The sequence below is a fragment of the Rattus norvegicus genome, chromosome 3 (assembly GCF_036323735.1).
Source record: "Rattus norvegicus strain BN/NHsdMcwi chromosome 3, GRCr8, whole genome shotgun sequence".
NCBI lineage: Eukaryota > Metazoa > Chordata > Mammalia > Rodentia > Muridae > Rattus > Rattus norvegicus.
This window is the reverse complement of record NC_086021.1, coordinates 94,469,253-94,541,341: the sequence shown is the minus strand read 5'-3', so window position 1 is coordinate 94,541,341 and position 72,089 is coordinate 94,469,253. Positions and strand designations below refer to the sequence as shown.

At 34.7% G+C, this 72,089-nt stretch overlaps 3 protein-coding genes and 1 pseudogene across 3 annotated transcripts; 1 reads left to right on the top strand and 3 right to left on the bottom strand.

Moving 5' to 3' along the window:
* Positions 1 to 11,800: 11,800 nt before the first annotated feature.
* On the bottom strand, positions 11,801 to 12,742 carry Or4p22d (olfactory receptor family 4 subfamily P member 22D). Its single transcript, NM_001000647.1, has one exon. The coding sequence runs from the start codon at positions 12,740 to 12,742 to the stop codon at positions 11,801 to 11,803; it is 942 nt and encodes a 313-aa protein (NP_001000647.1).
* A 15,536-nt stretch (positions 12,743 to 28,278) lies between these two features.
* On the bottom strand, positions 28,279 to 29,190 carry Or4c31 (olfactory receptor family 4 subfamily C member 31). Its single transcript, NM_001000648.1, has one exon. It carries the CDS (start codon positions 29,188 to 29,190, stop codon positions 28,279 to 28,281), a length of 912 nt encoding a protein of 303 aa, NP_001000648.1.
* Or4p25-ps1 (olfactory receptor family 4 subfamily P member 25, pseudogene 1) lies at positions 45,880 to 46,454 on the bottom strand (annotated as a pseudogene).
* On the top strand, positions 62,047 to 62,967 carry Or4p20b (olfactory receptor family 4 subfamily P member 20B). The gene has a single exon (NM_001000339.1). The coding sequence runs from the start codon at positions 62,047 to 62,049 to the stop codon at positions 62,965 to 62,967; it is 921 nt and encodes a 306-aa protein (NP_001000339.1).
* Positions 62,968 to 72,089: the final 9,122 nt, after the last annotated feature.

Below are 72,089 nucleotides of genomic sequence, written 5' to 3'. Positions count from 1 at the left end.
AATATATGCCAGACCCTGACACTGCTCCCATCAGCATGAGACTCTGTCGCAGCAGGGTCAATGCTAACTGACTGTCTATTCACAGGGCCAACACCAACCCTTTTCCTGACTGCATTCTTTGTAAATAAGTCTGCGAGTACCCCAAGCCGTAGTCCAGTATGTTAGACTCCAGTGTACAATAAAGAAATAAAAATGTAAAGAACTTCACATCAGTGAATTGTACATAACATTGTGCCATTAGGTTTTACAGGATTAAATTGAATATGAGCTGATATTAATCCTGCTTACCCATTCAAATTTCCCTCCCCTCACTTCCTCTGCCTTCTATGATTATTTTGTTTCCCCTTCTAAACATCCTTGCTTGGGAATTCCTTTTTGTTTACCTTCTTGGTATGGAGGGTGTAGCCTGGGTATTCCAGACTAACGCTTATCAATGAATACATACCATGAATGTCCTTTTGGCTCTTGGTAACATCACTCAGGATGATATTTTCAAGTTTCATCTGTTTGCCTGCAAAATACATGATGTCCAAGCTTTTATTAGCTGCACAGTATTCCACTGTGTAAATGAATTACATTTTCTGTGTTCTTCAGTTGAGAGTCAGCTGTGTTGCTCCCATTTCTGGCTATTAAGAATAAAGCTGCTATAAATACAATGAAGCCCTTGTCCTTGTGACATGGTGGAGCTGCTTTTGGGTATATGCCCAGTAGAACTATTTTCAATCCTCTAACAAACAGATTGATTTCTAGAGTGGTGATAAAAGTTTGCAGTCCCACCAGGAATAGAGGAGTTTTCTCCTTTTCCACATATTTGCCCGGATGTGTTGTCCCTTGAGATTTTTATCTTTGCCAAGATGATGGGTGTAAAGTGAAATCTCAGTGTTTTTTTTTTCATTTGAAGTTCCTAGATGAAAAAGGATGTTGAACATTTTTTTCAAGTGCTCCTTGCTACTCTGTTGAGAATTCTGTTTAGTTCCGTGCCCCAATTTTAATTAGGTTATTTAATTTCTTGGAGTCTAACTTCTTGAGTTCTTTATATATTTTGGATAATAGCCATCTACTGGACATAGTGAAGATCTTTCTCCAATCTGTAGGCAGGTATTTCATCCTATTGGCAGTGTCCTTTCCCTTATAGAAGCTTTGCTGTTTCATGAGGTCCCATTGTAAATTCTTTTTTTTTTTCCATCTTGGTTAACTTGAGTATTTCTTATTTAAATTTCAATTGTTATTTCCCTTCCGGTTTCCGTGTCAACATCCCTCTAACCATTCCCCCGCTTCTGTATGGGTATTCCCCACTGGTACTCTTATTAGTCTATTCAGTGGTACCTATGAGGTTGGAACCCAGGGTCAGTCCATGTATAGTCTTTGTGTAGTGTCTTATTCCTGGAAGCTCTGGTTGGTTGGCATTGTTGTTCATATGGGGTCTCAAGCACGTGAAGAGCTCTTTCAGTTCTTTCTAAGATTCCTTCAAAGAGGGTCCCGTTCTCAGTTCACTGGTTTGCTGCTGGCATTCACCTAAGTATTTGCTGTATTCTGTCTGTGTCTCTCAGGAGAGATCTACATCCGGTTCCTGTCGGACTGCACTTCTTTGCTTCATCCATCTTATCTAATTGGGTGGCGGTATATGTATGGGCCACATGTGGGGCAGGCTCTGAATGGGTGTTCCTTCTGCCTCTGTTCTAAACTTTGCCTCCCTCTTCCCTCCCAAGGGTATTCTTGTTCCCGTTTTAAAGATGGAGTGAAGCATTCGCATTTTGGTCATCCTTGAGTTTCATGTGTTCTGTGCATCTAGGGTAATTCAAGCATTAGGGCTAATATCCACTTATCAATGAGTACACACGATGTGTGTTTTGCTGTGATTAGGTTACCTCACTCAGGATGATATTTTCCAGTTCCATCCATTAGCCTATGAATCCATTTCATAAAGTCATTGTTTTTGATAGCTGAGCAATATTCCATTGTGTAGATGTACCACATTTTCTGTATCCATTCCTCTGTTGAAGGGCATCTGGGTTCTTTCCAGCTTCTAGCTATTATAAATAAGGCTGCTATGAAAATAGTGAAGCATGTGTCTTTGTTATATGTTGGGGCATCTTTTGGGTATATGCCGAAGAGTGGTATAGCTGGGTCCTCAGGTAGTTCAATATCCAATTTTACAGGAAACTCCAGACTGATTTCCAGAACAGTCGTACCAGTCTGCAATCCCACCAACAGTGGAGGAGTGTTCCTCTTTCTCTACATCCTCACCAGTATTTGCTGTCACCTGAATTTGATCTTAGCCATTCTCACTGGTGTTTTGATTTGTATTTCCCTTATAACTAAAGATGTTGAACATTTCTTTAGGTGTTTCTCAGCCATTCTGTATTCCTCAGCTGTGAATTCTTTGTTTAGCTCTGAACCCCATCTTTTAATATGGTTATTTGTCTCCCTGCAGTCTAAGTTCTTGAGTTCTTTGTATATTTTGGATATAAGCCCTCTATCAGTTGTAGGATTGGTAAAGATTTTTTCCCAATCTGTTGGTTGTCGTTTTGTCCTAACAACAGTGTCCTTTGTCTTACAGAAGCTTTGCAGTTTTATGATATCCCAATTTTCGATTCTTGATCTTAGAGCATAAGTCATTGGTGTTTTGTTTAGGAATTTTTCTCCAGTGCCGTGTGTTCGAGATGCTACCCCAATTTTTCGTCTATTAGTTTGATTGTCTCTGGTTTGATGTGGAGGTCCTTGATCCACTTGGACTTAAGCTTTGTACAGGGTGATAAGCATGGATCAATCTGCATTCTTCTACATGCTGACCTTCACTTGAACCAGCACCATTTGCTGAAAATGCTATATTTTTCCATTGGATGGTTTTGGCTCCTTTGTCAAAAATCAAGTGACCATAGGTGTGTGAGTGCATCTCTGGGTCTTCAATTCTATTCCACTGGTCTATCTGTCTGTCTCTGTATGAATACCATGCAGTTTTTAATCACTGCTCTGTAATACTGCTTGAGTTCAGGGATAGTGATCCCCCGAGAAGGCTTATATTGTTGAGGATAGTTTAGCTATCCTTGGTTTTTTGTTATTCCAGATGAATTTGCAAATTTTTCTGTCTAAGAAGAATTGGATTGGTATTTTGATGGGGATTGCATTGAATCTGTGGATCGCTTTTGGTAAAATGGCCATTTTTACTGTAGTAGTCCTGCTAATCCATGATCATGGGAGATCTTTCCATCTACTGAGGTCTCCTTCAATTTCTTTCTTCAGAGGCTTAAAGTTCTTATCATACAGATCTTTCACTTGCTTGGTTAAAGTCAATCCGAGGTATTTTATATTATTTGGGACTATTATGAAGGGTGTCGTTTCCTTAATTTCTTTCTTGGCTTATTTCTCTGTTGTGTAGAATAAGGCTACTGATTTATTTGAGTTAATTTTATACCCAGCCACTTTGTTGAAGGTGTTTATCAGGTTAAGTTTTCTCTGGTGGAACTTTTGGCATCACTTAAATATACTATCATATCACCTGCAAATTGTGAAATTTTGACTTCTTCTTTTCCATCTGTATCCATTGTCAATTCTTAAACCAGGGCCTGAGCATTTGGTTTTCAGTTCAGGAAAGTGGCTTCTGCACCAATGCATTGAAGAAAATTTCCCACTTTTTCTTCTGTTAGGTTTAGTATATCCAGTTTTATGTTGAGGTCCTTCATCCACTTAGATTTGAGTTTTGGGCAAGGTAATGAATTCATCCAGTTAGACCAATCCCATTTATTGAAGACACTTTCTTTTTTCCATTGTATGCTCTTGTCTTCTTTGTCAGAATCCAAGTGTCCATAGGTACTTGGGCTTATTTTTGGGTCTTTGAAGCTATTTGATTTATTGATCTCTCTGAATCTGTACCAATGCCACACAGTTTTTAGCACTATTGCTCTATAGTAGAGTTTGAGGTGTGGGATGGTGATTTGTCCAGACTTTTTTTTTATTGTTTAGGCTTGTTTGTCTATCCTGCTGTGTTGTTTGTTTTGTTTTTCTTTTACTTTCCGTATGAAGTTAAGAAGTCATTTTTCATGATTTGTAAAAATTGTGTTTGAGGCTCTTCCCCACTTTCTCTTTTATTAGTTTCAGTGCATCTGATTTTATTTGGAGGTCTTTAATCTACTTGGACTTGAGCTTTGTACATGGAGGTAAGAATGGATCAATTTTCATTCTTCTACATGATGACCTTTAGTTGAGCCAGCATCGTTGTTGAAAAAGCTGTCTGTTTTCAGTTGCATGGTTTTATCACCTTTTTCAAAGATCAAGTGTTCAAGATATATGTGGGTTCATTTTTTATTTTTTCAATTCTATCCCATTGATTTACCTACCTGTCTCTGTATAAATTCCAGGCAGTTTTTATCAGGATTGCTCTGTAATACATCTTCAGGTCAGGGATGGTGATTCTGCCTGAAGTTCTTTTATGTTGAAAGCAGTTTAAGCTATCCTGATATTTTTTGTTATTTCAAATGAATTTGAAAATTGCTTTTGCTAATTCTATGAAGAACTGAGATGGAATTTTGATAGGGATTGCATTGAATCTATAGATTGCTTTTGGTAAGATGGCTATTTTACTACAGTAATCCTGCTAGCCCATGAGCATGGGAGATCCTTCCATCTTCTGCGATCTTCTTCAATTTCTTTCTTCAGAGACTTGAAGATTTTGTCATACAGATCTTTCACTTGCTTGGTTAGAGCACACCAAGGTATTTTATATTATTTGTGGCTATTGTGAGGGTTTTCATTTCCCTAACTTCATTCTCAGCCTGTTTATCCTTGGAATTGTGGAAGGTTACTGATCAGTTCAAGTTAATATTACATTCAGCCACTTTACCAAAATTGTTATCAGCTATAGTTGTGCCCTGGTGGAATTTTTGGGATCATTTAAGTATACAACCATATCATCTGCAAATAGTGATATTTTTATTTTTCCTTTCCAATTTGTATCATTTTGACCTCTTTTTTTGTCTAATTGTGCTATGATTTCAAGTACAATATTGTATAAGTAGGGAGAGAGAGTGAACAGCCTTGTCTTGTCCCTGATTGTAGTGGGATGGCTTCAATTTTTCTCCATTTAGTTTGACATTGGCTACTGGTTTGCTGTATATTGTTTTACTATGTTTAGCTATGGACCTTGAATTCCTGCTCTTTCCTAGTCTTTCAGCATGTAGGGCTGCTGAATTTGTCATAAACTTTTCAGTATCTAAAAAAATGATCATGTGGTTGTTTGTTTTTTTTCCCTTTGAGTTTGTTTAGAACTTGAGTTTGTTAGTTTGTTCCTGGACTTTCATATATCAAGGCATTCAGGGCTATGAGCTCTCATCTTATTTCTGCTTTCATTAAAACTCAGAAGTTTGTGTATTTTGTGCCTTCATTTTCATTTCATTCTAAAAAGTCTTTAACTCTTTTATATTTCTTCCTTGTCTGAGTTGTAATTGAGTAGATTGTTGTTCAGCTTGCATATATTTGGGGGGTTTCTGTTGTTTTGTTGTTAGTTATAATGATCTGATAGAATGTATGGGATTATTTCATTCTTTTTGTATCTTTTGAGGCCTTTTTCGTGACTAATGATGCCGTCAATTTTGAGAAGGTACCATGAGGTGCTTTGAAGAATGCTTTTGATTTACAATGAAATGTTCTATATTGTCTGTTAAATTTATTTGGTTCATAACTTCTCTTAGTTTCCCTGTTTCTCTGTTTAGTTTATGTTTCCATGATCTGTAGATTGATGAGTGTGGTGCATGTTGAAGTCTCTTACCATTATCATCTTCTTCTTCTTCTTCTTCTTCTTCTTCTTCTTCTTCTTCTTCTTCTTCTTCTTCTTCTTCTTCTTCTTCTTCTTCTTCTTCTTCTTCTTCTCCTTCTTCTTTTTTACAAGAAGATTACTTGCATGGTTTTACTAGGGTGTAGTTTCCCACCTTGGGTTTGAGTTTTCAATCTATCATCCATTGTATGGCTAGATGTATGGACAGATATTGTAAATTTTTTTCATGGAATATACTGTTTTCTCCATCTATGATGATTGAGCATTTTGCTGGATATAGTAACATGGGTTGTCATTTGTGTTCTCTTAGGGTCTGTATGACATCTGTCAAGGATCTTCGAGCTATCATAGTCTGTTGAGAAATCTGGTATAAATCCAAATCTTGCTTTTCATGCTTGTTGGGATATGCAGTAGTTTCTGTGGTAGGACAACTAAGTTCTCATGATGCCAAGTAGTCATGGTTTCTGTTACTTGTGGTCTTGCACTTGCATCTCTCATCTAATTTTCTCTGAAGTTAGTTGGTCTTTCTGTCTCTTACTGGAACTTGTTTCTCCTGTGGACCTGTGAGCCTGATTGCCTATGATATTTGGCATGACAGTGCTCCTGGCAGACCAGTTTTCTGCAGGCAATTTTTGTATCAGAGGGCTGTGGACCCTCTGGGTGTAGATGGAGACATGAAGGGTCCTGTCTCAGGCCACCTTGCAGCTCCCTAGCTCTGTGTACTACTGGCAGCTCTTTCATTGGATAGTCAGTGGAGCTGATAACTTTAAAAGCCAGGAATGCTGATTTTGTATTGTGATTCTTTGATCCTAAACAGTCTCCCTATGTAACCATACAGTTGAACCTATTATTGGATCCTGGTGAGCTGAGCATAAGATACACATATGTGACAGAAGAGTTATAAATTTCATTTTGCCTAGTGGTTTTGTACTCGTTTTCAGGTTTATTACATCCCATCAACTCAGAATTGTCTATTTCATCAATATATAGACTGAGATTTACTTTATTTTACTTTATTTTTCTGGAATATTTTATTTATTTCCATTTCAAATGTTATCCCCTTTCATCCCTCTCCCATAACCACTCCCCAGTCCCCCTGCTTCTATGAGGATGCTCCCACTCCCACCCATGTGCTCAAAATTCAACACCTTGGCAATGCCATCTGCTACTTCTCGTGTCTGGAATCATGAATCCCTCCATGTGTATTCAATGGGTTGGTGATTTAGTGCCTGGGAACTTTAGTGGGGTCTGTTTCGTTCATATTGTTGTTCTTCCTATGGGGTTGCAAATCCCTTCAGTTCCTTCAATCTTTCCTCTAACTCTTCTATGGGGATCTCCTTGCTCAGTCCAAATATTACCTGCAACCATCTTCATCTGTATCGTAGGTCTTTGGCAGAGCCTCTCAGGAGAATTCCATATCTGGCTCCTGACAGCAGGCACTTCTTGGCATTAGAAATAGTGACTGGTTTTTGTGGCTGCATATGACATTGATCCCCAGGTGAGTATTTTCTTCTCCCTTTTAAGTAGGACTGAAGCATCCACAATTTGTTTTTTCTTCATGAGCTTCATATGATCTGTGATATTTTTCATATGTATTCCAAACTATTGGGCTAATATCTAAACAGTGAGGGCATACCATGTATGTTCTTTTGTGAATGCATTACCTCACTCAGGATGATATTTTCTAGGTACATCCAATTGCCTAAGAATTTCATGTAATCACTTTTATTAATTATTTTTATTTGCATTTCAAATGTTATTCCTTTCCTGGTTTCCTGCCAATAAACCCCATATCCCATCCCCCTACTGCTAATTGTAAAAGGTTGTTCCACCTCCCCAAACACCCCGCTTCCTGCCTCCCCACCCTGACATTCCCCTTCACTGTGGGTTCCATCCTTTGCTGGACCAAGGACTTCTCCTACTATTGGTGCCCAACAAGGCCATCCTCTGCTAGATATGCAGCTGGAGATTATTTTCTTCCTTTTTCTAGGGTGTTGTTTCCCTCCTTGTGTTAGAGTTTTCCATCTGTTATCCTTTATAGAGCTGGATTCATAGAAAGATATTGTATAAATTTGATTTTGTCATGGAACATCTTGGTTTCTCCATCTATGTTAATTGAGAGTTTTACTGGATATAATAGCCTGGGCTGGCATTTGTGTTCTCTTAGGGTCTCTGTGGTATCTGCCCAGGGTCTTCTGACTTTTATTCTCTGGTGAGAAGTCTGGTGTAATTCTAGTATGTCTCCCTTTATATGCTACTTGGCTTTTTCCCTTACTGCTTTTAATATTTTTCCTTTTTCTTGTGCATTTGTTGTTATGACTATTATGTGGCAAGTTGAATTTCTTTTCTGACCCAATTGATTTGGAGTTCTGTAGGCTCCTTTTATCTTTATGGGCATCACTTTCCTTAGGTTAGAGAAGTTTTCTTCTATAATTTTGTTGTAGATATTTACTGGCCCTTTAAGTTGGGAGTCTTCATTCTCTTCTATACCTATTATACTTATGTTTGTTTTTCTCATTGTGTCCTGATTTTCCTGGATGTTTTGGGTTAGGAACTTTTTGTGTGATGGTTGTGTCAATATTTTCTATGGAAGCTTCTAACCCTAAGATTCTCTCTTTATCTCTTGTATTCTGTTGATGATGCATCCATCTCTGACTCCTGATCTCTTTCCTAGGTTTTCTATCTCCAGGCTTGTCTCCCATTGTGATTTATTTATTCCTTGTATTTCAATGTTTAAATCTTGTTTTTTTTCATTTCCTTCACAAGTTGTGTTGTGTTTTCCTGTAAGGCTTTAAGGGATTGGTGTTTCCTCTTTAAGGGCGTCTACTTATTTACTTGTGTTGTCCTGTATTTGTTTAAAGGAGCTATTTATGTCCTTCTTAAATCCTCTATCATCATCATGATACGTGATTTTAAATCTAAATCTTGTTTTTCTGTTATATTTGGATATCTACTATTTGCTTTGTTAGGAGAACTGGGATCTGATGATGTCAAGTAGTCTTTGTTTCTGTTTCTTAGGTTCCTGAGTTTGCCTCTCACCATCTGGCTATCTCTTGTGTTAGCTTGTCTTGCTATCTCTGACAGTGGCCTGATCCTCTTGCAAGCCTTTGTGCCAGCAATCCTGTACACCTGTTTTCTCTCAACCGGATCTGGGTACAGAGAGCTTTGGGACCAGGTCAGCTCTGGGTATAGGCAAAAATCGTAAGGGTCCTTCCACAGGCATCTATTATATCTGTGTGTCCTGAAGCTTCCAAGCAGGTTGCTCAGAGCAGAAGAGTTGGTCTTACCTCTGTTTTCAAGGGTGTCAGAGTTCCTGGAGACTGACTTTCAGCTCTAAGTTCAGCCAGAAACTGCAAGTCTTCTGTCCATGACTGCTCCTAGGTTCCTGTGCCTAGAGGGTACAGAGGGCACTAGGCAGTTTCCTCTTGGACCAGGAATGTTAGAAGAAGGAGTTGTCTCCTCTGAGTTCTCAGGTTTGTCCGTACTTCTGAGAGTCTAGTTCTCTCCCCCATGGGATTTGGGTACAGAGAGTTGTGGGACAGTTTCAGCTCCGGGCACAGGAAGAAATCGAAGCTTCCAGCTGCTGACTACTCCTAGGTTCCTATATCCAGAGTGCATTAGGCAGGCTCTTCTTGGTACAGGAATGTGAGGAAAAGAGGCAGTTTTCCCTGAAATCTCAGGATTGTCTGCACCTCTGAGCTCCCAGCTCTCTTCCCCCATGTGATTCGGGTACACAGAGCTCGGGGACTGGTTCAGCATCATCCACAGGTAGAAAACAGAAGGTTCTTGTGCTGACTCTGTAATCTTTGTTTTTAATAGTTTAATAGTACCCCATTGTGTAAATGTACCACTGTCTATAGGACAAAATGGCAACCAATACATTTGGAAAAGGTCTTTACCAATCCTACATCCAATAGAGAGTTAATAATCTAACATATAAGAAGGACACATGTTCCACTGTGTTCATAGCAGCTACGGCTATGATAGCCAGAACCTGGAAAGAACCGAGGTGTCCTTCAACAGAGGAATGGATAGACTAAGTTTTTCAATCCTGTTTCATAGAGTCATTCTAATGTAATCTGTGTATTATAGATACCAATCTTCACTCCACCGAGAACATTTCAATTGCTTTCTTATCATTCCTTAATTATCCATAGCTCTTGTCGAGGGGTAGTTATTTATGTTATTTACTCTGCCCATGTTTACATATCAACTTAGTGTTCAGGCCTTGTGTAGGAGAGCATTTCAAAATTTCCTGTAGTTGTTTGTGAAGTATTGAGACCAGATGGTCCACTTAGCACTCCTTTACCACCATCATTTTTGTTATATATATATATACATATATATATGTTAGTTGTCCATAATTGGCTAATATTTACACAAACATATTGGGGAAAATTGAGGGGATCACCTTATGTGCATTTCAGTAGATATAATATTACAGAGAACCAAAAATCCTTTGGCTTTTCAATATTTCCAGACTCTGTCTATACTGTTTCCCAAACCTGAGGTGTGGGAGGGATTTCTAGATGTATCTACTGGGACAAGACTCCACAACTCTGAATTTTGATTGGGAGTAGTTTTCAGAAATCCTCTCTGTATTTTGCAGTTTTCTTCCTGACATGTAAAGACTACATTTACTTGTGTATTTAAAGAGAAATTCAGATTATATTTAGGGATTAAGCTCTTTTAGTTAAGTAATAGTTCCAGGTTCTTCTCAGTATCTATGACTTTACTGAGTAGTAAGCCCAAGGTTTTGTTTTTTGTTTTTTTTTATTAATACCATCTACATTTTATTAAATGAGTATTATGTCCAATTAGAGAGCTGTTTCTTACTGCCATTGTATACCTGGCACTATTGTACCCTGTATATTTTTGAGTCTTGCTAGTCACTGAGTTACTGGTGTAATTTATAGGTATTGTGGTGGAGTAGTAAGGTTGGGTGCTTCTTTTTTTGACTGTTTGCTTTGTTCCTTCTGGCACTAGAAAAGCTATTTCTCTTCGGTCTCCAGCTCCGAAAAAAAAAAAAAAAAGAACCAAAAAAAAAAAAAGAAAAAAAAAAAGAAAAGCTATTTCTCAGGAAGGGAACATTCAGGTCATCACAGCCCAGGCATCCTTGTGCACTGTTTCTAAAGTGCATGGTCACTTCTTCAATAGGCAATTAATTCTGGGATAACCCTTCACAGAAGGAGAAGAAGGGTAAACAATATTTGCTTGCAAAAAGGGTGACAGAGTATAACTGACCTGACTGTAGAAGGAAAGGCTTTTAGCATTCTGGACAGGAATATTGATGAGAGAGAGGAGAGAGGAGAAAAACAACTGAGTGAGAAAGAAAATTAAAACATACAGGCATCTACCTCTAAAAACATCACAAAGAAAATTTTCAATACATTAAGAGTCCAAAACAATAATCAGTTTAAAATTAAAAGAGAATATAATTTGTTAGTTCTATGCCATAAGAACCGGAATGGATTAATTTTCAGGGCTATATTTTCAGGTCTGTCTTGTATGAAGTGATTTTCTTAAATGTGTAGTTTTGGTGTCTTGAACCTAACAAAGGTTTCCTGTAAAAGCATAAAATTAGTATTATTCATCTTGCTTCCACAGTTGGAGTATGTATGATTATAGGAACACTATGATACAATTTAGTTAAAATTGTCACCATATACAATTTATTTACATATATTATTAGAATAAAACACATTACTTAAAGTATTTCTATAAAACTAATATCAATCTATTTAATTTCTGAATCATACTGAAATATTTTATCATCAGGTAGAAAACCAAACTAAAATTTTAAGGTTCTAAAATAGTTTGGAAATTTAGTGTGCTTTGTAGTCACACTTGCATCACCCCAAAAAATTTAGTATGAAAAATATTATTGATTCTCAACTGAATAGTACATGTTCATTTTGGTACTGCCTAATTCCATCTACCCTACTCTTTTTGAATGAGCAGTTGATATTCAATAGTTAAAATATTGTTTTCAGAGACATTCTTTTTTATTATATGAATTTGTCTAACATACTAAAGATTAACTGTTTCTCTTCTGAAAAATCTCTTTTGAATCCAAACCTTTTTTATAGCCTTTTTCATCTCTGTATTTCTTAAAGTATATATAAGGGGATTGAACATAGGAGCAATGATTGTATAAAATAGAGCGAAGATTTTGTCCTCAGGGAAAGTAGTAGGAGGTCTAAGGTAAGCAAAGATGCAAGGTCCAAAGAATAAAATGACCACAGTGATATGGGATCCACATGTAGAAAGAGCTTTGTGTCTTCCTTCTGCAGAGTAATTCCTTAATGTGAACAGTATAACCACATATGAACCAAATAAGAGAACAAAGGTTACCAAAGCTATCAGTCCTGAATTGGCAACAACGAGGATACCAGCAATGGTGGTGTCAGTACAGGCAACTTTCAGCAAAGGGAAAATGTCACAGTAGTAGTGGTCTATTTCATTGGTGCCACAGAAGGGCAAGCAGATTAGCAAACAAAACTGAGAAAAGGAGTGCGCAGCTCCACCAACCCAAGAGACCAATATCAAGACATGGCACTTGCTTCTGCTCATGATGAGCATGTAGTGGAGAGGCTTGCAGATGGCCACACAACGGTCAAAGGCCATGGCTGCTAGAATCAGGACTTCAATAAGGCCAAAAAAGTGCATGGCAATGACCTGCAGCATACAGTTTGTAAAAGAGATATATTTTCTTCTCACAAGCAGATCTCCAATCAGTTTGGGTGTCACACAGGAGGTATAGCAAATGTCCATAGAAGATAAATGACTGAGAAAATAGTACATGGGTTGGTTAAAAAGAGAACTGCATCTGACAGAGATAAGGATCATCAGATTCCCAGACAAAATGGCAAGGTAACAGAAGGAGAAGAACAGGAAGCAAAACACTTCAATGTTCTGCTTAGAAGACAGTCCAATGAGAAGAAATTCTGATATGTTCCTCTTGCATTCCATTTATTGTACTCTGTAGAGAAATAGTTATCTATGGAAAAGAGAAATTCAGAAGCAACAATTCAACTGGATCAGTGAACCATGTAAACAAGAATGATAAATCATAGATAATTTCTAACAAAGCATACAAGGCAATCAATTCTAAAATTAATTATTTTGTTGCTGTTAAATCATATTTTTGTATAATAGCTTATATTATTTTCTTAAATATTCTAATCATTTATAACAAAAATGTTTTATTAATTTTTAAAAATATGCTAAATTTACTAAACTCTTTCAATTGTATTATTTTTATTCATAATAATATGAAACAGTTATAATCAGTTAATACTATGTAGAAAATTTATTTCCTTTATTATTTAACTTATATAGTTTATACACATAAAATTTTTACTTTACAGATCATTTTTTTCTCAGAACATATAATAAAATTTCATATTCAATAGATAATTTTTATTGTATATTCTATCATTAAAATAAGGATGTATATGATTGGTATATGTCGAAAACATAAAATAATGAGAAATTGATTTATAGTTTACAAAAATATACCCTGCTGGCTATGTAAAAAGATCATTTAAAGTTTTTAAAATACAATGATGATTGCTAATTTTGTTAATGTAAGTGAATAATAAAAATATTTTTAATTAAATTTTAATAAAAATGATGTGTAAATGTATAGTATAGTAACATTAATGGTGGCACAAACACGTTTAGAAACAGAAATAGCCCTTCCAGTCTCCATCTATGCCCGGAGCTGGACACAACTGTCAGACACAAAAACTGCATGCAGAGAGGTGGTCTGCCAGGAGTGCTAACCCTCCTAAGCCCTCAGCCCACAAGTAGGACCCCACTTTCTCTCCACTGAATATACAAAGAGAGACCCACCAAGTGTACTCAGGGCAAAGGAGTCTCAAGGTGGTCTATAACAGGTCTGTTCCAGTCTCTATTGGTGCCCCGACCTAAGGCTGTCTCGCCTTTAGATACCTAAAACCTACCCTGAAAGATCTGGTCTCAAAGGAGCACTCACACTCCTAAGATCACTGGCTCACAGGCTTACAGGCTTACAGGCCCACAGAAGGTCAAGCTCCAGTCAGAGACAGCAAAACCAACTAACATCAGAGATAACCAGATAGTCATGGACAAGCAAAAGAACCAAAGCAACAGAAAGCAAGAATATTTGGCAACTTAGAATCCAGCTCTTCCACCCTAGCAAATACTGGAATCACAGAAAAGTAAGATTTCGATTTAAAATCACATCTCATGAAAGTGCTAGAGGACTTTAAGAAGGACATAATTAACTCCCTTAAAGAAATACAGGACAACACAGGTAAAGAAAAAGCCCTGAAAGAGGAAACAACAACAGCAACAACAACAATAAACCCTTAAAGTATTACAGAACTTTACACAACACAACTAAACAGGTAAAGGACTTGAAAAAACCATTCATGATATAAAAACAAATAAAAATAATAAAGGAATCAAGACGGGAGACAACTCTGGAGATGGAAATTCTAGGAAAGAGAACAGGAGTCATAGACCTAAGCATCACCAACAGAAGTATAAGAGATTGAATAGAGAATCTCAGGGGCAGGAAATACCATAGAACACATTAATATTATAGTAAAAGAAAATGCAAAAATCAAAGAACTCCTAACCCCAAATATATAGCAAATCCAGGTCACAATGAGAAACACAACCTAAGGATATTAGGTATAAAAGAGAATGAAGATTCCCAGTTTAAAGGGCCAGGAAATATCTTCAACGAAATTATATATATATAAAAAAAACTTCCCTAACTTAAAGAGATGCTCATGAAAGTACAAGAAGCCCACAGGACTCCAAACAGTTTGGACAAGAAAAGGAATTCATCCTATCACATAGTATTCAAAGGCCAAATTCACAAAACAAAGAAAGGATATTAAAAGCAGTAAGGGAAGATGGTCAAGTAACATATAAAGGTAGACCTATCAATTACATCAAATTTCTCAACAGAGTCTATGGAAGCATCAAGATCCTGGACAGAGGTCATACAGACCCTATGAGAAGACAAATGCCAGCTACTGTATCCAGCAAAACTCTCAATTAACATAGATGGAGAAATCAAGTTATTCCATGACAAAACCAAATATATAAAATATTTTCTACAAATCCAACCAAGCAAAGAATAATAGATGGAAAACTCCACACAAGGAAAGAAACTACACCGTAGAACAAGCAAGAGAGAATCTTCTTGCAACGAATCCAAAAGAAGAGAGCCATACCAACAAATTCCACCTCTAATAACTAAAATAACAGGAAACAATAATCACTATTCCTTAATATCTCACATCAATGGCCTACAATCCCCAACAAAAACACATAGACTAATAGACATGATACATAAACAGGACCAAGAATTTTGTTGCATTTAGGAAATGCAATTCAGTGAAAAAAGACAGACACTTCCTAAGAGTACAAGACTGGAAAAAAAATTTCCACGCAACTTGTCTGAAGAAACAACATGAAGTAGTCATTGTAATGTAAAATAAAATTGGCTTTCAACAAAAAAATTATCAAAAAATAAGAAAGGACACTTCACAGTCATCAAAGGTAAAATCTACCAAAGTGAACTCTCAATTCTGGAGATCTGTGCTTCATGTGCAAGGAAAAGCACATTCATAAAAGAAACTTTACTAAAGCTCGAAGTGTGCATTTTACCACACACAGAAGTTACAGGAAACTTCAGTACACACACAGAAATTATAGGAAACTTCAGTACAGCACTCCCATCAGTCAACACATCATGGACACAAAAACAAAATAGAGATGCAGTAAAATTAACACAAGTTATGAACCAGATCGATTCAACAGACAGTCACAGAATATTTCATCCTAAAATAAAAGAAAATACTTTCTTCTCAGCATATCAAGGTACCTTCTTAAATATTGACCATATATTTGGTCACAATGCAGGCCTCAAATCATAAAAGGAAACTGAAATTAATCCCATGAATTCTTTCAGATTTCCATGGAATAATGCTGGGCTTCGATAAACACAAACACAACAGAAAATCCCCATATACATGGAAGTTGAACAATACTCTACTCAGTGACAACTTTGTCAAGGAAGAAATAAAGAAATTAAAGACTCTATAGAGTTTAATTAAAATAAAGGCAAAACATACCCACGCATTTGGGATACAAGAAAGCAGGGCTAAGAGTAACACTCATAGCTCTGAGTGCCTGCAAAAAGCAAATGGAGACAGCATACATTAACAGCTTGACAGCACACCTGAAAGTTGTAGAATAAAAAGAAACAAAATCACCCAAGAGGAATAGACAGCAGGAAATAATCAAATTCAGAGCTGAAACCAACCAAGTATAAACCAAAACAACTATATAAAGAATCAAAGAATCCAGAAGGTGGTTCTCATAGAAAATCAACAAGATAGATAGATGCTTAGCCAGACTAGTCACAGGGCAGAGAGATAGTATCCAAATTAACAAAATCAGAAATGAAAAAGGGGAAATAACAGCAGACATTGAGAAAATTAAAAAAAAATTATCAGATCTTACTACATATTTCTATACTCAAAGAAACTGGAAAGTGTGGAGGAAATGGACAATTCTCTAGACAGATACAATGTAACAAAGTTAAATCAGGGTCAGACAAACCATCCAAACAGTCCCATAACACATAAAGAAATAGAAGCACTCATTGATAGTCTACCCACCAAAATAAATACATAAATAAATAAAAGCCCAGGAATAGATGGATTTAATACCGAATTCTATCAGATCTTCAAAGAAGACCTAAAACAAATAAGCTATGAAATATTCTATAAAATAACAACAAAAGGAACACTGCCCAGTTTTTCAATGAAACCACAATTACTCTTATACCTAAAGCACACAGAGAACCTAAATGAAAGAGAACTTCAGAGCAATGTCCCTTATGAATATCTCAACATGATAAATTATGTTTCATCCCAGGGACGCAAGGATGGTTTAATATACAGAAATACATCAAAGTATGTAAAGAAACTAAAAAAAAAAGACATGATCATACCAATAGATGCTGAGAAAATATTTGACAAAATTAAACACCCGTTCATGATAAAAGCCTTGGAAAGATCAGGAATTTAAGGCCCATATCTGAATATAGTAAAAGCAGTATACGGCAAACAAGTAGCCAACGCAAACTTAATGAAGAGCAACTAGAAGCAGTAACACTAAAATCATCGACTAGACAAAGCTACCCACTCTTTCATCCCTATTTAATATAGTATTTGAAGTCTTAGTCACAGCAATTAGATAACAAAAAGGAGGTCAAAGGGTTACAAATTGGAATGGAAAAATTCAACATATCACTATTTGCAGCTGATATGATAGTATACTAAAGTGATCTAAAAAATTCCACCTAAGAACTCCTAAACCTGATAAACTATTCCAACAAAGTATTGGGGTAAAAAATTAACTCAAACAAATCAATAGCCTTCCTCTACTCAAAGAATAAACAGGCAGAGATAGAAATTAAGAAAATTACACCCTTCACAGTAGCCACAAATAATGTAAAATACCTGGGTGTGACTCTAATCAAGCAAGTGAAAGATCTGTATGATAACAACTTCATATCTCTGAAGAAATAAATTGAATATCTCAGCAAATGGAAAGATTTCCATGCTCATGGAAAGTCAGGATAAATATAATATAAATGGTCATTTTACCTAAAGCACTCTACAGAATCAATGCAATCCCCATCAAAATTCCAACTCAATTCTTCAGAGAGTAGAAAGAGCAATTCGCAAATTCATTATGAATAATAAGAAACCCACGATAGCGAAAATTATACTCAACCATAAAATAACTTCTGTGGGAATCATCATCCCTGACTTCAAGCTATATTACAGAGCAATAATAATAAAAACTGTATGGAATTGGTACAGAGACAAGCAGGTAGACCAATAGGATAGAATTGAAAACCTAGAAATGAACCCACACACCTGTCATTTGATCTTTGACAAAGGAGCTAAAACCATTCAGTGCAAAAAAGATAGCATTTTCAGCTATTGGTGCTGTTTCAACTGGAAGTCAGCATGTAAAAGGATGCAAATACATCCATTATTTTAAGGTCCCTCATGACCTCCTATTTCTATTGTTTTTTTTTATTTTACATTTTGAATGTTATCCCCTTTCCCAGTTTCCCAATCTTAAACACCCTATTATATCCCATGACTCCCTTCTTCTATGAGGGTGTTTGCCCATCCATCAACCCACCCATTACTTCCTCCCTGCCTTATGTCCCTTACACTGGGGAATGGAGTCTTGGCTGGACCAAGGACTTCTATTGCCTTTGGTGCCCAACAAGGTCATCCTTTGCTACATATGCAGCTGGAGCTATGGGTCTGCCCATGTGTACTCTATTATCGCACTGTACAGAGCTCAACTCCAAGTGGATCAAGGATCTTCACATAAAGCCAGATATATTCAAACTAATAGAAGAGAAAGGGAAAAAGTCTTGAGCACATAGCCACAGGAGAAATTTTCCTGAACAAAACAGCAATAGTTTATGCTCTAACATCAAGAATCGACAAATGGGGCTTATAACATTGCAAAGCTTCTGTAAGGCAAAGGATACTGTCACTAAAACAAAATGGCAACCAACACTTTGGGGAAAGGTCTTTACCAATCCTATATCCAATAGATGATCCACATTGAATATATACAAAGACCTCCAGAAGTTAGACTCCAGAGAATTTCATTAACTGGGGTACATAGGTAAAACAAATTCTGAACTGAGGCATACAAAATGGATGAGAAGGACCTAAAGAAATGTTCAACATCCTTAGAGTCAGGAAAATGTAAATGAAAATAACTCTGAGATACCACCTCTCGCCAGTTAGAATGACTAAGAAAAAACTAACATGACAGTAGATGTTGAAGAGGATGTGAAGAAAGAGTAACACTGTTCCATTGTTGGTGGGATTGCAAGCTGGTATAAGCACTCTGAAAATTATTCTGGGTGTTCCTCAGAAAAATTGGGCATTGTACTATCTGAGGACCCAGCTCTACCACTCCTGGTCATACATCCAAAAGACGCTCCAACATATAACAAGGACATAAGCTCCAATATATTCAAAGTAGCCTTATTTATAATAGCCAGAAACTGGAAAGAACACAGACGTCATTCAACAGAGGAAGGGATACAGGAAATGTGGTACATTTAAATAATGGAGCACTTCTCAGCTATTAAAAAGTGACTACATGAAATTCTTTGGCAAATGGATGAAACTAGAAAATATTGTTCTGAGTGAGGACAGTCATGAAAGAATATACATGATATGCACTTACTGATAAGTGGATATTTGCCCCAAAGCTTGAGATGCATAAGAGAAAATTCACAGATCATATGAAGCTTAAGGGGAAGGAAGACCACAATGTGGATACTTTATTCCTTCATAGAATGGAGAGCAAAATACTTACAGGAGGATATATATGGCCAAAGAATAGAGCAGGATCTGAAGAAAAAGTCATCCAGAGACTCCCCACCAGAGATCCATCCAATATGCAGTGACCAAACTGAGTTACTCTTCCTAATACCAGAAAGTGCTTGATGACAAGAGGCAGATACTGGTATCTCCTGAGAGGCTCTACCAGAGGACTGCTTGTGCAGGTGAGGATGCTTGCAGCTAATCATTGGACTGAATAAGGAGACCCCTATGTGGAAGTTAGAGAAAAGACTGAAGGAGCTTATCGGGCTTGCAATCCCATAGGAAGAACAACAATATCAATCAACCAGACCACACCAGAGGTCCCAGGGTCTAAACAATCAAAAATGAATACACATTGGAGGAGCCATGACTCCAGCCACATATTTGTGGAGGATGGCATTGTCCAGCATCAATAGGAGGAAAAGGTCTTGGTTCTGTGAAAGCTTGTTTCGCCAGAGAAGAGGAATGCCAGGGCATTGAGATGGTGGGAGAATGTGGGTGACAGTGGGAATATCCTCTTAGAAGTAAGGGGAGAGGTTATTTGAGAGGGGTGATAGGGGATAACATTTGGAATGTAAATCCATACAGTTTCCAAGAATAATGTTTTTAAAAAACATATTTAGTAACAAAAAAGTGCACTTCATATTAGTGTACAAAGTCAGCTAAAATTACTATTACTCTGTAAACTTGGTAGTAACATACCCTGGTTACATATTTAAAAGTTCTTAGTTTTTTAATGAGATGAGTATAATGTGGAAAATAGATATTCCAAGCAAATTATTCTCAAAATAATATTTAATATAAAATAAAAAGCACTTATTGTAAAAAAAAACTAGAAAATAAAAACATATCATGTGCGTACCTAAGGAAACTGGAATGAATGATATGCATGGGAAATATTGGTTTTGCTTCAAAAATTCAGTCCATTGTAAAGCAACAGCTCCGGATTCCATATTTGATAAGAAACACGCTCACTCCTATTTACTAATCCATGAAACACTGGATGAGCCACGAAACATCATACGACATAGACACAAGGCCTAATGAACTGGGTGATTGTGATTGATAGTTCATGCTTTCTGTGAAAACCCCTGAAGGAATGACATAAAGGATGACACACCTACATTATCTACCAGAGTCATCTGTTGTCATACACTTTGGGAGGCTCTTGCCAATTTGAGGTTTAATTCAAGAATCATGTTAGTGAGAAGTTCTGTGATCGAAATGGATTATTCAAATAAAGGCAGTCACACACCATAGACACAGGAATTGGATGATAGATGCTTTGTATTTGTTATGAACAGCAACATCTATCTTGGCTTTCTCATGTCTACTTTTAGGTAAGAACATTTCAATCAATCAACTGTTGCTATTGCAACATCTACATGCATTGCTTTTGATAGAACAGCATTGGTTTTTCCAGAGCTGGAGATGTACTTCAGGGAAAGAATGTGTGCCTTTCACGTGCAGGTTCCTGAGTTCAGTTCACAGCACTTAGAAAGAAAATGACTAAGTAAATGGACACAATTAGGATTCTTGCAAATGTTCATCTCTTATCATCTCTTACCTTTTTTGCATACTTCTTTAGATATATGATGCCCCAAAATAGGGATTCAAAGCTGTTTTAAGGTGACTGTACTTCAAATAAATGTATTATTTGCCAGTGTCCTCGGTCCTCATAATTAATATATATTTACAACTATAAATATTTTATTTTTTCCTCATAAACTTAAAATACAGGATTATAAATTTATTGCATTTTTTATTTATTATGTGAAAAAAAGCTACTAAAATTAGGAAACCCCACTATCAATATAAGGTTAAATTTTATAACATTATTAAGTTCTAATTTTACAAAACTAATTATTACCACAAATATCTGAAAATATACATGGGGTAATATAATTGTATTGAAAATTAATTTTAGCAAAGTTAAGAGAGATAAGGATATAATCTGTGTATTACCTAAACTTATTTTGCTTGTGATTTTAATGGTTATTTTTATTTTATAGTATCTAACATCTAACTCTGCACAACAATATATATGCATATATATATATATATGTCACATTAATGTACTTGATGTACTATGCTGTACTTTGGAAGAGTTGGGTGTGAAACAGTGTCTTCATTGACTGTAAACTAGAGTGTGGTATTTCAATGATGTTGCTTTAAACAGATGAGGGTCATGTTATATATAGCTTGTCCTGTTTTGTAGATCATCAATACACCAATATTATAACTTCCTTTTTTCTTCCAAACTTGTACTGTTAAAAATACATTCATAGTATATTGTGTTATTTTACTGTATTTATTCTTTACTCACTAAAATTACTACATTAAATTTTCCAATTATTCATTAAAAAAGAAAAAGAAATAGCTTAATTCTTCCCAAAATCTGGTATACCAGATTCAGTAATGAATAACTGAATAAAAGCAAAATTACAGAATTTAACTTCAAATGTTACTCATGACATGATTTATAAATTTGCATATACATTTCACAAATATCAAGTTTAATGACTAACAAACCATTTTTCATTTGAATCTCAAGGACATATGAATCATACTTCAGTGTGGCACCATGTGCAGGAGTATTTGGACAATACAAAAGAAACTCAGTGTTACTGAACTTTTTCTTTCCACTACCTTTATTTTGTCATTTATTTTATCCCATTGGTCTTAAGGTCATTTTATTTATGTGGTTGTGTTTGTATATGTTTCTTGTTTCATTTTGTTTTAGTTTCATATTTTTTTGTTTCTTTGATGAAAGAGAGAGAGAGAGAGAAATAATATAGAGTTGAGGGGGAGAGAGATCAGGAGGATCTGTAAAGAATTAGAGAAAGGGAAAAGTGCTCAAAATATAAATGATTTTCAATAAAATTTATCACATATATGTATATAAATATCATCATTTCCTCTTAGGAAAACACATGTCAGATGTATAGCGGTGAATAAAATAACCATGACATTAACATGAAGGGCAATACTGGATTACAATAGACTACATCATCAGAATTTATGTGAATAAGCATTTGTATAAGAAAGAAATAATAAGAAATTGTATAATTTTTCTTCCTTAGAATTGTTATACTCACTCTTGGAATGGCAAAAAGCATAACAATATGGAAAGTGTCATGAAATGGAATGTTAGAAAGGATTCATATTACATTGTTTTTTTTTTTTTTGTTGTTGTTCTTTTTTTTCGGAGCTGGGGACTGAACCCAGGGCCTTGTGCTTCCTAGGTAAGCGCTCTACCACTGAGCTAAATCCCCACCCCCCAAATTACATTGTTTTTTGACACAGCCAAGTCATTAAGAACAGAAAGGAATGAGACATATTTAAGAAATATATGAATGTGTTATAAAAATTGATGGTGAAAATATGGAATAATCAAATAAAACAAAGCAAATTACTCCTTTTCTGGCAGTGAGTTTTGTATATCAGCATATTACAAATAACTTTACAAGTACTGTTCATTTGCCTCATGTAGTTCTTATAGAGTAATATTTACCACCAGGGTAAGTAAGAGAGTTTGAACTTCATCTTTTTCAATCTTTTTTTTATGTTTTACATAAAACCTGTCACCATAAAAAGTAAGATAGTTTTAGATTGCTAAGAGCAGATTCATGGAATGTGAACTTTAATAGTATGTTTATCATATAAACATATATATATATGTATATATGTATCATGTGTATATAGTTCACCTTATCCTGCTATGCATGAGTTACTTGTATGATTACAAGTATATGTATGATTATTTTGAATTTCTGTACTCACCAAAGTTGTTTTCAATATCATAAGATCCTTGGATTCTCCATGTTTGATTTTCTTATCATTTAGACTACAAAAAAAACAGGTACCTATGAAGCATGCATATGCAAACTGAAGAGGACCTTCAACCACATACATTATTGATCTCTTAGTATATAAACTTTCTTTGAATTATTACTAAAATGTCATAAAATCAGACATAATATCACATTCCACATAATTTAAAACAATAAAATAATTTTATATTAAGTCAGAAATCTGAATATGCATGAATGGTGATAGCTTGAGTGGCAATATAAAAGTAATTTGACGATACAGTTATATAACTGTAAAATAGCAAAACTCAGTAAGATTTTAGCTTTAATATTTTATAATTTTGTAAAGGTCTTTTGGAGAAATGAGACCTTTGCCTTAGTGAGATTTTTGTAGATGCTGAAATTATGAACACTGAAGTTTTAGTGTATTATCTTAAAATAATCTTGGAAATACATATTGAAAACAATGCTGAAATATATTATTATATAAAGTTCTGCTCAAATTCTGATGACAATACCTGATCAAGAATCCTTAAACATAGCAAATGTAATTGACAAAAAGATATTTGATGTTACAATAAAAGTTGTAAAAAGCTTTACCGGTTAATGAATTATGGATGTTCTTTTGTTTTCTTCCTCAAACACTTATCTTCTTCAGTTGTTCAGCTTGCTGATCTTGCTCTCATAGATACATTTGAAATAAAACATTATAAACTAGAACAGATGTAATTTCACAAAAATATCTAGGCTGCCTTCTTCCTGTACAAAATGAAAATGTCACCGTGGTGTAATGAAAGTGATGTTTTTGTGCCTTTTGATTTACACTGCAATACTTATGGAATATATAAAAAATGATGTAACATTTAATTGATGACAGATTTTTGAATGTACACTTAATCAAAGATGAAAACTATGTGCCAAAAAGTATCATGCATTTCTGTGTGCTAAGTTTTAGGATTCTTATGTCTAAAGAAAATGAATCAAATAAAATAGATCATGATATCTTCATTTAAACTTCCGTGTTATCTGTTTCCTCAAGAGCCTGCCAAAAATGATGTTCACAGTGCAAAAGTAATGAGGAACCTTTTATTACTCAATCCTCTTGTGAATTTTATGGCTAAAATATACTTTCAATTCTTTTTAGTAGCCACTCTCTGGGCATTTTTTCTCCAGAGACCAGTACTATTTTTAAATCTAGAAAGGCTTAAGAAATTCTTCTTTTGTCTAATTTCCTCCTCTATAATACACTAATTTGTATTAGTTGTTATAAAAGGAAATAAACTGTTCTTCATTCTCTGAATAATTTGTGTGGTAAATAACAAAAGAACAGACATAAGATATGCACATTGTATCAAAAGACTTTGCTACTCTGGCTGATAAATAAAACTAAAACTTCATCTGTGAAAAGTAATACATAATCAAAGATAAAGAAGAAAAATCTTATCAAAAACGATTGACAGAAAAAGAGCAAAATCAGTACATGTAAATATATTATATATTACATATCCATTTATTTATACATATTTACATGCATATATACATATGTGTGTTTGTATAATGTCTATTCATACGTCTATAAAAAGTTATGAAAATGTATGGGTACATATGGTGTTGTCATATTTTCAGTTCAAAATTTTCTCAACTATTTGATGTTCCACTTCATGATTAACTAAGTCATTAGTAGAGCAAAACCTGAGCTGATATCTATAAAACCCTGTGCCAAAAGTAACCCCTTAATAATGGGAAGAAATTCTTTCAGAGGCAAAACATTATATCTTGTGATAATCTGATGTAATGGGTGGTTTTCTCTCATGAAGGAAATTCCTTAAAATTCAGAATAAATCCTTCAATAACTAAAGGAATTATCTGTAAACAGCCAATTTCACTGGGCTCATCCTTCCTCAGGCAGGTACAATAAAAATGATTTCTGATTCAGAATCTCAAGCTAGTTAGGTTGCTTACAGTAGGTTTTCACCTGACTAGAAGATAAAATTTAGTCAAGCTTCTTTGAAGAATGAAATTAAAACAAAGCTACTGTAAGAGCGGAGACATAATGAACTTCTTTCTTTTTCCCCATCTTTATTAACTTGGGTATTTCTTATTTACATTTCGATTGTTATTCCCTTTTCTGGTTTCCAGGCCAACATCCCCCTAGCCCCTCCCACTCCCCTTCACTATAGGTGTTCCCCTCCCCATCATCCCCTAATTACCGCCCTCCCACCAACAATCACGTTCACTGAGGGTTCAGTCTTGGCAGGACCAAGGGCTTCCCCTTCCACTGGTGTTCTTACTAGGCTATTCATTGGTACCTATGCAGTTGTAACCCAGGGTCAGTACATGTATATTGTTATATTTTTGGTTGTGAGCCTAGCCTTTAATGGCTGAGCCATCTCTCTAACCCAAGTCCATGTATATTCTTTGGGTAGTTGCTTAGTCCCTGGAAGCTCTGGTTGGTAGTCATTGTTGTTCACATGGGGTCTCAAGCCCCTTCAAGCTATTTCAGTCCTTTCTCTGATTCCTTCAACGGGGGTCCCATTCTCAGTTCAGTGGTTTAATGATGGCATTCATCTATGTATTTGCTGTATTCTGCTGTGTCTCTCAGGAGAGATCTACATTCGGTTCCTGTTGGCCTGCACTTCTTTGCTTCATCCATCTTATCTAGTTTGGTGGCTGTATATGTATGGGCCACATGTGGGGCAGGCTCTGAATGGGTGTTCCTTCTGCCTCTGTTCTAAACCTTGCGTCCCTATTCCCTGCCAAGGGTATTCTTGTTCCCCTTTTAAAGAAGGAGTGAAGCATTCACATTTTGGTCATCCTTGAGTTTCATGTGTTCTGTGCATCTAGGGTAATTTGAGCATTTGGGCTAATATGCACTTATCAGTGAGTGCATACCACGTGTGGTTTTCTTTGATTGGGTTACCTCACTCAGGATGATATTTTCCAGATCCATCCATTTGCCTATGAATTTCATATAATTGAGGAACCTGTAAATGACATTTTCCAAACTGTGGATCTTCTTGCAAATTGTTTGATGTGGATCAGATTTCAAAATTCAGATGCCTACATCCATGATGTGTTGGAATTGTGTTAATGCAGCTGCCTTTGAATCATTTTTGTTTGTGTAAATAATACCACTATCATATCTCTGTAAGTAATCTCAGTAAAACTTTCATGGTATTCTTACATTTTATAACAGATTTTTTTTCCAAATTAAAATGTTCCATTTTGGAGGAAAACATGTTAAGTCACATGGTGTTAAAGGGTAAGTAAAATAGTTGTATAATTTAATGCAGATTGTTGAAATGGAAGTAAGAGTATAGTCCAGTGGTAAGAGGACTGTGCTAGTAGAGATTTGTCTCTACATCCTCTCAGTTCTGGAAGCCGTTTTAGGCTTCCTATGTGTATAGATATTTGGGCATTCTCAGATTTCTGACGTGATTGAAGACTGGTAGTCTCATAGACAACCCAAGCTATTTAGCATTGAGAAAGATAATAAATTTGAAAGGGTGGATTTTCAGATGGCATACGATCTCAAACTAAGATATAAACAGTCTTAGAATTATAGTCTTTTAGGATAGATGACAATGTGCTTTAGTTAATGGACAGAATTGATGGACTGAGTGTTGAGTGTTCATATGTTTTATAAATGTAGAATGGTAATAATTGTACTCAATTTATATATAACTGAAAATGTTTTGAACTGGACAAAAAGGGGAAAATGTTAAGGTTTGCTCTGGAGTTATCTGTATTTTGATGCTAATTCCACTGCCCCAAGAATAGCTGCTTAGTCATGTATTCTGGACTCAAGTGACTTCACCAGAGTCTTCTCACCATTTAATTTTTAAAATACAGGTGAGGACAGGTACAGGATAGAAAGAGGCCTGTCATTGTTTGAAGGAAGAGGAGGAGACGGGAGCAGAGTAGGGATAGAGAGAGTAGATGGTGGACAACATAAAAGGGGACATTAAGATTCCACTCTGTGTATTTACAGGTTGCTATTAGTGTTCTTAAGAGATGGATGGTACTGGGCTTTGTATGTTTAGGTGAGCTATTTTATCTTATCAATTGGGTCAAATGTTATTGTGTTGTGTGTTCTTTCATGTGTAGATTTAAGTGTAATTGAGTGTGGGGCAGCTGGTCTGGGCTACCACTGAGTTGAGATATGTGTTTCTGGCATAGAAACTTGCCTAGGGAACTAGATAGGTAGAGAGATTGCTGATGGTTCAGACAGAGGCCTTTGGCAGTGTGATATGGGATGGAGCAGAGCAGGCGAGAGGCTTTGGTGACTGAGAATTAAGATATTCAGCAGAAACCATGGGGCACTGCTCTGTAGACCTAATGGGGTAAAAAGACAGCATTTTATTTTTTATATTTTTACAACAATAAGTTCAGACTCAAGTGAAAGACTCCTTCTACTATCACCATCCTTAAGAGTTTCATTATCTTTTCAACACGGGTTGAGATATTGGATGTACTTTCAGATTTTTGCTATACTTCAATTATATATTAATGTACATCACCCAGAGAGGCAAAACGGTTATGATTTATAGGATTTATAAGATCTTAGTTTGGCAAGATCAAAATTTGGTGTTGTATGATTTCATATGAGTAATCTTTATGAACAAAATAGACAGAAGTAAAATCTTTAAAGTAATTTATATACACTCTTTCACATAGTTATTTATCAATAAGTTATTTATCTGTTTTATGTATGTGCGCATAATTAATTATTAAATTTATGGCTATGTGTGAAATTGAATCAGAGTATGACTTTTAAAATATATACTGCATGCATTTATTTATTATATATATATTATTTATGTGCTCAACATGGAGTTTGAAGACAAATTACAGAAACTTATTTTCTCCTTTTTATAAAAATGTTTTTGGGTATTTTATATATTGACACTTCAAATATTATCCCCTTTCCTCCCTTTCCCATACCTCCTCTTCCCCTATTTCTGTGAGGATGCTCCTAGCCACCTGTGACTAAACAATCAATCAGTGAGTACACATGGAGGGAACTATTTTCTCCTTTAACCATGTTGGTTTTAAGAACTATACTCAAGTAATCAAGCTTGGTGGCAAGCACATCAACCCATTAAGCCCAGATTTTTATGTCTACAGACATACATAAGAGATGTATCTTGATTACATACTTTCAGAAATATTGTATATTTCCATCCTATGAATCAAAATTTACCTCTTAAGGAACTTTAATAGAGAATCCTCCTATATTATTTATCAACTGAAGTCATCCTTTACCACACCATATTTTTTTCATGGCATTTTTTACTTCTGCATTCCTTAGAGTGTAAATAAGAGGGTTGAGCAAAGGTGTCCCAATTGTATAAAACACAGATACCATCTTATCTATTGGGAAGGTGGTTGGTGGGCGAGTGTATATAAATATGCAGGGACCAAAAAATATAACCACCACGATGAAATGAGAAGTGCACGTAGACAAGGCCTTTCGTCTTCCTTCCACACTGTGGTTTCTCAGAGAGTATAAGATTACAACATAGGACATAAGAAGCACTATGAAACTTACCATGCATATGGCACCACTATTAGACACAACTAGCAAATTTATCACATAGGTATCCATGCAGGCAAGTTTCAGCAAGGGCTGCAAATCACAGAAATAGTGATCAATTATATTTGGGCCACAGAATGGTAATCTTAAAGCCAAGATAATCTGTGCTGTAGAGTGGATACAAGACCCTACCCAGGCAAGAATAATTAATAAACCACAGATACGTTGGCTCATTACAGTTGTGTACCTTAGAGGCTTACAGATTGCTACATAGCGGTCAAAGGCCATGAGGATAAGCACAAAGATCTCCATGCACCCAAAGAAGTGGGCTGCAAAGACCTGAGTCATACATTCATTGTAGGTAATAATTTTTTTCTGGGAGAGGGAGTCCAAGATCAATCTAGGTGCTGTAGTCGTAGAGAAGCAAGCGTCAGCAAAAGACAAATAGAAGAGGAAAAAGAACATGGGACCCCCAAGTGTCTGACTCATCTTAATGGTTACCACAATGAGAAAATTCCCCAGTAATGTCATAAGATAAAGAATCAAGAAGACTCCAAATATTGCCTTCTGTTTCTCTGGATCCCGTGTCAATCCAAATAGAATAAATTCAGTCACACTGTTGTTATGCATCTTATCAGTGGCTATAGTAGATAAGAGGAGGGTGACAACTGTTTAACCTGCAGACAAAGAAATGACATATTGGGACAAATGTCAAGAAATTGAAATCCCTTTTTCTACACCATAATGTTAGCTTTGCCTGCCTTAGTTATTAAATACCCGAAGAATCTTTTCAAATTTCCACTTGAAGCTAACTGAACTTGGTAATAGCTATTACATTTGAGGAAGAAAAGTATGAATACTGTTCAGATTCTTCATTCCTCTTGATATTCTGAAGTGTTGAATTTGTTCTTTCTTTGAAAAAGTGATTTAATGATTAGAAAACTTGTGAAACATAGGAAAAATCATATGAATCTCTAGGGTGTGTTGGAAGGGTGTAAGCCAAAACATTTTCTTTAACACTTCTTTATGGTTCTAAAAGATGATTTTTTTTCCATGTATGCAGTCGTCACACATGCCTGTTGATCCCATTGCTCATTCTTTCCCTGTGCTCTTGCACATGAAAACTGTAATGAAATGAATCACTAAGGTTAATTATTCCATTTTAATAAAATTCTCAAACAATTCACTCATCTTTTTGTTTATTGTACCTCTCTCATTTAACTTTACACTTCAAAATTTCAATTAATAAAATTTTAATAGCAACTCTTATAGTCCATAAGTCCACATTTTACTGTGGCCATGAAAAAAAATTAGGATGTAGAAATACTTTATGGTATTTATGATCAAAGAAAAATATATTATAATGTTTTTATTACATTTAGGTTTATTACATTAGATATCAAAAATTTCCTGCCTGTATGCTTAAACATTTTTAGAAATTTTTGATTTTTTTAATCTTGAAAAATATTCTATAGAATAATAATAGATACACATAAATGTATTTATATGTATGTAAGCATATCTTCTGGCTTTTCACTCTTTTTTCAATATTATGTAAAAAGCCCCCTTTTTTTAATGTTACGATTTCTGTTTTTCTTTCAATTATGTATTGAAATGTTTTTATTTTATGGGATTGATAAATGTCCTCAGTGTAATTTCACTACATCCCTTTGACCTGTAATTTCTCTTATTATTATTTTTTAACCCTTTTATTTTTGCAGGGTTTTTTCTTCTGTGCGCGCATGCGTGTGTGTGTGTGTATGTGTGTGTGTGTATGTGTGTGTGTGTTTGTGTGTGTGTGTGTGTTTCTGTGTGTGTGTGTGTGTGTGTGTGTGTCTTCATGTGCACGCACATATCTCACTTATCTGAATGCCAGAGGATCTGATTACCTCCTCCAAACATTAGGGCATAGTGCATGTACTTCAGTTTGTTTGGTATGGAAGCAGTGATTTTTTACCTGGTGATAGATTTCAGTGGACAGATTTTTAAATTTTATTCTTCAAAATCAGAAAAATCAATTTAAATTTAAATTATATATAAATATATATAAAATTGGCAACAATTATAGTGTTTGTTTTTACTTTATAAATAATATTTTATAAAACAATTTCTAAAACATAAATAATTTTACCTAATGCTAAAGGAGTCATTGTTATTGGTATATATGAGCTGTTTTCAATAATTTATATAACTTCATTAACTACTAACTTATTTTATGAAAACAACAATTTAAACAAAATATCTGAGGAGAATTAAAAGAGAACTGATTTTGAATTCTCAATTCTTCTAAGCTTCCAGAGAGATCTGATTGTACTTGTATCTATGTTCCTCCTGTATGTATCTTATATAGAAGTGTGGCCTGAATGATAGGATTGATGACTTTTCAGAAAAGGTAAGATTTATGAAAAAGATATATTGTAACTTAATTTTATATGGATTAGTTTATAGAAATACTAATCTTTCTGAAGCATTTTAAGTCTTGAAACTTTCTTGATCAGATTTCAGTCTAACCAAATAATGGCATTTGTAGGTTTAGAAAGATGTTTGTTTTTGTCTGTGGTTCTTTCATTTGCTGTAAAATCTTTGTATGTCATGTAGTACAATTGGCCAGGTTCACTATTTTAATTTAGTACTATACAATATTATTTTAATTATACAAGTCATTATTTACTTTTCTATAATTATCTTTAGTTTCAGAGGATGAATCAAAAGAATTAGAGGAGGTAAAACTACTCAAAACACACTGTCTGTACAATTTTATTTCCAAGAAAAAGAGTAAATGTTTTAAGACTGTACTTTGTTATCATTAGAACAGAAATCATCTACAAATAGTGAGACAGTGCTCAGAGATTGAGAAAATTGAAATTAATTAAACCAATAAATTAAAACCTCAAGGGACATAGGTCAGTTTCCACTCTGATTCTCAAGGTTTATAGTGAGAAACAGAGTTACAGTAGTGTGCACATTGATTAACTCATTCAAACTCAACTTATCTGCCCATTCTACCAAGAGTCTGCCCCACCTGGGAATCCAATCCATTTACATATAACCACCAAACCCAGATAATATGGCAGATGCCAAGAAGTGCATGCTGATTGGAGCCTGATATAGCTGTCACCTGACAGTGTCTGCCAGAGGATGACAAACACAAAGGCAGACTCTCGTAGTCAACCATTGAACTGAGAACAGGGTTCCCATTGGAGGAGTTAGAGAAAGGATTGAAGAAGATGAAGGGATTTGCAACCCCATAAGGACAACAATACCAAACAAACCAGAGCTCCCAGGGAATAAACCTCCATCCAAAGGGTGCATATGGACAGACATATGGCTCCAGCTGCATATGTAGCAGAGGATGGCCTTGTTGGTCAACAATGGGAGGAGAATTCCTTGATCCTGCCAAGACTGGATGCCCCATTATAGGGAAATGTCAGGATGGGGAAGCAGAAGGGGTAGTTGGATGGATGGGTGAACACCCTCATAGAAGGGGGAGGAAGGATGGGATAGGGGTTTATGGATGGGAAACCAGGAAAGGGGATAATATTTGAAATGTAAATAAAAAAATAACCAATTAAAAAGAGGGAAAAAATATAAAACTTGAGCACCACACTGTCCACATAATGGTTATGTATGTTTCAAAAATCTCATTCTACTGGGTTGTTGTAAAGGTTTGTTGACTCAATTTAAACAAAGTATGCAGACATGTTACTATCTACTCTTGTGGACTCCTTTGGTGACTTTCATTATTAGCTCTTTAATCACAGCCTTCCCTTTCATAAGACTTCAAGTTGTTTATTTGTTAAATTCTTGTATTGTTTTAAATCCAAACTTTTTTTCCAAAAGTAGGTGAAATAAAACTATCCATAATGATTTTAACTGTGTTCCTATGGTGGCCACAATATAGAAATGATATTTAAGGTTATTGTTAACTCTAAAAACACGAACATCCTAACTAAATAGCAATTTCATAATGGAATGTTGGTAATGAAGGGAAAACTGAAACAGAACTCCTGCAATAGTGTATTATCCAGTAATTAAATTAATATTAATTACTGGATATTAATTAAATTAATTATTAATATCCAGTAATAAAATTAAAGAAAAGTCATCATTTAAGATTAAGTCAAAGAGCTCAAATTACCCAAGATGCAATCCACAGACCACAGGAAGCTCAAGAAGGATGAACAAAATGTGGATGCTTCCACTCCTTCATAAAAGGGAAAAAATATACATAGGAGGGGATATGGAAGCAAAGTTTAGAGCAGCGACTCAAGGAATGGCCATTCAGAGCCTGCCCTACATGTGGCCCATATATATACAGCTACCAAAACTAGATAAGATTGATGAAGCTAAAAAATACATGCTGAAAGGGACTGGATATACATCTCTCCTGAGAGACATATCCAGAACATGTCCAATACAGAGGTCAATGCTAGCAACAAACCTCAGAACTGAGAACAGGGTCCCCTTGGGGGGAGTTACAGGAAGGATTGAAAGAGTTGAAGGAGGTTGCAACCCCATAAAAACAACAATGCCAACCACCCAGAACTTTTAGTGACTAAACCCCTACCAAAAGCCTATATACATGGACTGACTCAGGGCTCTATCTGCATATGTAGCAGAGAATAGCATTGTTGGGGTACCAGTGGAAGCAAAGCCCTTGGTCCTGCCAATGTTGGAGCCTCAGTTCTGGGGAATATGGGGAGGCAGTAAGGGGGGTGTATAGGGGGAATACACTTATGGGGGAGGGGGAGTGGAGGGGATTGGGGTTTATGGACAGGAAAACGGGAAGGGGAATAACATTTGAAATGTAGGTAAAGAAATATATCTAATAAAAAATTAAAAAAAGAAAGAAAGAAAATTACATCTTAATGTTGTTTTGTGAAATTGAAGGGTTTAATAGACTTAGAGCACATATGCCTTGCTTCAGGTTCATGGTGATCTCTGGCAGCTACATAATTATCAAGCAAGTTCTTGTTATGTGTGATGACGGGAACTATATAACTTGCCTTACTAGACATTGTGGATTGTAACCAGATGAAAAATAAAAAATAATGTCCAAGAAAAAATGAGAAAAAGGTTACTAGGGATGACATGATTCAACAAATACACACACGAAAAATGATAATATAATTCTATCAGTAACATTAAAGCTTAAAGCCACAAGATGCAGACTGACCTGTAAGGGCATTCCATGTTTGACTTCCTCCCTAAAGTCTCCATCAGAGAAGGACTGGAAGTACTCATTCTGAACCACTTTCTAGAGGAATATAAAAGTGAAATGTCTTTCCACTGCTTTATAAAAAGATAAATTACATTTTTGGAAGAAAATGTTTATTCATATTCAGCCTACACTTCCACATTGTTGTTCACCAACAAAGGAAGTCTGCACTGGACCTCATACAGGGCAGGGAACTGGAGGCAGGAGCTGATGCAGAGGCCATGGAGGGATTGCTTCCCTGGCTTTCTCGGTTTGTTTTCATAGAGAACACAGGACTACCAGCCCAGGGATGGCACCACCCACAATGGACCCTCCCAGTCTTGATCGCTAGTTGAGAAAAAGCCTTACAGCTGGATTTCCTGGAGGCATTTCCTTAAGGAAAGCTCCTTTCTCTGTGATAACTACAGCTTGGGTCAAGTTGACACACAAAACCAGCCAGTATACTGGCATAGAGCTCTTAAGACAGTTTTGCTATTGTATGAAAGAGAATAACATAAGACATGAGTTCATTCTCTAGTCACTTTCTTTTGTTTTGTTTTCTGTTTTGATGGTACATGGACTTAAATTCAGGACCTCCTCTGTCTTAGGCAAGGGAATATTTCCAGCGAGTAGCTCATTCACCACTTTTTAAATCTATAAGCATAATTCAATGTTTGGAGCTAAAGCAACTGCTTTCTCCAATTAAGCAATATCTGTGAAGACAACTGGAAAACATAAGAATTATGAGGTTGGAAGATAAAGGGACCGAAACCTTGAATGTGATTCCTCACCTTTCTTGAGGCCACTTAACCCTAATTTGTTACGGCAATAATAGCCACTTTGAAGTAAGCCATTTTTAAGTGGAATTTTGAAGAAGGCATAATTTCTCAAGGAAATATTTAAATTATTTATGTTATTCAGATGATAGCATTTTTTTTATCTAAGGAAATTATTATTCCATGTGCTTTGGTGAAAAAAGAAGAAAATATGACAATATATAAATGAATTATGTGACCTCAACTGGTTTTCAAGCAGAGACATTGTCTCATAGTTCTAATTATTATATAATACAGCTAATGTTACATTTTATCTTAAGATATAATGGCTCAATGATTGTCTTTGACCATATGATGAGCTGCATAAAAATTTCTGCTAGAATACTATGAGCTGTACACATAGAGAAAACTGTTTATGGATCCTGAGGAACACTGTCCTTCCTATGACAGTTTACAGCACTCTTCTGGATTTTAGTATTACCACTTGATCCTTAATGAAGAGCAAAGTAGACTATATTGCGTATCTCCATGGCAATGATGTTGATAAAAGTTCTTTTTAAATTTAAAAAGTTATGAAGTTTCATAATTTATGTGTGTACATGGATGTGTGTGTGTGTGTGTGTGTGTGTGTGTGTGTGTGTGTGTGTTGTGCTTGCGAGCATGTTGTGAGCACGTTTATGGAGATCTCAGGAAATCTAGAATGAATAAGTACTCTGTCTTCCCAACGTCTGTTATACGGATTAAAATCAAGTCATGAGGCTTGATGGCACATGCCTTTATCAACTGAATCATCTTGCTACCCGACTAAATTATTCTGAAAGAATAATTTCTCTGAAGTTACTAAGAAACTTATATCAACTTCTTGAAAACAGATATTTTTCAGTGTAGCAATTTTTTTTTTTACTTAAACCACTGTAGAAAGCCAAATGAACAAATGGTCACAAATAGAAACAGAACTAGAAGGGTTTTGTTTGGTTTGTGACAGTAAGGAAAGTGAAAGGGGAAAGGAAGCTTTTATTTTATGAAGAAAAACAACACAAAAATGCATTAAAATATAATATAAATATTTGTTCAGAAAGCAGGAAAACAAGAACAACAATCTGTAGGGAAGATTGAAACCTCAGATATTGTCTTTTCTTCCTACAGAGATATATATGTAAGCCTCTCTAAGTGTGTGTTTGTGATGTGACATGTTGGTAGTGGTGTGTGTTCGTGTGTGTGTGTGTGTGTGTGTGTATGTGTGTGTGTGTGTGTGTGTGTTATTTAAGCTATTTTAGAATTTTTGAGATTCTGTTATTGGGCAATGTAATATCCATATTCATGGTAAATGTAACATGTATGAAGGTTCACTGAAAATCTGTCAAAATTAAACTCTGAAACAATAGAAATTTCATTGAAAAGTGGTTAGTTGACAGAATTATAGTAAACATATAAGGCACTTTGTATCTGAGTGTTGACAAGGTAGGGACAAAATTATGTATGTATATTAAAAAGTCTATGATGCATGAGGTCAACAGTTTTACAAGTTGAAAAACATAACTAATTCACACAAAGATGTATTTAATCTAATGCTGTGTATGCATTGCATGTCATTGTGTATGTGAGCATGTGTGTTACGCTCGTACATGAAAATATATATGCAAGTTTGTTAACATTTTTGGCATAGCAAGAGTGATTTTCACCTTTTTACAATTCTGTTCCTTCATTTCCAGATATTTTTCCATATTTTTGAGTGCATTATTAAGGTAGTAGGCATGATGCTAACCAATCAGAGCTTCAAGGGACTAAACCACTACCAAAAGATTATACATGGACTGACCCAGGTCTTCAACTGCATATGTAGCAGAGAATAGCCTTGTTGGGGCACCAGTGGAAGGGGAAGCTCTTGCTCCTGTCAAGGTTGGACCCCTAGTGCAGGGGAACATGGGGGGGGCAGTAAGGGGAATAAATGGGGACAATACACATATGGGGGAGGTGGAAGGGGAAGGAATGGGGACTTATGGACAGGAAACTGTGACAGGGAATACTTGAAATGTAAGTAAAGAAATACATCTAATAAAAATAATTTAAAAAATTCCTGTCATCCTATCAAGTTCATGCTTGTTCAGCACATTTTTTTTCTTGAGAAAGCCCAAAATTTAACGTTTCTGTATCTTTCTATCTTCTAAATATTGCTTTTAAAAAATTTTACTGGTTATTTTCATTATTTACACTTCAAATGTTATCCCCATTCCTAGTTAAACCACTATTGCCACAATGAACCCTATTTCTGTGAGGGTGTTCTCCACCTAACCACCCCTCTCAAACTATTGTTTTTTGACATCCCTCTCTTGCATCACTCATTTGTAACCTTAATGTGATGGAAGAGACAAAGAAAAAGATTCCTAATAGCATCTAACTTTGCTTTATGCTGGATTCATTTTCTGAAGACGTTGACATCACTAACATTAAATTGATATGATCCAAACAAATGGAGAAAATATCTTGCTAAAATCAACATAGAAAATGATATAATTCTAATGTTAACGTGTATCAGCTGGTGCTCAAGTCTCATTGACAAAGCTAAGAAATCACCGTGAACTACAAGATTGTTACCTATATTGTCATTCACATTATGATTGTGAAAACTAAATTCTGACCCTTATCTCTCCGTTTCTTTAGAATATAAACTGAAACCCTACCATGTTTATACCTATAGTTCTCTTCAGTAAAGCTTATTTCCTAATAACGCAAATACCCATTTTGCACCAAAGTAAAGAATACAAAAAGTCTAAAATAGTTCCACAATGGTTAGAAATGAAAAGTAGTGAATTAAAATGATGAAATTGTCAAAAGACAAAAACATCTCTAGAGACAGAATCTCCTTCACTTGACATAGTCATGGTTTTTAAGAATCAGATAATGACTTGCTATAAAAGTTACTGGAATACATTGGTAGTGTAAAAGAAGGTTGCAAATATCACTTTATAACATAATAATGACTCTGAAAATAAAACCTGTCAAAGAATCCAGAAACTAATTCTGTGTATCTAAGATTTTATGACCACAAAGAGGACAAATCCTAAATAGACTACATCAAAATGGCCTTTCTTCCCACAGTCAAGGTATTAATGAAGATGAAATCCAGTAATAAAATGTGCCACATGTCAAAGTCAAACGAAAAATACTATATAGTCTTTTCCATTAGATTCCCCCAAAAGACACCATCATCATCCATGAATCATTAAGTAGCCTAAGGTTTTTAATGCACTGAAATGAAAGCACTTCCTCAAGACAATGAGAAGCATTCTCTCTTATTTGAAAGACAATGTGGTCCCTTGACCTACAGCCTCAGGAAGACACCTTTACCATCCTGCACTGGCTTAAGGCTAGCTTAGGGAAACTTGGAGAAGGAAAGACAAAATAATTTTTTGCAGATGGTATGATGTTAGATCTGCAAACTCCAAATGTTTACAGGGTGGAAAGAGCACAACATTTAAACTTCATGAAAACAAACCATGAATATAGCAGACCTAGGATACAAAGGGTATTATTGGCCCTAGAATTATTAGTATTTACTTTTTTGTACTTCAATTCAGAAATTTCTTGATGCATGCCTACTACCTTAATGATAAATTACATTGTTTAGACTATGGTTTGGGCACAACAGTTTACAGTTATTCTTTAAAATTTCATGAAATGTCATAGAAGAAATACAATAAACCATATTGGGATGTATGCATACAGAGATACATGTTTATATATCTCTCTATTTGTATTTCTATTTCTCCATCTGTATCAGGTATATCATCTTTATGTATACTTCTCTCCTTATATTCATATGTAACACAATTGCTATAAGATATATATTATCATTTATATGTATATATAATCAAATTTGTTAAGTCACACAGAAAACAAATTTGAGGATCCTAGGGATTCTTTAAAAAAACATCAATGACCTTTAGGAATATGACTATCTTATGTTTTTAATCAGAAAGTGAGAACCAACTTTTAAGTTTTCCTTTACCTTCACTTTTCATACACATGCATCCTCTTTGTCTCTTCTTATCATTTTTCTAAATGAGTGGGCATGTGAAATGAAAGGAGTCACATGCTGTAAGATTATTACTGTTACAAAACACAGTGATTGAGGTACTCATTATGGCTGACAACATCACTGTTCCAGCCATGGCTCACTATGTGCACTTCATGCACTCCATGTAAACAGATTTTCTTAGACAGACTCTTTAAAAGTTCCATGTGGTACAGCCTGATAACATTTCGTCTTCCAAAGCACCTACTCAACATTGTTCTCTGTGGACAGAGAGCCCAATGCAAATACTAATTCCTCAGCACTGCCTGAGAAACTACACAGGAGAAGGCCTGTAATACTAATACACTTCTTTGCAAGCTTTGTGTGTATTTGTTGAGTTATGTCACTTCTGACATATCTTTCTCTTATTTTAGTCTGAGAATTGTTAATTTATTCAGTTTTACTGCACCCAGTGAACAAGTGTGTGTTCTTCCAGTGTGAACACAGTATAAAAACATACTGCTGTCATGAAACAATAGTCAGAGAAGACCCAGAACCAGATCCCAAATCTTTGTGCTCGAAGTATTCTAACCCCTTTCTCTCTTACAGCAATTATGTTATAGCTGCTATTATACTTTTGAGAAGAGTCACATCACAATTAAAATAATATCATTGTTATAAAGAGTCAGAGGAGGATGATCATGAGGCAAGCCGGGGAAAACTTAAGGAAAAGTTAATAAAGTTCTATAAAGTATTTTATGATTTAAGTAGAATTGGATTTTTTGTTTGTTTGTTCAGTTGGTTGATTTTGTTTTTGTTTTTTTCCTTATATTAGCTTTTACATTGAACCCAAATGTTGAATTTTAAACAGAAATTTATTCTGGACACTAAACTAACAGTAGTCTCATCATCATCAGATTCTCTCCCAGCAGCTTTGGTGCAAACTGACTGCCTATCCTCAGGCCCCATATCTATTCTTGTCCTGACTCCTCATTTGGCAAATAAGTCTGCAAAAATCTACTTTCATAAAAAAACAGTATAAGATAAACAAACACAAACTATTACTAATATGTTATCAATGTAGAAAATGTGATTAGGTTATATTAGTTTTTAGAGAATTGAAAATGAAGATGAGGTAATTGTGAATAGCAGAAAAGAGAAATAGTTTAATTAGATTTATAAACTTACCCTTTCTTTTGGAAATGAAGACTGTTCCCAATGCATTGCTCATAGTTTACTCTTTCTGTTTTGATTGATTGTGGTCATGAATAGTATGCAAGATAATCTGCACCATGTAAATTAGATTTGAAACTATGGAGAGAGGAAAAACTCCACAATCTTGTAAAAACCAGAGTTAGATTCTACCATGAAGGGCTAAAAGAATTTCTCTCTCTCTCTCTCTCTCTCTCTCTCTCTCTCTCTCTCTCTCTCTCTCTCTCTCTCTCCTTCTCTCTTTCTCCCTCTCTCCCTCTCTCCCTCTCCCTCTCCTCTTTCTCTATTAAATAATATATTCCCAATGCCCACTTGACTGTAGAAATATATTTCAAAATTCATCTTTGAAAAATTTCCTAGGAATATATGAGAAATAAACACCTGTTATTTCCACAAAATATTTATAGGTATATGGTAATATGCACAAATACCCAGTCTCCAGAGGGACAAAGGCCATGCCCCTTTCTACTCACCCCTGAAGCATTTGCTAAATGAGCAATTTAACAGAACTAATACACTAGAATAGCAACTACGGATGCAATCATTCCCAGGAAATCTTGTCACAGACATATTGTTTCCCCTGCACCTTCCTTTTTATTATAAGGGATGTTTGTCATATTGTTTACTGAATACTCTGTCCAATAATGCTGTCAAAGTCACATTAACATTTAGACCATGGAAGAAATATAAGAAATAATCTTTTTAAGTGACAGGCAAAATCTGAGCACTGTTTAAGATTAATATATATATTATATATAATCTTAATATATATATAAGTAATTATATATTACTTAATATATAATTAATATATATATTATAATCTTAATATATATGTATATGTATATGACAGAATTGAGTTTTAGATCGACCATTTGAATCTGGAGCTGTATATATATTTTGTAGTAAGTTTCTAACTATAACAGTGAGAAAGGGATCCCTGTTGAAGGAATCAGAGAAAGGACTGAAAGAGCTTGAAGGGCCTCGAGACTCCATATGAACAACAATGCCAAGCAACCAGAGCTTCCATGGATTAAGCCACTACACAAAGACTGTAAATGGACTGACCCTGGGCTCCAACCTCATAGGTAGCAATGAATAGCTTAGCAAGAGCACGAGTGGAAGGGGAAGCCCTTGGTCCTGCCAAGACTGAACCCCCAGTGAATGTGATCGTTGTGGGGAGGGTGGTAATGGGGGTAGGATGGGGAGGGGAAGCCCATATAGAAGGGGAGGGAGAGGGGTTAGGGGGATGTTGACCTGGAAACCGGGAAGAAATACTCAAGTTAATAGAGAAAAAAAAGTGTTACTATTATATTCAGTTATATATTTAGTTATATATCATTATATTTAGTTATATATAACTAAAGTGGAATACTTTAAAGTAAGATCCATGCCCTTGATCCAGTCCCCAGGACCACATCCATATACACCCAGACATAAATAATACACATGAATATTAAAGTGTACTAAATTACTATGAATGATTAAATTTATTTTTTACTAATATAAGTTAAGGTGATTAGATGCGTTTAACAGATTAAGAAGTTAATACTGCAAATGTTAATTGTTTGGAAATTTTATAAAAGAATTAAATGGACAAAAAGAAAGAAAGAAGGTTTAAAGGATTATATGTTTGTTTTATTCTAGGTATTTTGAATATAATTTATATAGAATAAAGTAAAATACGCTAAAATCCATAAAAAGATAAGTTTATAAAATTAGCATAGCATATTTCCACTACAATGCTATAAATCTAATTTATATTTGAAGGACTAGAATTTGGTCAGCTTTTTTTTTATCTTCAGTTCAGCAATTTCCTATCTTTTTTCCTTGATTTTATTCCTTAACTATGGAGTCTTACTATATTATCCTTTACTCAGTACTACAAAGAAGTTGTTCCAAACTTTTGTAGGTTCTTAGAAACACATGTGAAATCTCACATGTGCTACAAGAGTGCATTCAACTTATCCTCTTAGTGTTTAGGCATTCTGATGATCTGGTGAATGATAATTATTCTAAATTTGAAAAGAATTTAACTTATGGAGACACTATATTAAATGTGATTGTATCCTTACCAGTGCACACAAACACTGTACCTAATAATATCTATAATGCCTGTTAGTCACACATACTTACTGCTATATGAATTTCTTACAAGGTTGAGAAAAATAGTAAGAGCTTATTTGTGTCTTCTAAAATTGTTGTGAATGACCATAGAAATGATATGATAACAATGTTTCAAAAATATGCAATGTGTATGTCAATATTATTTTTTCTTTTCCTTTTTTTTTCTTTTTTTTTTTTTTTTTTTTTTTTTTGGAGCTGAGGACCGAACCCAGGGCCTTGCGGTTGCTAGGCAAGCGCTCTACCACTGAGCCAAATCCCCAACCCCTTATTTTTTCTTTTCTTAATTACTTTTTACTATTTCTCCAATGCCTCAGCTATCATGTAGTGCTGCTTGCTGCACTATAGAATTTATATATTGTTAAATACTGTATCCAAGAAGGCAATATTACAAGACAAAATGAAATGTCATTGGACCAAATAAAAATTTTTAAAGACTACTAATATACAATTCACATGGGGTCAGTTTAATCTAGGAACAAAGTAGGAAATAAAATGAAATAATAAGAACACAGGCTCCTAATTTACAACAACATATATACAAATCAAATTTTGCTAAGTCTCCCTTTTAGTAGATTATTAAATTACGTATATTCAGAAAATTTTCAGATTTTAATTGAATTACCTAGTGAATTTGGATATGCATACTGGACCTTTGATGTTTGAAACAGCAATGACAAAAATACATATGGAAAACATTTTAATATATTGTGAAGGATGAGAAAAAATCTAGAGGTTTATTATATTTTGTAACTCCTGCTTCACATGATCTTGGCATAATCAGGGCAACTAGATATTTTCTCTCTTCTTTTAATATTTTTATTTATGGAAATATTTTTTCTTTTGTGTAACAGAATTTGTAAAGACTCATAACTCTTAAAGTCATGAGCATTGATTTTGTTTTGCTATCCACTAATCCTAAACAGTCTTTCTATGTAGCTATGGAATAAAAGCTACCTGAAGCCAAGCTCACTGAGCAAAAGATACAGAAGTGCTGAAAGTGTAATTATAAATTGTATCTGTCTGATGGTAAATGGTGTTATACAACTTTTATACGTTTGCTGCATTCATGTTTTGGAACTGTTAATTTCATTAGTATATTTATAGCCTGAGTTGTTCAATCTTGTCTCATTGAGATATTCTAGTGTTCTCTGTGTATTTTGACACCAATTCTCACTCCTTGGAGAGTAGCACAGTTACTATCCTAACAACCATTAATTCTTCATAGTTCTTTATCAATGGTGGGTCCCTCCATCCATATTGACATGTCAACTAGTGTTATGTAGCTATGGAATTAAAGCCACCTGGTGGAGCACAGTTGGTTGAGCAAAAGATAAAGAAGTGTTAAACGTGTAATTATAAATTTTATCCATCTCATGTAAATGGTGTTGTACAACTTTTATATGTTTGCTGCCTTCATCTTTTTGTAACTGACAATTTCATTAGTATATTTATAGCCTGAGTTATTCAATCTTCTCTCATTGAGATATTCTAGTGCTCTCTGTGTGTTGTAGACACCAGTTCTCACTCCTTGGAGAGTAACACAGTTACTATCCTAGCAACCATTAATTTTCCATAGTTCTTTATCAATGGTGGGGCCTTGGATATATTCCCTCCATCCATATTGACATGTCAACTATTGTTACACTTGTACAAGTCTTGTTTAATGGAGTAGATTGTTAAGATATCATGAATACAATTTCCCTGTAATAAATAGAAATTCTTATCTAGAAGCATATGTCCTGGTCTTTTGACACTTAAAATTTTTCCATCTAACTTTCTACTGTGTTCCTTGAATCTTGTGTTTATGACTTGCAATGTATCATTTTGGCTCGAGCACTATACTTTGTTGTTCTCTATATTTTCACCAATATTTTTAACTTTTTTAAAAAATATTTTCATTTTTCTTTCTATTCTGAGAACATAATTACATCTCTTCCTTCCCTTTCTTTCCTTCAAACCGTCCCATACAACTCCCCTTCTTATCTTTCAATCTATCCTCTTTTTCATTAATTTATATTGCATAGATATCCTTTCACATTTTCACAAATAAAACTACTTAAACAATATAATGATACTTACATGTATATTTATAGTGTGGCCATTGATATTTGATAACTAATAGATATGCTTTTCCCTGGTATAGATTATTCTTCATACTCTAAATGTTCCTACATTTTCTATAGTTCTTTATGGAATGTTGAGACTTGGTGGTACACTACCACTCCTTTCTCCCTATCTCTTTTACTATGTCTACTGTAGTTCCCCATAATTTGCTACTGTTTAGGCAGTCATATTGGTGAAATCTTATACTATATTCTGAATTTTTCAGTAGATAACATATCACAGAAAACTCTAATTTTCTAGCTCTTTCAATATTTCCAATCCTTTTCGATAATATTTCAGAAGCTTTAGGTGTGGAAGTGATTTTTTGGTGTATCTATTGAGAGATGGCTCCATAACTCTGAATTTTGACTGGTAGTAATTTTCAGTAATTACCTCCATATCTTGTAGAGTGTTTCTTTGCTGAATGTTAAAGACTACAGTTACTTGTATATACAAAGGGTAAATTCAGATTGTTGTTTGGTATTATGCTGTTTTAGTTCAATAATAGTGTCAGGTCCTTCTCACTATCTAGGAGTTGACTAGCATTGAGCAGTTAGATAGGTTTGCAGTGTTAAGCATGGCTTTCTTCTTATGAAGTGGGTCTTATTCTCTATTACAGATCTGCTGTTTACTACCAATGTATACATGCCACTACTCTATCCCACTACTCTATCCTTTATGTTATTGAGTGGTGCTAGTTGTTGATTTGATTCATAGCTGAGCAGAAGTGATGGCTGCATTTTTGTTTGTTTATTTGTTTGTTTTGTTTTTTATTTTTCTGTCTGAAACCAGGAAATCTAATCCTGAAAGAGGAGTCATTTCAGTGTGATCCTGTTTAGTGGTCTTTGGGACTGTTTCAGAAGTACATGGTTCCTTCATCAATAAGCAGTTACTTTTCATCTCTTGGAGCAAACTACAACAATAGCAAGATGATGTGTATTTTGAGAGTCTCTTGGAGAGTCCTGGCCAACTACTTACTACATATTTTTGATATGAAATCTTCAATTTAAGAGGCATTTTTTCTCATTCATTATATGATTTCTTGGCATTACCTCACTAAAAGAGAAGGGTAGAGCAGAAATGTCTAGAGGGTGACGGAATATGATTGATGTGACTATAGCAAGAAAGACTGTTTAAATGGAGGAAAGGAACATTGAGAGGGGCGACAGGACAGAGGAGAACACAACTGAGAAAGAAATAAGAACAAAGAAAGAAAAAGGAACATAGAGGCATCCAAGTATAAAAGCATCCAAATAAAACCTTTTAATACAATAAATAAGACCACAAAAACAACAAACAAATTTTTTTCAAGAGAAAAGAGTTTCTTAGGAGTATACATCAGAACATGAATGAATCACTTTTTAGGTGCATAGTTCAGGACTATTCTATATGAAATGATTTCCTCAAATATGTGATCTTAGAGGCTTGAAACTAATAAATGTTTACTCAAAAGAAATAAATCTATTATGTATCATACTTTTTGCCCCACAGGTGGAGTATGTTTGATTAGACCTTGATATAATTTAGTTAACACTGTCACCATACAAGATTGATTTACATACTCTTATTAGAATAAAAAATATTGATAAAATGTGTTTTGAAAACTATATTTTATTTATAAATAATGCTGAAAATTTTTGACCATCATATAAGAATCAAAATAAATTAAATTTGATGGCTCTGCAATAGCACAAAAATTTAGTATAGTTTGTAGTCACCCTTCCATCACCCCACAAAGTATGATATGAAAGACATTACTCATTCTCAATTGGACAACAATTTCATTTATGATTCTCCAATTCCATCTACTCTTCTCGTTATGAATGAGTAATTGATATAAAATAGTTAAATCCTTGGACCTCTTCTTGTACTACATGAATTTGTTTAACATATTACAAATAAGCTATATTTCTCTTCTGAAAATATCTTTGATGACATATGGTTTTTATAGCAATTTCCATCTCTATATTTCTTAGATCATATATAAAGAAGGTGAAAACAGGAACAATGATGGTGTAAACTGCAGGAACATTTTGTCCTCAGGGAAAGTGGTAGGTGGTATAAGGTAGGAAAAGATAGAAGGTTCAAAGAATAAAATAACCACAGATATATGGGACCCATACGTTGAAAGAGCTTTCTGTCTCTCCTCTGCCGAGTAATTCCTTAATGTGAACAGTATAACTACATATGAATGAAACAAGAGAACCAAGATTCCAAAGTCAACAACTTCTAAATTGGCAACAATGAAAACTCTAGTAAAGTAGGTGTCAGTACTGGCAATGTTCAGCAAAGGGAAAATGATACTGTAATAGTGATCTATTTCAATAGGGTCACAGAAGAACAAACTATTAAACAGAACTGAGAAAAGGAGTGCTTCCATCCAACAACCCAGTAAGACCTGGTCAGGGCATGGCACCTGGGTACTGCTTATGAAGACCATATCATGAAGCAGCCTACAGATGGTCATACAATGAAGTATGTACCTTCAAATTTTTATTATAAAATTTAGACATTATATGATTTTAAAATCATCTACTAAAATGGTGAAAAAACATGGAAATATGAGAAATTGATTGATAGTTTCAAAATGTAGGGAGATGTTTAAAGCCATTAAAGTACAGTGGCAATTCAATTTCCAATATTTTGAAAAAAATATTTCCACTTATTTAAATTTTATTTAAAAATTAGGCAGATATGTAACTCTAGTATCATGAATAATAGTACAAGCAGGTGAGAAAAAGCAGATAAGTTATTTCTACCAAAAATATGGTATGCCAGATTAAATGATGATAACCAAATAAAGTAAAAATATTCAGTCTGATTTTCAATAATACCTGTGTCATGAGTTATGAATTTGCACATATTATTATCTAAGATCAATTAAGAGTCTAGCTTTTGACATATGTGTCTCTTGGGTTATAAATTTCAGTGCAGTTCCATGCCCTGGAGCTTGGTCAGGGTCCCTGAGGAGGGTGCTTGAGGATGAATGACTCAAAGTCAGTGATGGTTTCCAGCTGACATGTCTGTGTTCTGCCCAAGATGGCACTCTGAACTAGATAGCTCTCTACTTGAGATAGCCCTCTGCAACAGATAACTCTCTTTTAAAGACCAAAGCCCAGTCTTTATTTTGCATAAGATATTTTCTTAGGAATTAAATATCAATTCAATCCCTTTTTCTCCAAGGTTCCCTTTGATTAGATGAAAAATCAGAATTTTTATGACCTTATCACCTTGACACTAAAACAAGGCCACATGGCCAAAGCTGGTGAATTCTGCTGCTTGCTAGGACTGGAACTTGGGCCCACTGTTCTATTATATTATCACCAGTTTTTCTGTTTTCCAACTCCTTCACTCTCTAAGCTTGGATGTCCTGTAACTTATTCTGTAGATAGACCTAGAACTCAAAGATCTGCATGTTTCTGTCTCCTGAATTCTGGGATTAAAAGTTAATTACCACCATGCCTGGATTTATGCTTTTCTTTACCTAGAACTTGCTCTGTTCCAGAATGACCTTGAACTCATAAATCTGCTGGTGTTTTCACCAAGGTTTAAAATTATATAAAACCATGCTTGGGACTAAACTTTTCATGGCCATAATCGCTCAAGATCCATATCAAAAGCCTGTGTCTTTCAGCCTAAATATCTGGATCAGAAGTTGCTGAGGATCAACCTTGCTTGGAGATGGGTCCTGAGAGAAGGGGTATTTGGGAATGGTGGAAATAAACAACTTGAAGTGAAATGGGGAATCAAAACTGGCAGGTTATATACTTCATACTCGGCTCAAGACAGCTTTCTAGCTTGCTTTCTCTCAGATCTGCTTTCCTTTACTCTGATCTGCTTTCTCTAGCTATTTCTATATAGCTCTCCCTATGTTCTCCACTAGAGAGTTCTCTAAGCGATTTTCTCTTGCTGTTCTAAAACGTTCTCTGAATAGGTCATCCCTTACAGATCACAAGCCCAGTCTTTTATTCTTTGTAACAATCCGGTCATTAACTTCAGGTTTCCTTTTCGTTATCCTATGAATTAGCATCCTGTGACCCCAGCCCTTTGTTCTTAGAATGCATCAAGCACATATTTTCTTTTAACATGGAAAAGAATTCAGAGATCTCCCTGCCTCTGTTAAGCTCAGATAATAAACTAGCTGGGTAGGGCCCCAACATGAAATTAGCATTTCTACAATAGCTGAACCTAAATTTCATCTGTCCCATGCTGTCCTCGAACTCAGGAATCTGCTTATCTTGGTATCATTCTGACAAGTTGGGTCATAGAGCAGTTGTGCTTGTTCCTTTAGATTTGAAAAGACTCTCACCATTCATATTGCATCCTAATATTTTGCATAGTTGATAAATTATATATTTTATACCCACGTTTTTAAAATATTATCTGATATCTTCAATTCCTTTTTCCTTGCACTTTAAATTCTTGTTATATAGTTGTTTCACTTGGTTGGTTAAGTTACAACAATATATTTTATATTATTTGTGACTATTATGAAGGGTGCTATTTTCCTAATTTCTTTTTCCACCATTTTCATTTGTATAAAGGAGAGTTAGTGATATCTTTGAGTTAGTGCTTTATCCTGCCACATTGGTGAAGTTGTTTATAAGATGTAGTAGGCGTTCTCTGGTAGAACTTTGGGGCTTGCTTATGTATCCTATCTAACCATCTGAACTTAGTGATACCTTTACTTCTGTCTTTCCAGTTTGTATTCCCTTGACCTACTTTTGTTCTCTTATTTCTCCAGCTATGATTTTAAGTACTATATTGAATAGATAGGGAGAAAGTGTGCATCCTTGTTTTGTCCCTGAACTGGAGGAATCCATATCCCTGATCTCAAACCCTGCTATAGATCAATAGTGATGAGACCTGCACAGTAATGGTACAGAAATAGACATGTTGATTGATGGAATAAAATCAAAGTCCCAGATAGCAACCCACATACTTATGGACAGTTGATTCTGGACAACAAAGCCAAAACCATAAAATTGAAAAAAAAAAGAAATCATCTTCAACAAATGGATGTCTTAATGTAGAGCTTGCAAATAGATTCATGTTTATCTACATGTACAAAACTCAATCCAAGGGGAATTATAGACTTGAACATGGGACTGAATATACTATATAAGAAAAAAATTTAAATCGCATTAAACACAATGGTATAGGGGAAAATTTTCTGAAGAGACCACCAATAGATTAACAATTAGATTAACAATTGATGAATAGGATCTCATGAAACTTCGAAGCTTCTTAAGACAAAGGACACTGTCAATAGAACCAAACAGCAACCTACAGATTAGGAAAAGATCTTCCCTAACCCCACTTCTGGCAGAGGACTTATATCCAAAATATTTGATGAACACAAGAAGTTAGACTCCAACAAACAAAATAACCCAATTTTTTTTATATAAAAATGGAGTTCAGAGCAAAACAGAGAATTCTGAACAGAGGAATCTCTAATGGCCAACAAGCACTCGAAGAAATGTTCAACACTCTACATCATCAGAGAAATGCAAATCAAAACATTGGAATTCCGTCTTATACCGATCAGTAGGGCTAAGATCAAATCTCAAGTAACAGCACACGTTGGCAAGGATATGAAGAAAGGGAAGCACTCCTCCCTTATTGTGGGAGTGCCAACTTGTACAACCACTCTAGAAATCAATATATTTGTATGGCAGAACCTTCCCCTAATGAATAATGATTATTTTGTCTGGGTGAATATGCAAAACTTCTGGGTCAAGAAAAGGAAGAGGGAAGGCAAAAGAAAGGAACACCCTTTTGTACGGCAGAGAGATAGAGGTATAATGTAGAAAATCGGAGGCTGTTAGTTCAAGTGAGTCCACCAGGATTCAACTTTAGAAGGTTTTTAACATAGATTAGTTAATGTGAATGGGGAACCGGAAGGGTTCATTATTTGTGTTGCAATTACTCAATTAGTTAATAAAGTAATTGAAATAAATTTTTATTGTGTTTAATTTCTTCCTCTAAAAAACAAAAAGAAACCTTGTGTAGTCCAGAAATGACACTGGGTTTCTTTTGGAGGAGTTTCCAGTTTCTGGAGAGGAAAAATAAAAACCTGTGTGTGTGTGTGTGTGTGTGTGTGTGTGTGTGTGTGTGTGTGTAACTGTTTATTGTATTACTGTGAGAACTATGCATAACTGTGGAACTATGTGCTATATAACTGTGTGAGAAAAGAGAGAAATAGAGGGACTACAGTGTGGGGAGAGAAAGAAGGGGAGGAAGGAAGCAAGAAAAGTGGGGAAGGATAGTATCAGAATGACCATAAGAAGTATTAGAAATAGAAATATAGGCCCATGATCATGCTAATAATTTCCATGTGACTACATTTAAATAGTCATAAAAAGAGTAAGTGCACTCTTTTTTCTTCCTTAATTGAATGATTTTTGATATGAGCCCCAAAAGAACAGAAATAAGAAGAAATATACATTATTTGCTTCCTTATTGATAAGTGAAACTCATACTGTGTCATTAAAGTAATAGATGAATAAAGATAAAGAACAAAAATTTCTTATCAATGAAGATTGATAAAGAATGATTATATTATACATATGTATATAAATATAAATATATAGTTTTTGTCAATGCCAAGTCAATAGAATGTTTACATCTCTTAAACATCTTAAACATCTCTTTGTGTCCAAGTTCAGCCATTATTGAAGACACCATTATTGAAGACAAGTCCCAAATTATAGCAAGGAGTGCAGAGGTTACATTAGTGAGAGATCTGAGGTAGCCTAATAACATGTACTTTCGTAGTGAAGCTCAGTAGTATTTTTCAAATACTACATAATACCTGTAGACCACAGTCAAGGTCATGGACAGTCCCAAGTAGGATGTTTCGTTAGGTAGTAAAATGCTAAGGATTATCTCGGTAGACAAAATTAAATTTGGGACAATCTAATAGATTAAATGTAAAAATTATCAAATAAAGAAAATAACTAGCACAAATTTTTAATTATTCTGGATATAAAAATAAACTGACTAAAGATATATAGATAAACTTATAAAGATATAAAAGTAAATTTAATAAAGAAACTGTGAAGTCAGCCATAAAAGAATATGCATGAGGAACAGTAAATGGACACAGAAGTCTTTCTTTGTGTGTATGTGTCTGTGTGTGTGAGTGTGTGTGTGTGTGTGTGTGTGTGTGTGTGTATTTATAATAATTGAAGAAGAACCTGCCATAAAGATGAGAGGGGATGGGGTGGACATGGGAAGAACTTGAAGAGGAAGCATGTAGGATGAATATGATGTATAATATTCACAAAAATAAACAGCATTAAAGAATAAATAGACATAAAAATAATTTAGCACATTTACTCTTAACTAAATATCATCTGACTTTATGTGTCATGTGAAATTGTTCAGGTAATTATTACGCAACACATGTTTCAAATATATACAGCATATTGCCAAGAAACCAAGCTTCAGATTCTTGATGAAGGTTCAAACTTTCAGATAATGTTATTTGACCAAAATATAATTAAAATATACATGTTAAAATAGACTTTAGAAAATATTCAAATCTGAAACTTGATATAATAAACTTCTAAGTCATCCAGTATTCAGAGAAGGAAACAAAGGGAACTTTTTTGCATTTTCATGTGAGATAAAATAACTACAATATATTAATTAAGAGAATGGTGCTATGTCAGCATTTATAAATGAATATACAAATAAAACCTTTACTTAGAAACTCATTAGATACAATTGTAAGTTCATCAAAATGTGTACTGTATCATAGAAAGAAATATAAAAATAATGAGCAATTTTAAATTTAATAGAAAAGAAAATAAAGAGGAAAAAATCATACAATGTAGAAATGAGAATTCAATAAAATGGATAAACCTCAAACTTTGCTGGATTCTTTCTAATAGGCACCAAGAAGATGCCCATCACAAATATCCTAGGAGTCATGGGCCTGTTTAAAGGGTTTGTATGATCCTGATTTAACTTTTGTACCTGGAATCTGTCTAGAAAATTGTCCATTTATTCCAGATTTTTCCGGTTTTGTTGAATATAGGCTTTTGAAGTAAGACCTGATCATTTTTTGACATTCCTCAGATTCTGCTGTTATGTCTCCTTCCACTCTGATTTTACTTATTTGGAAACTGTCTCTGTGACCTCTGACTTCTGGCTAAGGGACTATCTAGCTTGACGATTTCCTCAGAGAATCTGTTTGTTGATTCTTTGAATAGTTCTTTTTGTTTCTACTTTGTTGATTTCATCCCTGAGTTTGAATGTTTCCTGAAATGTACTCCTCTTGGGTGTATTTGCTTCTTTTTATTCTAGAGATTTCAGGTGTGCTGTCAAGTTGCTAATGTCTGCTCTGTCCAGTTTCTCTTTGGAGGCCGTTAAGACCAGATGGGCTTAGTGCAGAACTCTATCAGACCTTCACAGAAGACCTCATAGCAATACAGTATGAACTATGCCACAAAATAGACACAGAAGGAGCACTACCCAATTCCTTCTATGAAGGCAAAATTATACTTATCACTAAACCACATAAAGACCCAACAAAGAAAGAGAACTTCACACCTATTTCCCTTATAAATATTAAAGAAAAATACTAAAACTCTCACAAAACAAAGAACATATCAAAGCAATTATCCGTCATAACGAAGTAGGCTTCATCTCAGCGACACAGGGATGGTTCAATAAATGGAAATCCATCAACTTAATCCACTATGTAAATACAAATCAAAATAATCCTGAGATCCCACCTTACACCAGTCAGAATGGGTCAGATAAAAAACTCAGGCAACAGCAGATTCTGGCAAGGATGTGGAGAAGCAGGAACACTTACTTCTCCATTGTTGGTGGGATTGCAAATTGGTACAACCACTCTGAAAATCAGTCTGGAGGTTCCTCAGAAAATTGGACAGTCCACTACCTGAGGACCCAGCTATACCCCACCTGGGCATATACCCTAATGATTATCCAACATATAACAAAGACATATGCTCCACTCTGTTTGTAGCAGCCTTGATTATAATAGCCAGGAGCTGGAAAGAACCCAGATGCCCTTCAACAGAGGAATGGATACATAAAATGTGGTATATCTACACAATGGAGTATTACTCAGTATCAAACACAATGACTTCATGAAATTCAGAGGCAAATGGAATGAACTAGAAAATATCATCCTAAGTGAGGTAACACAATTACAGAAAAGCAAGCATGGTAAGTGGATATTAGCTCAGAAGCTCAAATTACCAAAGATACAATCCACAGGCTATGTGATGCTTAAGAAGAGGGATGACCAAAATGTGCATGCTTCACTCCTTCTTCAAAGAGCAACAAAAGTATCCATAGGAGGGGATATGAAGGCAAAGTTTAGAACAAAGGCTTAAGGAACAGCCATTCAGAGCCTGCGCCATATGTGCCCCATATATATATATATATATATATATATATATATATATATACACAGCCAACAAGACTAGATAAAATTGATGAAGTTACTAAGTGCATGCTGACTGTATCCAGATATAGATGTCTCCTGAGAGAAACAACCAGAGCATGTCAAATACAGAGTTGAATGCTGGTAGCAAACCACTGAACTGAGAACAGGATCCCCATTGGAGGAATAAGAGAACGGATGTACTGTATTGTTTCTATTTCCATTTTTCAATCCTGGACTGTTTTTGTTCAATTCCTTCACCTGACTCATTGTGTCTTCCTGTAACTATTTAAGGGATCATTGTGTTTCCTCTTTAAGGGATTCTATTTGTTTACTTGTGTTGTCTTTTATTTCTTCATGTGAACTATTTATGGCCTTCTTAAAGTCCTCCCTTATCATCGTAAAATGTGATTTTTTTATCTAAATCTTGGTTTTCTGGTTTGTTTGGATATGCAGATTTTGCTTTGGGGGGAGAGCAGGATTCTGATGTGGACAAGTAGTCTTGGTGTTTGTTGCTTAGATTCCTGAGCTTGTCTCTCAACATCAGGTTGTCTCTGGCGTTTGTTTGTCTTGCTGACTCTGATAGTGGTTTGACTATCCTATAGGCCTGTGTGTCAACACTCCTGTAGACCTGTTTTCGTTCAGCTGGGAACAGAGAGCTCTGCTCTCAGGTGTGTAGGCGCTTCTGGAAACTGACTGTCAGCTCTCAGCTTAGGCAGAAACCCGAAGAGTCCTGCCCCTGACTGCTCCTAAGTCCCTCTGTCCAGGGGGCACAGATGGCACGAGGCAATTTACCTTTCGGTCAGAAATGTGGGCAAAGAGTAGTCTCCTCTGAGTTATCAGGAGTGTCCACACTTCTGAGGGTCCAGCTCTCTCCCCCACAGGATTTGGGTGCAAGGAGATGTGGGACAGGTTCAGTTCAGTTCTGAGTGCAGGCTGGACCCAGCCGGTTCCTGTTGCTGAGTGCTCCAATATTCCTGTATCCAGAGGCATTATGCAGTTTTCTCTTGGGCTAGGGATGTGGGAGAGGTGGGCAGATGTGGCAGACTCTCCTATGGTCTCAGGATAACTTCTGTGTGTTCAGGTCTCTGCCCCAAGGGATTTGGGTGCAGGGAGCTTTTCTATCAGTTCATTTCAGTTCCAGGCACAGCCAGTGCTTATGAACTTCTTTTCTATTAAGGTCCTGCAGTTATTGGTCCACTGTTCTGGATTGTTTGATTATTTTACTACTAATGCAATTATAATATTCTTAGTTTTGACATTTTCATGTTATGTATACATAATGTATAAAGAAGTATGTGTGCTTGTTTTACATTGTCTGGGCAGAATACAGTGAGTGTACATTTGAAGACAATTGGTTAGTTTTAGCAATCATCCAAGATTGCTACTGAGTCTTTCTAAATGAAAATTGAAGCCTTTCTATTAGATCCAGATGTCATTAGCCTTGCTGGTCAAGTAGTATTTGATGATTCAATTTTTCTTCGTTCTGAGGCTGAAATGAGGAGATCTGCTATTCTAGATTTTTTTCTTGAATTTTTCAGGATAGAAATTTCTTCCTCATTCTGGTACAACAAGCACTTTAACCACTAAAATATCTACCATTCTTATGCTTGTAATTTCTCTATTCCAAATGTGACCAATGCCAAACCATCACCTCAGAAAACATGCATCTAGAATCAACAGGCTACATTTTGGAAGGAGTATAGATATACAAATACATGTATGTATGCCATAGTGACTACTGTAAAAAAAATTAAAAAAGGTCATGAATTTGAAGGACAGCAGGGAGGTTTGAAGGAAATAAAAAATGATTTTTAAAAAGATTAAAACGTCATTTTAATAATCATATAAGCTTATTATTCTACCTCCTTGCTTTAATATCACATTTCAATTTTCATTCCTGCACTTCACTTACTTTTATTTGGTTATAAATGATGGTATTTGGTTTGTATTGCTTCCTGGTTGATCTTTCTAGTGTGCAGATAACCAATAAACAATCATAACAAATTTATAGAATTTTTGTTTTAAGGTAATAATTAATGCAAAACATTCATTTTTTAATGATTTTACCCATGAGCATTTAAACTTTGTTTGTCTCTTTTGATGCCAATTCTCCAATTCATCCAATGATCTCTTCTTGAATTCATGACAATTACGGGTATAATTATGCTGTATGCCTCTTCCTGAGTCCAATGAATACTGCCTTGATTTATATGTATGTAGAACTAGTTCTTTAACACTGAGTTCTGGAGCCTGAAGAAGGGATAAAATTACTCGATCTCCCTCCTTTAGTAGTTACTGATACATTATAGGTTTCTTTTTATTTAGTTTAGAAAAGACATTATTCAGGGGAGGGGAGTCGAGGGTAGTAGGGACAGAGAAAGGCAGAGAGGAAGAGAGAGAGAGAGAGAGAGAGAGAGAGAGAGAGAGAGAGAGAGAAGAAGAAGAAGGAGGAGGAGGAGGAGGAGGAGGAGGAGGAGGAGGAGGAGGAGGAGGAGGAGGAGGAAAGGAGTAAAGGCCAGCCATGAGCACATGGAGAGAAGGAGGGAAGAGAATGAGGAGTGAGGGGGAAGAAGGGGAGAGCAAGAGAGGAGCAAGACAGCAAGGCAGCAGGCGAGTCCCTTATAGGTTTTCTTCTTGGAGATTGGCCTTCTGAAAAATTTCTCCATCCATTTTGCCATTTTGATTGGTATAATCTTTTATGGTCTTTTATAGTCAGATATGCTGTCAAGCACTCATGAAAGCAGCAGCCCTGTCCTATCTATAAAATCTATTGTGCAAGCCAAGAAAGAAATTAGGGAAACGACACCCTTCATAATAGACCCAAATAATATAAAGTACCTCGGTGTGACTTTAACCAAGCAAGTAAAAGATTTGTACAACAAGAACTTCACGACTCTGAAGAAAGAAATTGAAGAAGACCTCAGGAGATGGAAAGATCTCCCATGCTCACGGATTGGCAGGAATAATATAGTAAAAATGGCCATTTTACCAAAAGCGATCTACAGATTCAAGGCAATCCTCATCAAAATACCAATCCAATTCTTCAAAGAGTTAGACAGAAAAATTTGCAAATTCATCTGGAATAACAAAAAACCCAGGATAGCTAAAACTATCCTCAACAATAAAAGGACTTCAGGGGGAATCACTATCCCTGAACTCAAGCAGTATTACAGAGCAATAGTGATAAAAACTGCATGGTATTGGTACAGAGACAGACAGAAAGACCAATGGAATAGAATTGAAGACCCATAAATGAACCCAAAGACCTATGGTCACTTGATTTTTGACAAAGGAGCCAAAAACAACCAATGGAAAAAAGATAGCATTTTCAGCAAATGGTGCTGGTTCAACTGGAGGTCAACATGTAGAAGAATGCAGATCGATCCATGCTTATCACCCTGTACAAAGCTTAAGTCCAAGTGGATCAAGGACATCCACATCAAACCTGATACACTCAAACTAATAGAAGAAAAACTAGGGAAGCATCCGCAACACATGGGCACTGGAAAAATTTTCCTGAACAAAACACCAATGGCTTATGCTCTAAGATCAAGAATCGACAAATGGGATCTCATAAAACTGCAAAGCTTCTGTAAGGCAAAGGACACTGTGGTTAGGACAAAACGGCAACCAACTGATTGGGAAAAGGTCTTTACCAATCCTACAACAGATAGAGGCCTTATATCCAAAATATACAAAGAACTCAAGAAGTTAGACCGCAGGGAGACAAATAACCCTATTAAAAAATGGGGTTCAGAGCTAAACAAACAATTCACAGCTGAGGAATGCCCAATGGCTAAGAATCACCTAAAGACATGTTCAACATCTTTAATCATAAGGAAAATGCAAATCAAAACAACCCTGAGATTTCACCTCACACCAGTGAGAATGGCTAAGATCAAAAACTCAGGTGACAGCAAATGCTGGTGAGGATGGGGAGAAAGATGAACACTCCTCCATTGTTGGTGGGATTGCAGACTGGTACAACCATTCTGGAAATCAGTCTGGAGGTTCCTGAGAAAATTGGACATTGAGCTGCCTGAGGATCCAGCTATACCTCTCTTGGGCATATACCCAAAAGATGCCCCAACATATAAAAAAGACACGTGCTCCACTATGTTCATCACAGCCTTATTTATAATAGCCAGAAGCTGGAAAGAACCCAGATGTCCTTCAACAGAGGAATGGATATAGAAATGTGGTACATCTACACAATGGAATATTACTCAGCTATCAAAAACAATGACTTCATGAAATTCATAGGCAAATGGTTGGAACTGGAAAATATCATCCTGAGTGAGGTTACCCAATCACAGAAAAACACACATGGTATGCACTCATTGATTAGTGGCTATTAGCCCAAATGCTTGAATTACCCTAGATGCCTAGAACAAATGAAACTCAAGATGGATGATCAAAATGTGAATGCTTCACTCCTTCTTTAAAAGGATACCCTTGGCAGGGAATAGAGAGGCAAAGATTAAAACAGACACAGAAGGAACACCCATTCAGAGCCTGCCCCACATGTGGCCCATGCATATACAGCCATCCAATTAGACAAGATGGATGAAGCAAAGAAGTGCAGGCTGACAGGAGCCGGATGTAGATCTCTCCTGAGAGACACAGCCAGAATACAGCAAACACAGAGGCGTATGCCAGCAGCAAACCAGTGATTTGAGAATAGGACCCCCGTTGAAGGAATCAGAGAAGGAACTGGAAGAGCTTGAAGGGGCTTGAGACCCCATATGAACAACAATGCCAAGCAACCAGAGCTTCCAGGGACTAAGCCACTACCTAAGGACTATACATGGACTGACCCTGGACTCTGACCTCATAGGTAGCAATGAATATCCTAATAAGAGCACCAGTGGAAGGGGAAGCCCTGGGTCCTGCTAAGACTGAACCCCCAGTGAACTAGATTGTTGGCAGGAGGGCGGCAAGAGGGGGAGGATGGGGAGGGGAATACCCATAAATAAGGGGAGGGGGGAGGGGGATGTTTGCCTGGAAACCAGGAAAGGGAATAACACTCGAAATGTATATAAGAAATACTCAAGTTAATAAAAAAAAAGATTTAAAAAAATCTATTGTGCAGAAATTATCCAGATCCTCTGGGTCTTCCAATCTTTTTATAATGTCTTCATTATTATTCCCTGAGCCTTAGTTATATGGATTATTGTATACATGTCCCAATTATAGCTGGGTACACCAATTACTTACTCATTGCACTTTTACATCTTGTGACACTTTTAATATTCTCTGCTGTATACAGAATCTTCTAGACATGATGGAAGAGAGACATTATCTTTGAGTAAAACCAAAGTGTTAGAGGAAAACATCCTGCTACCAAATTCCTCAAGTAATATGTTTTCCAACTGCCTTACAAATTTCTCTTCTGTCCCATTGAGAATGATGAACTTTAATCTTTATACTTATTTTCCATATAGTGTATTTTAACCATTTTCCTCCCTCAACCTTTCTGAGAGCTTCCTATCTCCCTATCCACCCATCTTTAAATTCTCTCTTCATTAAAGTCCTAGCATAAAAGCAAAAACCAACAAGACAAAAAAAATGCCAAAACATGAAATCTATAACCCATCCCCCAAATAATACTACCATTAGTTTATAACCATATCTTCAACAATGAGCCTATTGTGGACACTTTATACTGAGATTGTAATAACTACACACATAGACAGAGACAGACAGACACACTCATACACACACACACACATACACACACATACACACACACACACACACACACACACACACACACACACACACAATTCCCTTTATGTCTTCTATCAAGAATCAAGAATCCTGCTCCCGCAAAAAACCTACAATGCTCCTTTAGAGAGTCTTAAATTTTCTTCATGTTCAGAGAAGAAAATTTCTTTCTAATCCTTAAGGATCTTTGGGTCTCATCAGTAATATTACCCATGGGAAACACTGTGCTTAGACTGTGGGTACTGCAAGGAAAAAAGTAAATTGTCCCTTTAAAATTCATAAGAGGCCTTAGAGTGAGGAGTGCAAAGGTGAACAGTTGATTATGCTGTTCCATAAACATAATTTAGAGAAAGCTTTTAAGGGAAGATGTTACCCTGCATTCAAATTTAAAGCTGTGATGATTTCTTTTGTTTGTCCTTGGCTTATGTTGTCTTTTCATAATTTGATATGTATCTGTGAATTTTTAGCTTTGAATATGACTGTAAATGGTACTTTTGAAATGATCTCATTAGTCTCTGGTAGGCTAAGTATGAAGAATAATTAGTCTTCAATATGAAAGATAAATTTCTTATCTACTGAAAAAATATAGCAGGGCAAATCCATACATTTTAAATCTTATTCTTCTTAAACAGTAGTGGAATTTTCAACATAGGAAAGAGAAATGTAATCTTGGAAATGTTTTGAGTAGTTAAATTGATTAGGACTGGTTTACAGTCTTCTGTTTTATTTCAGGTGCTCATGTCTTGACAAGTCAGCAAGATGAGCACTGACAAGGGTAGTTGTATGATGTGCAGTATTACACACTAATCAGAAGGTTGTACATAAGTCATGTGCAGGTAGGTGTTCAATGTTTATCTTGTTTTTAAGTTATGAATACAGGTGTACAGGTGTTATAAAATATTGAACCAATGGGCTTGGATCCTGTTGTTATTTGTAAGTTCTTCTAATTGCTAGATTATTGTATTTGACTTCTTTTATGGAACACATTTTCTCTATAAATAAAGCATAAATTTCAAATATAAATCTAATTTATTTAAAGAAATGAAATATTTACTATGTTTTGTGAAGGTGCTATCACTTGTATACTTTTAAAAGTTAAGTTCTATTGTTTTAGTGATTATATGGGAGAGAAAGAATTAGGAAGAACTCTCAAACATGATGTATTTCAGACTTCTATTTTTACTGTAATAAAAAAAATAAAATTAAAACTTTTTTTTTTTCGGAGCTGAGGACTGAACCCAGGGCCTTGCGCTTGCTAGGTAAGCGCTCTACCACTGACGTAAATCCCCAACACCAAAATTAAAACTTTTAAGTCAATGTAATACATAATTTTTTCTTAAGCTTTAATTAAAGCCTCAAGTAGCTATACAGGTCACCACTACTGAAATGATAAACTATGAAAAGTACATATTAATACAATAAACATGATTTTCAATGAAGGGTCCTCTACGGTTAGTAAAAAAGGATTTAGGTTTATATAGAAATTCCTTCTATGTACCATTTATTTTGGCAGTAGATACAGAGAATAAATACATGGTTCCTGTTCTTCTCCTGCTTTTTTTTTTATTCAGATAGCAAACATTTTGCAAAGCATTTTTTCTCTATCTTTATTAATTGGGTATTTCTTATTTACATTTCAATTGTTATTTCCTTTCCCAGTATCCAGGCCAACATCCCCCTAACCACTCCCCTTCTCCTTCTCTATGGGTGTTCCCCTCCCCATCCCCCCCCTTTACCACCCTCCCCACAACAATCCTGTTCACTGGGGGTTCAGTCTTGGCAGGGCCAAGGGCTTCCCCTTCCACTGGTGCCCTTACTAGACTATTCATTGCTACAAATGCAGGTTGGAGCCCAGGGTCAGTCCATGTATAGTCTTGGGTAGTGATTTAGTCCCTGGAAGCTCTGATTGGTTGGTATCGTTGTTTATATGGGGTCTCAAGCCCCTTATAGCTTCAGAATATTGTTAATAATATAGCTACAGAATAGAAAATACATGTGAATCCACAAAAATTTCTGAAACAGATTCAAACTAATATATTTTTACTAAAAAGCTAAGATCATATACTATCTTCAGATTTGTTGGTTACACATAGTAACCACACTATACTATAGTGTGTAGACTTCAAATTATCTGTGAATTACAGACGTTTTTCTCAAGTTTTTATACACCTTAAATGACTCTAGATTTACATAAATATAATCCTTTATACTAATGTATAGATGTATTTCTATAGTAGAAGTGCAAAAAATTTTTATTTTTTTCAATATCTCAGTACTGAAAATTACTATATTTTTATTTTCTTAATTATTTTCAGAAGATAAACCACATAGTATATATTATTAACTTCAATAAATGATTCTCATTTCTCTATCTCTCTGCCATAATATTTCATGGACTGTTTCTTACCAGTCATATAAGTCTCATTTTAAAAAATTTTTAAAAGTCAAATATTTCCCTTTAGAAAATAATAAGGTAGCTACTCCATTTCATGTTGGTACTACTAGGGTACATAATGCTTTCCAATAGTCTCTGTAACTGAATGTCTAAATAAGATGTAATTCCCACATTACTTTATATGATTTATCTGTTTCAAAATTTTGCACACAGAAATATCACATTTTACTTTTTATTGGAAAATTGAAATAGTAATTTATATTTTAATAAATAAGAATATATTGATATCATTAGTAAAATATATTATTAGAGATAACCAATTAGGAACTATTTGAAATATGAAGTTTAAATTCCAAATACCAATGATATATTTATTGATTTATAAATTATCAACTGGTTTTTGTTACAATACTTGTTTATAATGCTGGCATATTTGTAATTACATAGGAAATATTTTACCTAAATCCTTTTCCCATAGATTCTCAATTATTCTTGTGGGGAAGATAATAAATGGAATGCCAGAGGAACATATCAGAATTTCTCCTAATGGGGCTGTCTTCCAAGCACAATATTGAAGTGCTTTGCTTCATTTTCTTCTTATTCTGCTACTTTGACATCTTGTGTTGGAATCTGTTCATCCTTTTCTCAATTAGAAACAGTTCTCTGTTCACTCAACCCATGTACTATTTCCTCAGTCATTTATCTTCTATGGACATTTGCTATACCTCCTGTGTGACACCCAAACTGATTGGGGATCTGCTTGTAAAGAGAAAAACCATCTCCCATAGCAACTGCATACTGCAGGTATTTGTCATGCACTTCTTTGGAATGATTGAAATCTTAATCCTGACAGCCATGGCCTTTGACCGCTGTGTGGCCATCTGTAGGCCTCTTCACTACATGGTCATCATGAGCAGATCCAGGTGCCATGTTCTTATCTGGGCTACCTGGGTTGGTGGTGTTGTCCACTCATTTCCCCAGGTTATGATGCTAATCTGTTTGCCCTTCTGTGGCCCCAATGAAATTGACAACTACTACTGTGATGTTTTCTCTTTGCTGAAAGTTGCTTGCACTGACACCTACATCACTGGTATCCTCATGGTTGCCAATTCAGGAATTATTGGTTTTGTAATCTTTGTTCTCTTGTTTGGTTCATATGTAGTTATACTGTTCACATTAAGACATTACTCAGCAGAGGGGAGACGCAAAGCTCTTTCTACCTGTGGGTCCCATATCTCTGTGGTTATTTTATTCTTTGGGCCTTCCATCTTTTCCTACCTTAGACCACCTACCACTTACCCTGAGGACAAAATCTTTTCTCTGTTTTACACTATTATTGCTCCTATGTTCAACCCCCTCATATATACTCTAAGAAATACAGAGATGAAGACTGCCATAAAGAAGATTTGGTGTCAGATGACATTTTTATGAGAAAAATATAATTAATTTGTTTTATTAATAGGATGTTTAAATAGTGCACAGCTATGAAAGTGAATTTATCTTCAAGAGGAACAATTATTAAATTTACGGTTCAACTTTTGCTCATTCATAATTAGCAAAAATGAGATAGAAAGAATAATTTCTAACAAATATTTTGCACTGCAACCTATTAAGAACATGAACATCAAAATTATTCCAGGATTAAGAAATTATTGTTATGTTACACAATCATTTTCAATATGCATTTAGTGTTACTAGCTCCTTAACATGATATATAATGATAAAGTTTTTTTTCAAGTACTAGGAATAGATTGAAACCGTCTTCAGATATGTTATAGTAATAAACTTTTTAAATGTGACAGGATTTGTACATAACCTCTTATATACTGATCCTCTGAAACAAATCATTTTATGAAAAGGTGAAAAAAAAGAATTGGAGTGATTCTGACACAAAAAAATTCATCATGAATTCAGCTGAGAGTTGCTACCCTGACAGGCATCAATTGGAAATAGCATCTTTGTTGTGGAACAATTGGTGTTGACATCCACTTTGCCATCATGGGATTTTTGTCCAGAGAGAACATGTATAGTTCTTGACTTTTTGTCATAGTCTGTGTGGTTTCTCCAGTATATCAGTCCTGCTGTATTTGAATGGTGCTTTTCCTTAGCATCTTTTACCACCTCTGACTCTAACAATTTTTGTTTCTTTTCAGCATAGATGCTGAGCCTTAAGGGAATGGTTTACTAATGCTGAGTGTTAAAATGTCTCTCACTCTCTGCATATTGTCCAGTTGTAGGTCTCTATTTATTTCCATCTCCTATAAGAGGAGGCCTCTCTGATGAGGGCTGTGTAATACATGGATTTATTTTTTATCAATATAGCAATTTTGTTACTGAGAGTCGTTTTATTTCATGTTTCCTTAGCATAATAATAGTAGTACCTATTTCCTTCTTTTTAAACTTTTCCATTGGTTATTTTATTTATTTAAATTTCTTTTTATTGGATATTTTATGTATTAACATTTCAAATATCACCTTTCCCAGTTCCCTTGTCTCCCATTTCCCCTCCGCCTGCTTCTGTGAGGATGTTTTCACTCCCACCCAAACATTTCCAACTCAAAACACTGGCATTCCCCTAAATTAGGAAAATGAGCCTTAACTAGACAAAGGGCTTCTCCTCCTATTGATGACAGACAATGCCATCCTCTGGTACATATGTGGCTGGAGCCATAGGTACCTCCATGTGTACTCTTTGGTTGTTGGTTTAGTCCCTGGAAGCTCTGGGAGGTCTGGTTAGTTAATACTGTTGTTTTTCCTATAGGGTTGCAAACCCCTTCATCTCTTTCTGTCATTTCCCTAACTCCTCCATTGAGGTCTCCATGCTCAGTCCAATGGTTAAATTTCTTCTAAACTCTGGTTTTTATGTTACATGTATTCTATTGCCTTCATTTGTTCCAAATTTCTTGTTCTTTTTAGTGTATTTCTTCATATTTCATTTTTGCTTTCATATATGTATATGTTTTTCTAAGCTCACTCCTTCCCCAGAAAACCTATTTTCTTCAGTTTTGGTGGGAATCACTTACTTGTCTAACAACAGAAAGCAATATATATGTTTCATGTTTGATAGCCAGTTTGGATGCATTTTCAAAGCACTCCATGATTCCTCTTCCTAGACCTAACTGTCTCCATTTCATCATGTAACCATGCAGATTCTATGAAGAGTAATAAGTTTAAATTAGTGGAGCTAACACAAGGATGACATGTAGACACATATTTGGTAACTCTTAGTCCTGTCAATATTACTCAAGTGCCTATCGCCTGGAGTCAACTTTCCCTGCCATATATAAATTTACTTCACTATTAATTTTGATTCATATTCTCATACTTTATCTCATTTATGTTTATCATGGAAGGGTCCATGGACCTTTCATTTCAAGGGACATGCTCTTGAACATATTGGAGATATACCTCATGCTGCTCAGAGCTGCCTAACAAAATGATGTGCAGGCATTAGACCATGTTCTAGGATGGTAACCTTGTAAACTTTCTCTTCATATGTCGCTTACCTAATCTGCCCTTCTATTTGCTTTTGCCATGAGAATAAAATAGGTATCAATATAAAGGATATACTGGATAGTCCATTTCATCTTTTATGTATGTATAACAATCAAAACTAGAATAGAAATTAAGACTATGGTTGTCATTATTGTAAGTATTATATAACTACAAACTATTTAATGAATGTAACTTTTATATATCAATGGAAACACTTGCTACCAACTTAAGTAAATTTGTTAGCCAGACAAATTAAAAGCATAGACAAAAGCTCATATCCTTCCTTAGGATCTATTAACTTTCTTAAGTCATACTTATTTAAGCTTTAAACAAATAAACAAAGCTGTTTATTTAATTATTCATTAATTCATTATTTCAATGTTCTTTCTCATTTCCCATTTCTATTGAAAATATATTTCTCATAAAATAATCCTGATTAATAATTGGATATATAAAATATAAATAAAAATATAAAATATTATTTTCTTTCCTCCCCAGCACAGCATAGTCTCCTGGAAATATGTTTTTTTAAGGTTTCAGATCTTTTATCTTTATTTTCAGTGTTCCCTGCTGATTTATTAAAATGTTCCAATGTTAAATTTTATAATTTCTGAAACTTAAAGTAATAAATTAAAAACACACCCTCCTCCTGCGTATGTTTCCTGGACACTTGCTGCAACTTTTTTATTCCTGTGTCTTCATGATTTATTTCATAGTAAGATAAATTAAGCCATGGTTTCTCAACCAAGTAGTGGAGAAAATTTTCTTAAAGACTATTTTAACAAATTTCCAGAACAAGGTCTTGGATTTTACTATTTGTATTTTGTTTCTTTAAACAAAATTAAGTGGTTTTAGGGTGTATCAGGAGACTGTGTTTGAAAACTCTCACTCTTTTTTCCCATTTACTGCCTTTCACTGCACTAGGTATTAGTGTGTATTCATAGAATTGGTATACTTGATATTATTATATCAATTGCTGTAAAAGGCAATGTTTAATTTCACATGTTTCTTCTTTCCTCTGTGTTAACACATGTAGCTGTAGGCTAGGTTAGACTTGAACTCCCAACCCTTTTACTTCAGTCTCCAACTTTCTATACAATAGACATGTTTGGCCATGATCAGGAATATTGGTATTCTGCATATTATGATCTTTAGACCATCCTAATTTTAACATAAATCACAAGGATTATTGTTATATGGTAAGTGGTATTGTGTAAGGAATAAATAAACAAAAGTATGTGCATGGACATATTGTTCATTTGTTCCTGTGTATGTGTGTGCGTTGTGTTTGTGACAGTGATAAAGAACAAGAGGTTATGAACTTGAGAGTGAGGAAGAAAAGGGGTTTTGAGGGAGGTTGTCTTAGAGTAGCTGAAGGGATGAAAACAAAAATGGAAAATGATAAAATTTAATTTCAATTAAAATCATATTTTAAAAATACATTATCTCTATTGAGAGATATGTGAAGGAGTACATGAAGAGATCATACAGGGAGTGAGAAATGAAAGAATATTTTAAACAATTCATTAATTATGTTTTTAACACCCTTCAAAACAATAGCAAAGGAAACTAGTTAGTTTTCTTCAGAAATTCTACCATAACAAGAAAAATAATCCCACTAATGTAGAAGTAAAGGATATCATCTTCTCTTAGAAAACTGTAAAACAATGGAGGCAATATGTCTTTCAAAATTACTAAATTTAAATTTGTTTTCACAAGAAAATTTGTGATATTGTGAGGGAATCCAGTCACTGACAACCAGGGGATGAATAGAGCCTGGGATCTCTATGTCGCTAGCAACGTCATGTGTGGTTGGAGGGTTATTTATAACCCACATCTGGAGTTAGCTTCAGCTTTCTGCCAACTTGGCCCTACAGAAATTTCTTCTGGTGAGTTTATAATTTTGTAGATAAACCCAAGTCTCTTCTGAAAGGAAAAAAATCAACATACAGAATTAAGGACAAATAGCTTCTTTAGACTTTACATTAATTTATATCAATATCAAGTAATTTTCTATCTGTTTCTTACCTAAAGTAATTTTTGTAAAAGAAATAGATGTTATGATCTGACTATTTTGGATCTTTAACTCATTCCATTTAAAGTTCTTTCTGTCTATAAGAACATAACCCTTACTTCTGTAAATGTTTCATGAGTGAAATTCATTAGGTGTCACTAATTTTTAAAAAAAATTCAAGATATTTTTGTATAAGCATATACTAGCAGAGGGGGGTGACTACGGTGGTGAGGGGGAGCTGGGTGGGTGGGTGGGTGAGCACCCTCATAGAAGCAGGGTAACGGGTTTAGGATAGGGGCTATGCAGAATGCACAACACGAAAGGGAAAAACATTTGAAGTCAAAAATACATAAAATATCCATTTTTTAAAAAAAGAGTGCCAAAAAGTGTGTAGAGGAGAATTAAAATGTAAGTGTAGAAATCCCGGGAAAAAAAGTATAAAGGAAGTGAAATAATGGATGCACAAAGGGTGAAACCAGATGCTAGTATAAATAATTTTCCCTTCCCATCATCTTCTTTGAGTATACTCTCTGCTTTTTGCCTCCATTATTTAGAATATAATCTAAGTAAATGTTAAATATTATTTTGAGATCAATGCAAAATGTCATCTGCAGAGATTAAAATGTGACACATCAGAGATAAAGGTGGGCACAGGTAAAGGTTTGAAAAAATCAAATGAGGGGAAATATCACAAGAATATTCAGTAGATCAATGGAGTGAATGATTAAGCAAAAAGTTATTTACAAACTACCAAGAAATTCAGAAGCACAAATTGAAACAAGAACTACATTGTGGCAAGAACTACTTGCTCCCTACATACTCATCCGAGGTAAGCAAAGAAAAACATACAAACCAACAAAAATCAAACTCACATTAAAAGAGAATTAACTGAAGTTAACCCCTTCCCCCAAAAAAGAACAAGCGAAATTGAAGCACCTGAGTGTTTATTTAGTTTCCTTTTTTGAAGTAGACTGTGTTGATGGTTATGAAGATTATTGAATAATGAAAATTATTAAATATTTGAAGTAATTTATTTTAATCATTCACGAAATACTTAAGAATGAATGCTTGGCCAATATTGCAAGCAGATCAATAAAAGCAAGAAGACTGGACAGAATTAATTTGATCCCCTTTACAGGATAGAGTTACCTGATGAACTTATCTAATACTTGAGAGTTAATCATTTCAAATTAGCTAATGATAAAAATGTAGCTTATAAATGTACTTACCAGTCCTACTATCATCAGAGGAAATCTATTAGAGGATAAAAATCACACAGAGCAGTGGGAGGTAGCTGGGACTCAAAGTGCAATATAAGTAATTATCTCAGTGTTTGCTGGAAGCATGTAAGACATACCTTTACAAAAAAGGATTAAGTTTATGAAAATCAAATACAGATGGAGATTACTGTTTTACTTGGCTTTAAATACTATTCCATTATATTTAGATATAAGGCCTTAAGATAATCATTATTATATTAAGGACAATATACTCTTTGGTAAAATGGGTTTACTAAGACTTCTTAGTGCCATTTCGTTTAAAGTATTACTTCCTTCAGGGAACGTAGGAACAAGGAGAATGGGAAGGATAGAATATCATGGTAAGAGTATAACTACTTCTATGAGAATAGCTTACCAAGGTCAGATATTTTATCATGCTAAAACTATAATAAATCCTAATTATTACACTTTCATATGTTTAAAGTTTGAATAAAAATTAATTCAGCAATGATTGGGAGAACAAGCACACAATCTTAGTAAAGTATTGTTATACATTTTTTAAAAAATATGTCACCATTGTACACATTCAATTAAAAGCAAATCATTTATAGAGTAAAAAACTAGATTAGGAAATGTGTCATCATTTTTTTCTAATTCTTCTCATGCTCTAATAGGTGTGAGAACTGAAGCTGAAGAATATATAGATTTTTCCATAAGAAAATGAGCCTTATTTTTTCCATAAATACATAGAATATAAAGGACAGAGGTATACATCAAGGGTATAGTTTTATTGACTGTATATTTTTTTCATTCAATTAGGTACATTTTAAAACTCAATTTTTTCATGCACTCACTAGTAATATGAGACTGCCTTGATTCAGTAAAAGCTATAATTCTGATGGCAAAAATAAGATAATGTTGAAAGAGGTGAGAAAGTACATGTTAAGTTCATCATGTGACTTTGGATGTATTCACTTTATGTAATATATTGGGCTCCAGACCTAGAAAATTCCACTTTCAAACTTCTGACATGTTGTGTGATCCTTTTGTGGGTCTCTTTACTTGATCATGTAAACTCAATTAATTTTTACATTTCTCAATCTACAATTATTCTCAGATATATAAAAAAGTAAACTGAACATGGCAACATATTTAATTTTTTTTATTTTTCTCCTCTGTTTTTACATTTAAACTTAATACACAGGAGACAATTATTTGAGTTATTTTTGAGTGTTGAAGGAAATGAACTAGGAACACACTTGATGTCAGATCAAACTTAAATTCATTGCTGAGTTAAATTAGAAGACAATAATGTTTTCAATTTTAAACTCTCAATAGAAATTTATAGAAAGAAAAAATGACTTATCAAATAAATTGAAGAAAAGTCTGTCAAGAGGTAGAATAAATTATCAGTTATAGCTTTGTGGAAAAGGATAGATAGAGTTTGAAATCTATTTGGAAGCTGGAATTATAACTTCAGGTCATATTTAGCAAAATATATTTTCAAGGCGTTTTATCAATAATATAAAAATGATCTTTTAGTTTTTACCAAAATTGTTTAACCACTCAATTTCTCAGGGTTTTATGGTATATGTGAATTAAAATTTTAATTTTGTTTTCTGAGAACAATGAATTTTATCTCTATGAACCTCACTAAAATAATGCTGCTGTAAACAAAATGACTTTGAGTGAACCTGACTCCATAAGTAGAAAATATTTACTTATGTCTCAGTAAATCTTTGTATAATAATATATATTAATTGCTTGGCTATAACAGTTATGAATCTTAATATTATACTGTAGAAATAAATTATTTGTCAACGCTAGCTTTCTTTTTAATATGGAAGTTAGCATGCATAATGTAATTCATAAAAACAGTTTAGAAGGGAATTTAACAAAGGAGTAGGTAAGTAACAATACCTTAAATATTACTAGAATATATAAATGACTTTGGTAATGACCATAGATTAACTCTTATTTCTATTCGAATATATTCTAACAGCACTGGGTAATTACTCTGTTATTCTTCCAGTAGGGTTGGAAATGGTAGCAAATAAGAACTATTCACAATCCCTAACCCAGAGTCTTAATTTTCATGAATCAAATCCTAATGGGTTGTCATCTTATGACTGAAAAAGTAAAAATTATAAGGTTGATACTCTGTAACCTTTAATAAAAATAAATTTGTTTAGAGATAAAATATTTAACTAGGGAATCTCTTCTCTTCTTACCTAAGGTATCTTTTCATACTAAAATATCAATTTCTTCAAAGGAGTCAAATTCACTGAAGTTCCTGGAAGATTTAATCTACACTATCAAACTCTGAATTACAAATTCAGACCATACAAATCTCTGAACACGAAGTCACTTGGCATTTATTGATTTATTTGTTATTCACTCTTACTGTACAATTATTACTAGGTAGATTTCCACATCTTATGTGGCAGATAAACTCAATTAATAAAAAAGTTTAAGTATTATATAAATATCCATTCAGTAACATAATTTGAATATATAACTTAGAGGTCACACATATACTAATAGAAACAATTTTACATAACTTGTTTTTTGAAATAAATAATCTCAAGGTTTTTCATGCATTTTTATGAGCACTATAAATGGAATAAAATTTAAAAGTGAAGTCCTTCATGTAATGCATAATAGGATATATATTATTTATATATTATTTAATATATGGTTTACATAATATATAAATATATAGCTAAAACCTGTGTTATTGTATGTTATGATCTCAAGATGAAAACTTGGTATTGGGTAACCAATAAAGGATCTTACTCATGTGGAAGATATTTATTTTGTTCTCAGCAATCCTTAGTTGCCTATAATACTTATATGTGTGGCATGGGTGAATCTCCCATTTCTATGTTAGTATGTCTACTATGCCTTCACAGATCATGCATATTTTGGTATCAGAGATGTACCAAGTAGTTGGCATGATTGGAGGGTAAGATTGAAGGGTGTAAATGATATATTTATATTTGATATAAAAATATCAATTTGAAAAGCAAAATTATACAAATGAATTTGCATTCCAATATTCTTAGTTTTAATAAATACTATATTGCATGAGTAATTAAGTATATAATTTTAATAAAATATCTACAGAAATAAATGTATTTTAATAATAATTAATTTTATGGTGATAAAAATCATAAATAATAAAAGGAAAATAGGAAACTTGAAAAATGATTAATCACATTTAAGTTGTAGTTTTTATTGTGTACATATCTGTGTGTCTTTATGTTGGCATAAGATTTATTGAGCAGGAGGAGCTAAAAGATCCTCTGTAAGAGCTTACTCATTCTTAACACTGAATGATGCCTACAGTCCCCTGGACAATCACTCAAATTGGTTTTATGGACTTGTTACTTAGACTGCTTAATTTTTAGATCACATAAACACCTGTGTATATAAATTGTGTTCAACTTAATTTTATTTTCTATATGTTTAAATTAATTTAAGCTGTAGTATATGCCATCAGTCATAAATTGACCTACAGCTTAAGATTACATTTTACTTGTTCTTTGAATTATTCTTTTGTTTTTAACAATATTGGGGGCTGTTAGGAACCCAAACTCATCTTTTGCAAGAACTTATTTGCATATTGAAAGTGTTCATTTGCTAACCATAAATTCTAAGCCAGTTTTATTATTTCATGAGGCAATGAAATTTTATTCATGTGAAAACTAACATAAAATCAATAGGGTTATCTCTAAACAAAAGCTAATGTCAGTGTTAATTATCAACATCTCCATATTGATGTCCTTCATTAATCTGTCTTTTCAGGGACCTGTCATGTTTTT

What these genes read in the sequence shown, in the direction of transcription:
- Or4p22d (NM_001000647.1), bottom strand. Translation starts at nt 12,742, where the DNA reads ATGGAATGCAAGAGGAACATATCAGAATTTCTTCTCATTGGACTGTCT.
- Or4c31 (NM_001000648.1), bottom strand. Translation starts at nt 29,190, where the DNA reads ATGCATAACAACAGTGTGACTGAATTTATTCTATTTGGATTGACACGG.
- Or4p20b (NM_001000339.1), top strand. Translation starts at nt 62,047, where the DNA reads ATGGAATGCCAGAGGAACATATCAGAATTTCTCCTAATGGGGCTGTCT.